General features: G+C 43.6%; 3 protein-coding genes across 6 annotated transcripts; all 3 read right to left on the bottom strand.

Annotated features, from left to right (window-relative positions):
- Positions 1 to 8,606: 8,606 nt before the first annotated feature.
- Positions 8,607 to 20,506, bottom strand: pex6 (peroxisomal biogenesis factor 6; the record flags this gene model as incomplete). Of its 2 annotated transcripts, none has more annotated exons than XM_084465292.1 (17): positions 8,607 to 9,015; positions 9,818 to 9,957; positions 10,358 to 10,435; positions 10,608 to 10,724; positions 10,946 to 11,054; positions 11,522 to 11,583; positions 12,232 to 12,437; positions 12,716 to 12,833; positions 13,195 to 13,271; positions 13,628 to 13,814; positions 14,040 to 14,242; positions 15,865 to 15,976; positions 16,741 to 16,871; positions 17,204 to 17,312; positions 18,171 to 18,248; positions 18,504 to 18,664; positions 19,397 to 20,506. In XM_084465292.1, the coding sequence occupies 17 exons, from the start codon at positions 20,504 to 20,506 to the stop codon at positions 8,879 to 8,881; spliced, it is 3,135 nt and encodes a 1,044-aa protein (XP_084321418.1). In that variant the 3' UTR covers positions 8,607 to 8,878. The 2 variants fall into 2 exon arrangements, with proteins under 2 accessions (XP_084321418.1, XP_084321419.1); XM_084465293.1 differs by having other exon boundaries at positions 15,865 to 15,973; positions 19,397 to 20,475.
- A 3,320-nt stretch (positions 20,507 to 23,826) lies between these two features.
- On the bottom strand, positions 23,827 to 58,883 carry ttbk1a (tau tubulin kinase 1a; the record flags this gene model as incomplete). The annotated part of the gene is made up of 17 exons (XM_084465994.1): positions 58,783 to 58,883; positions 53,213 to 53,365; positions 49,654 to 49,801; positions 48,967 to 49,040; positions 47,735 to 47,875; positions 47,202 to 47,306; positions 44,852 to 44,917; positions 44,323 to 44,415; positions 43,861 to 43,986; positions 43,309 to 43,463; positions 41,149 to 41,368; positions 40,507 to 40,679; positions 39,581 to 39,918; positions 37,218 to 37,399; positions 25,895 to 26,339; positions 24,613 to 25,657; positions 23,827 to 24,118 (listed from the first exon to the last, which is right to left on the bottom strand). Exons 2-17 carry the CDS (start codon positions 53,312 to 53,314, stop codon positions 23,827 to 23,829), a joined length of 3,705 nt encoding a protein of 1,234 aa, XP_084322120.1. The 5' UTR covers positions 53,315 to 53,365; positions 58,783 to 58,883.
- Positions 58,884 to 59,771: 888 nt separating this feature from the next.
- On the bottom strand, positions 59,772 to 64,964 carry soul4 (heme-binding protein soul4). 3 transcript variants are annotated; one of them, XM_084465477.1, is made up of 7 exons: positions 64,786 to 64,964; positions 64,283 to 64,352; positions 63,790 to 63,954; positions 63,622 to 63,707; positions 62,799 to 62,931; positions 62,046 to 62,229; positions 59,772 to 61,418 (listed from the first exon to the last, which is right to left on the bottom strand). In XM_084465477.1, exons 3-7 carry the CDS (start codon positions 63,947 to 63,949, stop codon positions 61,244 to 61,246), a joined length of 738 nt encoding a protein of 245 aa, XP_084321603.1. In that variant the 5' UTR covers positions 63,950 to 63,954; positions 64,283 to 64,352; positions 64,786 to 64,964; the 3' UTR covers positions 59,772 to 61,243. The 3 variants fall into 3 exon arrangements, with proteins under 3 accessions (XP_084321603.1, XP_084321604.1, XP_084321605.1); XM_084465478.1 differs by having other exon boundaries at positions 64,283 to 64,964; XM_084465479.1 differs by lacking the exon at positions 64,283 to 64,352.
- Between the last annotated feature and the right edge of the window lie 1,433 nt (positions 64,965 to 66,397).

Below are 66,397 nucleotides of genomic sequence, written 5' to 3'. Positions count from 1 at the left end.
CGACAAACCTTTTGAACATGTAGTTTATAACTAATGAACTACGTCAATAAACATGTTGTTTATAACTGATGGACTACATCATTAAATATTTAGTTGACATCTCGCTAACTACGTTACTAAACATTACTATACATGAGGTGTATATCTAATTAACTATAGGGCTTGGATATTAGCTCCAACCCCCTAAACCTTACCACTGTAACAGTATTCCAGTTAACCTCTGAAATACAGAGAGTGAAAATGTGATTATGTTTTTATTTTTACTTTTTTATGGCGTATTATATTAATGCTGGGTCAGGCAACTTGGGAGAAACCAGCCAGAGTAAGATAGATATCCCACCCCTTCCTTCAGGCCTCCCTCCAAAGCCAGTCCTCAAAAACACCTGAATAGCTTTAGCAACAGGTCTGCCTTGCCTTCTGGGAGACTCTTGTCATGTGTTACTAGCTTGCTAGCTTTAGCAACAGGTCTGCCTAGCCTCCTGGAAGACTCTGGTCATGAGCAGAGTGGGCGCAAGTAGCCGATTAGGTAGGTAGACAGACATGTTGGCCAATCAATCATTTCATGGGGCCGATTCAATTATTGGACGCTTATTACAGGCCAGGGACAGCAACCGATAACGAGTTTCTTTCTTTTTCTATTTCGAGCATTTGATTTATTGATTGCTGTTGGAATGTAGAGAGAAACTCAATAAAGATGACTAAAATGCTTCTAAAATAAATTACCTACCCCGACCAGGTCTAAGGGCACCTTCAAAAGAACACCATCTGGTTCAGTTAAATCAATCCCTGATATGTTTCAACTGCTACCTCTCGGGCGAGGACCAAACAACCAATCAGTGACCAGACGGGAGCCCAGGCTAATAAACCTCTGAAGAATAAGTCCTGCCTCCGAGGCTCCCGGTTCTCTTGGTCAAATGTCTATGGGAAATAACATGGGGTTTTTGAATGATCATACATAGCAAACTGTAGGTGGCAAAGAAGTAAAAGCTGCGTTACTTTTTGAACTACACACATTTTCCATCTAGTTTCGACTGGCCTTTTGGATTGTCGGTGCCGTTAAAATAGCATTTATGATCGTTTACTACTTTAACGGAAGCGACAATCCAAAAAGCCAGTCGAAACTAGATGGAAAATGTGTGTAGTTCAAAACGTGACGCAGCTTTTACTTCTTCGCCACCTACAGAGTTTGCTATGTACGATCATTCAAAAACCCCATGTTATTTCCCATAGACATTTGACAGAGGGAACCGGAGCCTTGGAGGCGGGACTTATTCTTCAGAGGTCTATAGCGGATTGCAACTCACTCGCCCCCGACACAGAACAGCCAAACAACACACGACACATCCCGCCAACACAACTGCCTCGGTGACGGTGTCGCTCCAGCCAACCCCACCTGTCACCGAGGCGACCCCCCCCCCCCCCCCTCCCCCCCCCAACCCATCAACCACACTTTTCAATTCCCGTGGTGAAACAGACCCAGGAGGGCGATATAAGTCCAAACCGTGAGATAGTCCGAACAGTCCCAAGATCTCTTGAGGCTAGCCGGAATAATGTGACCAGGGCTGTGACCGCCACAATATAAAAATATATATACTGTGGCAACCCGGCTCCGGCACAGCACCCCTGGCGGGCCGGGCGGCAGGTGGTAGAGGCGATCTCCCACCATTTTCCTACAGATGGCGGCAGAGAGTATTTTTGTGCAAGCGCCAATCAACGGGATGCAGAGCACATGAGGAGCAGGTGGAGAGCATGGCTTAAATAGCCTGCTTGAAGGCTCTCTCAGGTCTCTCAGGGTCTCGTGTGAGGAGAGATCGGCCTTTGTGGGTGACGGGATTCCACCCAGAGGAACAGGGCCGTTGATTCCTCCAAGCTGTTTTTGGTTATTTTGAGTAGAAGTCTTTGGCCCAGTCCCATTTCTCTCCCCTTAACAAGAACACTCACTTTGAGTGCCCTTAGCTCCAAGTCAGCTCCAGAGTTGGCTAGCGTTCAAGGGTTGATTTTAAGGGTAAATAGGCACTCCCCCTTGCTCCCCTAAGTATTGGGACACCCTACCCCTTCACAGGAATGCGCAAAATCTTGGGTTAGGGTTCAAATCTAGGGGAAGGGGGAGTATTGGGACAGGGCCTAAATGTTTGAATAAAAGTGCCTTTTTGGCTTAAGTAAGCTCTGAATCGTGTGCTGTTTGGAAGGAGGCGGTTCACTCACCAAGCTGGGTTGCCACAATATATAGAAACATACTGTGGTGAGCAGCAAGGGAATGGCCAGACGAGAGGCCAGGGTATTGGTTAGTTACAACTCTTGTGCCCCCATACAACGCACGACTCTGAGGGTTAATTTTATTTCCACACACACAGAACAAAGAGACCCACATGAACCCATGGACATGACTCGGTGACGGTGTCGGTCCAGCCAACACCACCTTTCACCGAGGTGCAACCCCCCCTGCCCCCCATCAACCACACACATAATGACAGCAGGGAACCAGACCCAGGAGGTCGCTAGTAGTCTGAAGCCGTCCCAGGATCCTTTGAGGCAACCCGGAACACGGTGACCACAGCTGGGATTGCCACAATATTTCTAAATAGATCTATGAATGAATGGATGGTCTTAAAATTCTACTGTGGGGTCAATCCTTGGTGGTGGAGCCTGATGGCTACCAGCCCAAAGGACTGTCTCCTCATTGTACTAGCTCCTCATGTTCACTAGCTCCTCGTGTTCACTAGCTCCTCGTGTTCACTAGCTCCTCATGTTCACTAGCTCCTCATCCTCACTAGCTCCTCATGTTCACTAGCTCCTCATGTTCACTAGCTCCTCATCCTCACTAGCTCCTCATCCTCACTAGCTCCTCGTGTTCACTAGCTCCTCATGTTCACTAGCTCCTCATCCTCACTAGATCCTCATCCCCACTAGCTCCTCATGTGCCCTAGCTCCTCATGTTTACTAGCTCCTCATCCTCACTAGCTCCTCATGTTCACTAGTTTGTCATGTTCACTAGCTCCTCATCTTCTGTACTTCCTCATACCGGCAAAGAGAAGGACTCTGGCTACTACAGACCAGTAGAACAGACTGGTGCCACAGCGGTCTCTACAGAGCACACTGGTACTGCAGAACCACATCTGTCTGCCATAAAGGAAGTTGTGCTGCCACAGTGCCCTCTACAGAGCACACTGGTACTGCATAACCACATCTTTCTGCTATAAGGTGGAGGTAACTCACCTGAGCCATGGTTGTGGTCAACACATATTCCCTCCTTCCCCCAGGCCTCCCGACAGAAGATGATTGTCCATTGGATAATAAGTGATCTAATGATTAATTATTGAAGAAGCTTTTCATTGACTGATTGCCAGGTCTATGCTGTCAAGCTCCACAGTCATCACTGAGTTGTTTTGAGTGTCGTGGCAACAGGTAAAGGCCGGGATTGGCTGGTGGTTTTTGTTTGCAGTGAGAAGTGCTGAGTCACCAACCTTCCTATTATGTGGTCCGCACTGAAGCTTCTGGTGGCTCAGGAAACACTCGCCAGCTCATATATGTGCCTGTGCTTCCACGGCAGGGCATAAGCTAACAAATGTGTGGGGTCAATTGGTAAGAAGTGATTTGTGTGTTCCGTGTGCAGAGGTAGAAGCATTAGAGCTTGGCTGGATTTGACTGAATGAAGCGTAGAGGGATGCGATGGATTTTCTCCACTTCATTGGGACTTATTGTTAGATTTTTGGAAAGTAAAATATGAACTGTATTTCAGAACGTCAGTGAAGACTCCTGATGTATTTAAGGCAAGTTTCTGTGGGTAAATTAATGTTGATTGTATTGCAGCGAGAGGTTTCTATATATATATATGTATATATATATATACATATATATATACATATATTAGTTTATTTGATGTTTATTGTGTGACATTTCCATTGCTAACTGAAAGGAGGGAAAAAAAAACGTATTTGTTAAAGTTACTGTCAACCGTCATGTTCCCTCCCAGTCCCAACACAGTTAAGGGTAAAGAGTTTAAGGGTAAGTGTTAAGTGTAAAGAGTTGAATGGTTAGTGTTTGGTGTAAAGAGTTTAAGGGTTAGTGTTTAGTGTAAAGAGTATTAAGGACAATACCAGTACGGGGGATCAAACCATCGTGATACATCTGTTACCTATATAGTTAACAATACCGTGTACCTATTCTGCAAGAGCCTTTAGTGGATGTGCCACCGATGTAAACAATAGCAATAGAGCACTGTGTAGACGTTCTCTAAAGTACTTGTCTGGCAATTCACTGTTATTAAGTCCACTACCTCCGTACTGACCAACGCACATTGATTCCAAGACCAAAGTCATTGTTTTGCCATTGTTTACATTTGTGGCTGGGGCACGCACACTTAATGCCCTGAGGCATCATCGGTACAAAGTAGGAACCCTGACTAATTCTGTTGGTAACAGATGTTTAGTGAAGCCAGGAGAGACGGTGACAAGCGATTGTAACTCAGACAGATTTTGTCCTTTAAGGCTACTGGTGTCTCCTGTAAATAGTTTAAGGGTAGCATTGTTTAGAGTCAAGAGTTTAAGGGTAGAATTGCTTAGTGTAAAGAGTTTAAGGGTTGTTGTGTTTTGTATAAATAGTTTAAAAGTGGTAGCGTTTAGTGTAGTTTGTTTTAAGAGTTTAAGGGTAGTGTTAAGGGTAAAGAGAGTTCCTATAGGAAGTGAGGTCGGGGGTCAGAGACTACAGAAGTCTGAGTGGTTAGGGATGTGCGACACCAGAGGGATTGACATGAGCCTGAGGAATAGCCACCAATGCTACATTTAGCAAAAGGGGCTAAGGCTCAACAAGTCTGCTGTGCTACATTTAGCACAAGGGGCTAGGGCTCAACAATGCCACTGCGCTACGTTGAGCATGAGGGGATACGGCCCCACAATGCCCGTCAACATCTAAACATTGCTAGATTTCTCTCTGGCTGGTAGAGGTGTGCAAGAACAGCAGAAAGTCAAACAATTGGCTGTTCTTCTAACTGTAGATATGCTTGGTGTAGGAGCACTGGGTTTATTTTCAGGTATTTTCCGGCTGTATTCACAGGGAATGAAAGAGTTACAGCTTTAATGGCAATCTTTATTAGTTGATCGTTATTATTGATAATGATCCCTGCTGGTTGTTATTCGTAATTAATCACATCTATCATAGCATTAACTCAAGATGAAATGTAGTCAGCAGCCACAGACCAATGGATGTTGGTCTAACAGGACTTTGTTTATAATGAGAAAAATGTTTATCTGATGGCCGTTATTGGTAATGTGATAATTGTGTTGTTAATCTGACGACATCTTGTTAGATGTCTGAGTCGTTTACTAGATCACTGTGTTGTTAAAGAGGCAATCCTGAGGATTTTTTACGTAAATGTAGGTATCTTTAGTCACTATCTAGTGCCAAAAGAGGTTACACAACGGTGATGGAGCCTAAGGCCCACTGATCAAGGCCCTTGCCTTTGCAGTATTATGAATGTTACGGACTGGGAGTCTGTGGCGACACCGTCTGTATCTCAGGAAGAAATTACATTTTATCTCCATAGTTGTCGCCAAAGAAAACAAAACAAAAATCTTCAAGATCACCTTTTTATTCTGATTATTTGTTAATCTGATGACTGTTGTTGTTTGATGACTGTGTTGTTAATCTGACTGTTCTAATCTGATGCCTATGTGGTTAATCTGCCTGTTATAATCTGGTGACTGTATGGTTAATCTGACTGTTCTAATCTGATGACTGTGGTTAATCTGACTGTTATAATCTGATGCCTGTGTGGTTAATCTGACTGTTATAATCGGATGACTGTGGTTAATCTGACTGTTATAATCGGATGACTATGTTGTTAAAGAGGCACTCCACTATTTGAACACATTGAGGCTACCATTGCGGTAGTGGAAACAAGTTCTGAAGGGTTTTCTGCGGCTTTGTGCTTTATTCTGTGTAATAAGAAGTAGCTAAATAGGTGACATGTTTCTACATCGTCAGTTGGCAGAAGGAAGACATTTTGACTCCAAGCTGTTTTTGCAACAAAGACAAGATGCAAAAATGCTGTACATTCTGCCCCCAAATAGATTGGTAGCAGCTTTTATTATTTATCTAATTTATTTCATACAAATCAAAAATACACAGATTATACTAGAAAAAAACGTTCTTCAAAATTGTTAAAGAATTTGTGTCAATACTGTATATATGTTTTAGTACTGTAGTAGCATTTTATATCTTGCAAGTTTTGTGTTGGAACTGTTGTGGTTTTCTCAGTACTACAGTAGAAGTGTTACTACTGTAGTAGACGTGTCAGCACTCTAGGAAATGTGTAAGTACTGTAGTAGATGTGTCAGTACTGTAGTATATGTTTGATTACTGTAGTAAATGTGTCAGTACTGTAGATGTTTAAGTATTGGAGTAGATGTTTCAGTAATGTAGCTGTGTCAGTACTACAGCATATGTTTAAGTACTGTATTACACGTGTCAGTTCTGTAGTAGATGTGTCAGTTATGTAGTATATGTGTCAATACTGTTGCGGATGTGTCAGTACTGCAATAGATGTGTCTACTGTAATAGTACATCTCTTGCAGGTTCCCTAAGGGCAGAAGTACTGTAGTAGATGTGTAAGTACTGGAGTAGATGTTGTGTCAGTACTGCAGTGGGTGTGTCTACTGTAATAGTACATCTCTTGCAGGTTTCTTAAGGGCAGCAGTACTGTAGATGTGTCAGTACTGCAGTAGACGTTGTGTCAGTTCTGCAGTAGGTGTGTCTACTGTAATAGTACATCTCTTGCAGGTTTCCTAAGGGCACTCTACTCAGGAGCTGGCTCACCAAGTCGCGCCCCCGCCTGCTGCTGCTGATCGCTGGGCTGAAGCGGCCTCAGGTGACCCTGATGCGGAGGAAAAGGATGAAGAGAACAAAAGTAGCCAAGGCCACGTAAGCGGTAAATATGAGTCCTGTATCATGGAGGGGAGGTTAGGGTTGGTAACCAAGGCCACGTAAGTGGTAAATATGAGCCTAGAGTTAGCCTAACCCTACTAGAAAGTATGCAGAGCCCAAAAACTTATTTTGTATCTCTTTTATTTGATAGTATGTTTTGAATACAATGATCCAATTCTGTAAAGAAATACTAAATCAATTCTAGTAATATAGGATACGTATATACACACACATATATATATATACACACCGGTATATATACATATATATATATATATATATATATATATACATATATACATATATATAAATAAATAAATAAATAGATATATATATATATATATATATATGCACACAGTTACTAGCTAGTGAGAAGTGTTGACTACATGGCTGGTAAGTTGGTGTTGGTGAGATTCAAAGATCCAGTAATGGACCGTAACTAAGGTACATTAAGTGAGCTTCTTGCACATAACATAGTGGTGCAATTACACCAAATCCTTGTCACTAAATGTCCTTCTGTTCCAGAACCTGCAGCCGCATGGCCCATTTCACCTGAGGGTTCAGGAGAGAGATCCTCCTGGTGGACTACAGATGTTCTTCATGGACCCCTGCCAGCCAGGAGCCAGGAGCCAGGAGCCCAACTCACTGGACGAAAACTCTGCTCATGTTCTCACTGGACTCTAGTTAGTGTGGCCTGTGCATCATCCCAGCATATACCATCTTTGGTTGACCTAAGATGTTTGTTTTGTACCACCTTCCCCAAGCAGAATCCCGACACACTGTGTCAATGCTGATAAAAGGCCACCAATGGAAACCCCACTTCTAAACAGTTCAAATCTATGAAAACCGTTTGATTGATCAAATCTGACTAAGATTTGTTAAGATGTTGCTGAGAAGAGTGGACCTTTTGATGAAAACCTCCTTGGTACTATGTTGAACAGCATGCTAAATCTTAATCTAAACGAGGCACTTGGTTGAAAAGTATGACCTATAATAAGAGTAATCTTTCAAGAGACAGAATAAACGACTCTTCTGTTGTAGCATGTTGACATGCTCTTCATTGAGCAGTCGCACTATAGCTAATCCGATTCCATGGCATCTCAAAGGACTGCAAGGGTCTCCGGCCTCTTGGTAGCACTTCAAGCAATCTTAATACAGAGGGCCTTTAACTTTAGGAAACAGATATTTGAAGATTTAAACATGGTCCACTGATGCTGTACAGAATATTTAGTGTAGAGAAACATTGTGTGTGTCTGGCTGTGTAACCTAATGTTTTGATACGAGTACTGTCCTTATTTCCTCTGTCTTCTATAGCGAAACCTGTGTGGTCAGATGAGCTCCAAACCAATGTGTTCAAGTCACCGGATGTCTCCCAGCAATGAAAGGAAACTTTCTTGCAGTGTAGCATCGATAGGGTTAGGGATGATATATGGTACCGGACCCTTAAATAGGGTTAGGAATAGGCTTACCCCTTTAATCATTTCCACTGTGAAGTAAACTGGATGTCTAGTGATTAATTTGCTGTGTCTGAAACTTTAAACATTAAAACTTTGATTGTGGTTCATGAGTTTATCTCCATAGTGTGGTGTTGCACATACAGGGGGGGGGGAAGGAATACAGAGATTTGATTAATAATATTATTTAATAATATTACTTACATTCGGTGTACAAGATTCAAACACATTCATACTTTCTATAAATTAGATTGCATAAATTAGATTTTTATTTTTATAGAAATTTCAAAACAGCGTGAATAAAGAAAATAATCCCTGAAGGAAAGCAGGACTATATATGATGGAGTATACTGCAAGATATGATGGAATTTACTGCATGATATGATGGAGTTAAGGAAGTAAATCAGGGTAGTATTATCCAATGCTAGACTGGAATCCACTGACTAGTATATCGACAGCTCTTCACTGTTCACCTGAATGCTGTGAGAGGTTATTGGGAGGGTTCACTTGGCAGTGAGTTGCTGTTGAATGTTTTGGTACTTGAGAAGCTCCTGGTCAGAAACAGATGGCTGGAGGTCCTTCAGAGCCATGGTGAAGTCCTCTGAGGAAAGCACAAGTGGGGAGTCTTCCGTGTCTAGACCTGGGAAAGAGGATTATTTTACTCTCAAATTTGTCAAGATTTGTTAGGGCTGGGCGATATGGACCAAAAGTCATATCTCAATATTTTCAAGCAGGATGACGATATAAGATATATATCTATATTTGTTGACGCAATAACATAGTTGCCGTTGCTGTGCTCCAACTCGTCATTCTACATCGGGGGCACCGCTGTGCTTTCATTTCCCGCCTGGAGCAAGATGTGGCAAATGCGTTTGACGAACATGTTTCACACTGAAGGGGATTTAAAAAAGTGACGTGAGTGGAAGAGCAGGGCCGGGGCAGAGTGTGTGTGAGCCAGAGGCAGAGCGGGACGGAGAAGGATAAGCAGAGCAGAGTCCTGCACGGCTCTTATTTTGCAAACCCGCACCCGCCCGTACCCGCAATACTTGAAACCGCATCCGACCCATGTTCCGACAGTAGTGGAAATTACATTCCGCAGCACCCGACCCGCTATAAATTGATACAGATGCCCGACCCGCACTCGAAGGAAAATTAGACACATTAGATGGAACGCCTGGGAATTACACTATCTGGTGTTTGGCGTGGTTCTTTAGATTGCTGTGCAAAAAAAGCACATCATCCACTGTTGACGGTTTTAGTTGACTCCTCCGCTCCTGAATATCAGATCCAGCACCGGAGAAGTCTCGCTCACTTGCTGCGCTGGATGCACTGAGCAGGGATGGCGAGAAAAAATATTTTGAAAAAATATTGATATAATTAAAATATCGATATACCGCCCAACCCTAGTTAGCACCCTAATTGTGTTGAGGTTCCAGGCATACCGTTGGTGATGAGCAAGATCTTCCTTCTTACGGCTGCAGTCATGGCTTCAGAGCAGAGCGCATAGAGGTCTGCCCCGGTCAGCTGGCTTGGACATCCATCTACCACCACCTCCAAACTAACATCAGGGTCCAAGTGGAACCTGAGACAAAAATCAGACCACATACTGTAGGTAATAAAGTCTGGATTAAGTCATCCACACGTGACACTTTTCTGTGCTATCTTGTAAGAGAGGAGTGAGACAGACCTGTATGACTTCAGGGTCTAAATTAAGTTTTGTATGGTGTTTTCACAATGTCCTAAAAGCGTCATAGGCTGTAAACGGATAGAGTTGTGACCTGATTCTGGGCAGTTCTTATGATCTAATTAGCTGAGAGGAAATACAAGCTTCAGCTGTAGGGTTTAACTGTAGGGACCCTGACTACTAAAAGTAGTTTAACCCTGACCCTGACCCTGAAAGTAGTCAGGGTCATATCCAATAGAACATTCCACAGAAAGTGCTTTTCTTGTTAAGTTGGTTGGTTTCAGATTTTTTGACTTACTTTGCAGTGATGGCCTTGAGGACCTGCAGTTTAGACTCTCTGTCTGAGTTGATTCCAACATAGACCAGCTTGTCAAACCTGGAGAACAAACATATTCTGGTTTGCAATCTGAGTTTTTTTTTCATTCAACTCTGGGGTAAGGGGTAGAACTCTGGGGTTAGGGGTACCACTCTGGGGTTAGGGGTACCACTCTGGGGTTAGGGGTACCACTCCGGGGTTAAGGTTATAGGGGTTAGGGGTCAGGGTTCACCTGCCAGGACGAAGCAGGGCCTGGTCCAACAGGTCCGGGCGATTTGTGGCCCCGATCACAAAAACCCCCCTGCTCGAATGAAGAGCATCCAGCTCGGCCAGCAACTGGGAGACCACCCTGTAACACACACACACACACACACACACACACACACACACACACACACACACACACACACACACACACACACACACACACACACCTGTAACAGGTGTTTGGCAGAGACAGAGATATATAGATGGCAAAGATAGATAGAGAGGAATCTTTGACATATAGAGGGGCAGATAGGTGGATGTATTATGTATCCAGAGATAGAGGGATCTATGGAGAGAGCGTACCTGTCCATGACTCCTCCAGAGTCTCCACTCCGCCCCCTGCTGGGAGCCAGAGAGTCCAGCTCATCAAAGAACACCACGCAGGGAGCAGCGCTCCGAGCTCTGGAGAACACTGGAACACAAATATGTGAAAGACTTAAGTCCCCTTACCCCTCACCTTAGCACCTTACCCCACCTCCCCTAACACAAACACTTATACCTAACCCCAAGTCCCCTTACCTTAATACTTAACCCCAAGTCCCCTTACCTTAATACTTAACCCCAAGTCCCCTTACCCCTCACCTTACCCCACCTCCCCTAACACAAACACTAATACCTAACCCCAAGTCCCCTTACCTTAATACCAAATCCCCTAACCCCAAGTCCCCTTACCTTAATACCTAACCCCACGTCGCCTAACCTGCATACCCAACCCCAAAACCCCTAACCCTTATACCTTATCCCAAGAACCCTATCGTCTATAACTCACCCCAGGTCCTCTAACCCTTAGCCCAAACATAACAGTTATTAATAATAATATAATTGTAATAGAATTCTATTCTGAGAATATTTTAAAGTGTAAGCAAATAAATAGCACACCTTCTCTGATGTTCTCCTCACTCTGCCCAACAAACATGTTGATGAGTTCAGGGCCTTTAACACTACACAAACAGACAGAGACACAGACACACAGACACAGAGAGACAGACACAGAGAGAGACACAGAGTCAGAGACACAGACAGACAGGGAGACATACATAGAGACAGGAAGACAGACACACAGAGACAGAAACAGCAACACAGACAGATAATGAGGGTTTGATTGTTAACCCTGGCACACGTTGCTAGATAATAAGTCTTATTAAATTGCATAAGAAGAAAATCTTGAGGGACCACAAGCATAATAAAGATAAAAAGGCAGGCCAGACAGCCAGGGAGCGCCGCATCCGGGTGGCTCAGGTCAGATGGGCTCAGGGGTCAGTTGGGCTCAGGGGTCAGTTGAGCTCGGGTCAGTTGGTCTCAGGTCAGTTGGTCTCAGGTCAGTTGGTCTCAGGTCAGTTGGGCTGGGGTCGGTTGGGCTCAGGTCAGTTGGGCTGGGGTCAGTTGGGCTCAGGTCAGTTGGGCTGGGGTCGGTTGGGCTCAGGTCAGTTGGGCTGGGGTCAGTTGGGCTCAGGGGTCAGTTGGGCTCAGGTCAGTTGGGCTGGGGTCGGTTGGGCTCAGGTCAGTTGGGCTCAGTGGTCAGTTGAGCTCGGGTCAGTTGGGCTCAGGTCAGTTGGGCTGGGGTCGGTTGGGCTGGGGTCAGTGCTTACCTGAGGAAGGTCATGGAGCACTCGGTGGCTACGGCCTTGGCCAGCAGGGTCTTCCCGGTGCCGGGCGGTCCGTAGAGCAGGAGGCCCACCCTGTGCAGCCCGAGGGAGAGCAGCTCTGGCCGCTGCAGGGGCAGCTGCACCGTGTTCAGGATCTCCTGCTTCACCTCCTGTAGGCCGCCCACCTCCTGCCACCGCACACTGGGGATCTGGACACGCACACGCACACACACACACACACACACACACACACACACACACAGTTACTAGCTAGTGAGAAGTGATGACTACATGGCGTGTAAGTAGTTGGTGTTGGTGAGATTCAAAGATCCAGTAATGGACCGTAACTAAGGTACATCAAGTGAGCTTCTTGCACATAACCTAGTGGTGCAATTACGCCAAATCCTAAATGTCCTCCTGTTCCAGAACCTCCTGTTCCAGAACATCCACTATGAATGGTTTCAGTAGGACCAGGCGGGTGGGCTACCTTGGGGGCGCCGACGGCCCGGGCCCTGGAGTCCTGCAGCTTCTCCAGGGCTGAGGTCACATCCTGGAGCTCCAGGCCCACCCCACTGGAGCAGAGGTCCACCTCCCACTGGCCAGCACTGCACACAACACAGGATGACTCACCACGACTAACCCCTAGTCTAGGCTTGACTAACCCTTACTAACCCTTACACTTAGCAATACTGCATATGTGATGAAGATGAAGTCCCTGTCCCAATTCTCCCCCTTCCCCTAGATTTGAGCCCTAACCCTAGATTTTGCGCGTTCCCGCGAAGGGGTAGGGTGTCCCAATACTTGGAGCAAGGGGGAGTGCTGCTTTTCCCTTAAAATCAACCCTTGAACGCTAGCCAGCTCGGGAGCGGACTTGCAGTTAAGGGCACTCAAAGCAAGTGTTCTTGTTAAGGGGAGAGAAATGGGACTGGGCCTAAGTTCACCACCATACATGATGAGTTCCCCTACCAGCTCTGCCGAAGTCTTGTAGTGGCTGCCCTCCCAGCTTCAGCCAGCAGAGAGCTCAAATCTCCAAGAACCAAACCCTGGGTAGAAACACATGCAACATGTTAAACAAATAATATACACACAATATACACACATTATACACACATTATACACACTATATACAGGTCGGCTGACCTGATGTCAGTGGGGGGCTCGGACCACCGTTGTGGAGACAGCAAACATTTGTCCATGCGAAAATTCTAATGTTCCCAGAGAGGTATTCTGGCGGGGTGTGTGATGTAAACTTTGGTGTACTTTGAGTGTGTTGTTTAGAGGTGTACTTTGTACTTAGATGTTGTAAACTTAGAGGTGTACATTGAGAGGAGTTCTATGAGTGTGTTGTAAACTTAGAGGTGTATTTGAGAGCCGTTCTACGAGTGTGTTGTATACTTACAGAGGTGTGCTTTGCCAGGTACTCAAGGCTAACGTCTCTTCCCAGAGGAAGCCCCAGGGTGAGGCTGGCCAACATGGCTCCTCTCTGTTCCTCATTAGGGCTCTCTATCGACACCTGGTGGACAAACGCTGCCATGACGTCTGCAGAAACCTCCCGATGTCTGCTTACTGTTGCTATGACGACAACTCTAGCACAAGGGAAAGATATTGTCCTGATTGACTGAATATATTATTTTAAACGACACACACAGAGACACACAATCCATCCAAGCTTCGCCAAATAGAAGAAATAAGTCATGATGGCACCAACGTGTCTCTCATTGATTATTTAACATCATTTATTATATATGGTTACCTGGTATAGCAACTTGTTAGCAGCTGGTAGAGGGTCTAATATATATAGTTATAGTTACCTGGTAGAGCAGCTGGTTAGCAGCTGGTAGAGGGCAGCCTGCACCCTGCTGTCCTCATCAGCACCCCCTCTTGGCGGGCCGAGGAACTGCAGGTTCCTCAGCAGAAGGGCGCAGGGCTGGAGAGACTCTGCCTTCCTGAACACGCTCTTCATCTTCACCTCACAAGCAGCCGTCGTGTCCCCACACAAGCTCACACACTGGACCTGGAGAACAATGATAGTTAGCACAGTGAAACATACACACCAACAATACATGATGTGTAGCAATGTAGCATCACCCCACACACACACCAACACATGATATGTAGCGTCACCCCACACACACACACCAATACATGATATGTAGCTTCACCCCACATACACACCAATACATGATATGTAGCTTCACCCCACATACATACCAATACATGATATGTAGCTTCACCCCACATACATACGTACAAAATACTTTTTGGAAGGTAAATGAGATTTTGGAAGGTAGAAACCAAAAAAAGATACTCCTAATAAATATAAATGTAATGACTCAGCAAGTTGTGCTGACAGATACATGTAACATAAATGCCCTCACACCATCATATCGGGGTCCCATACCCATCAGTGATGCATTACATGCCTACTAGTTAAGCTATAGTTCTAGTAGTACCTTAACCAGGTGAAGTTAGTACAGGTTTCCACTCTTTTGAACGTGTCATTTTCCAGGTATATTCAAGGACATTTTCCAGAACCGTTCTGCCCTCACAGTGAGAACAGTAGGCCCCTAATCTCCATTGAAAAAGCAGCATGACAAATGCTTTGTTTTTTAATCAATAACAGCTATGAACCAATCAGTGAGTCATATTATTACCCTTGACGATCAAGCAGAATATCGTTCAAGAATATTCCAGAATCCCCAGTTTTAAATTGGTTATTCATCCCAAATAAAACGTAGAAAGTTTATGCCAGAAAACTAGACTGGCATGGCAGTAAGGGTTAGAGTTAGGGCTAAAATGACCTGCTTAGGTCTAACCCTAAACACAGAAGTGGAGGAAGCGAGGGGAGTGGAGACATCATTCACTGAAGGACATTTCAACAGAATGTTTACTTATCACACGAGCATCTTCTCACAAAGCACTGAAAGCTGGCTCATTACCTTGGCAGACAATTGTGTAATTGAGGTCAACGATTCGATTCTGAAACTATTATCGCAATGCAACAATTTTTTTTTATTTCTTTCAAAAATATATATACTTCTGAGTTTGCTACTAAGAGTTTGCTAATCACTTCCTACTTTTGTGATGACCATTAAAGACAAACAGATGAATTACCTTATCTAATATCATATATTAGATAAAGTCGGTTCTCTGCGCAGAGAACCCGCAGGCAGAAAGGAGTTTTCTGTAGCGCTCTGCAGTAGGCGAACAGAATTAAAATTCAGATTATTAACTTATCTGCATCGAGACAGAATAATTCTAGAGAGAATCGCGATGCATCGAAGAATCAATCATTTTTCCCACGCCTTATCGTCACCAGGTGAGGTTAGTATACCTTAACCGTTATAGCACCATAACCACGTATAGTAAGTAGTATCCTCACAAGGTAGAGTTAGTAAACCTTAACCGATATAGCTAGTAGAACCATAACCTGGTATAGTTAGTTGTTCCTTAATCAGGTAGTTAGAAACCCTTAACAAGGTATAGTTATTAGTACCTACTAGTTCGAAAACCTTAACCAGGTGTAGTTTTTAGCATCTTAACCAGGTACAGTTAGTAGCATGTTAACCAGGTATAGTTATTAGTACTGCAACCAGGTGAAGTCAGTACATCTTAACAAAGTATAGTCAGCAGTACCTCAAACAGCTGAAGGTGGAGACGTCTGCAGGCAGCTCTAGCAGATGTCATCTTTCCACATCCTCTGGCTCCCTGGAGAAGGAGGTTACATCGCCCCAGAGCCACACCGCTTCTAGGACAAGGAGCGAGGTAGTGATCAAGAGCTGGTAGTAGGAGTGGTACTACTACTACTACTACTACTACTACTACTACTACTACTACTACCCCCAATACTGGGGGTAGTAGTAGTAGTAGTGGTATCATTACTTGTGGTAGTAATGGGATCAGTAATGGTCTTAGTCATTGTAGTAGTAGTAGTAGTAGTAGTAGTAGTACTATTGGTAGAAGTATTCAAGGTACTATTTGTGAAATTGGTGTTAGTATTGTTTGTATTGGCCTTAGTAGGGATTGTAGTAGTGGTAGCATGTGGAAGTGGAAGCATTGAAGGTAGTATTGGAACTATTGGTGGTAATATTGGTAAAAGTATTGGTGCTATCGTGGTAATATTTGTGGTAGTATCAGTATTACGGTAGTAATATTTGTTGACGTATTGGTTGCAGTATTGGCGTTGGAATTGTGCGATTACTATTGCACTATTGGTGCTTTTTTACAAAGATGTTAACATAATTGCTCGGTAGTAGGGAGGATATTGGTGGTAGTATTGATGTTTATATTTGTGGTAGTATTGATGCTAGTATTGGTGCTAGTATTGGAACTATTGGTGGTAATATTGGGATTATAATTCATACTATGACAGTTATATTTGTGTGAGTATTTGTAGTATGGATTGGGTGGGAGTATTGGTGGTAATATTGTTGGTCATATTAGTGGTAATGGTGGTAAGTGGTAGTTATGTTACTATTGGTGATAATATTGGTGGTGGTATTGGTGGCTAACCTGTTGTTGAGGTGTGGTGTAATGATGCTAGTGATGTGGTCCACGGTGCCGGTGAGTCCTGCGGGAGATACACTGGACCACAACGAGTTCCCAACGCTGCAGAACGGTACCAGGCTGCCAGTAGCTCCACCCTGCAGGAAGACACCACAACCAAACGTCAGCTTTACATGGGCCACATGAACTACATGTTTAACAACATCAGGTCAGTTTATATTACAAACTCAACAATAGACCTGGACTTTTAAAACAGTAGAACGTTTAACACTTTAAATCTCTACTGTTCAAAAGTAAAATGATATACAGTAGAACTATTATCACTTTAAGGCTGTACTGTTCAAACACTTTCACCATGTTGAGTGAAGTATGTCGCTTGTCTTAATTTGAAACAGTAGATTCTGGTTTCACTGTGTAGAGTGAAGTATGGCTCTTGTCTTAATTTGAAACAGTAGATTCTGGGTTTCACCGTGTAGAGTGAAGTATGGCTCTTGTCAGCGAGGTAAACTCCTGTTTGCTCCTCCTCACCATCTCCCAGACCAAACACCTTCGTCACCTTGAAGTACAGCACCACCCCCCTGGGAGAGATGATCACATCACAGGTAGTACTTACCGCGCAGCCGGCTGTGTTCTACCACAACCTGGTACAACACATATACACTGTAGTGTATATATGTATTGTATTTTTTTTTTATTGGATTATTGTACTCTGTGTATTGTACTTGTATCTTATCGAATAACATTTATTGGAAAGATTGGGAATGCCTCCTAAAGGGAACACCTCCTAAAGGGAATGCGTCTTAAAGGGGACGAGTCTTAAAGGAAATGAAGGGAATGCGTCTTAAAGGGGATTAGTCTTAAAGGGAATGAAGGGAATGCGTCTTAAAAGGGAATAAAGCGAATGCCTCTTAAAGGAGATGTGTCTTCAAGGGGAATTGCTTGATGGACCAACCAAGCATCTCTCTGGAGTGGAATGGATTGAATATGGCTCATTTTCATTTTTTGATCTCAATATGACTCAATATGATGTGTAATTTGGACTTATGATTAATGAGAATCTAACCTGAAAAGCCTCATGGGTCCTTAAACATTCAACAGGTCAAATGAGGCCCATATACCACGTTTCAGAACTGTCAAACGGAGAGGCTGACCTTTTAAGTTTGACTGTGTTTCACAGTGGAACCAAACCTTTTTTGGCACCTGCTTGCACAGGGGCAATATATGTGGGTCAACTTTGAAAATGTTTTTTACCAAGCAGGGCCTAAGCTATAGCCATTACCTTCTCAATATAATAACAATCCCTATACAATCCCTTATCCACAGCACCCCATCTTTCTGTCGTAGGTTTATGAACTGTACCGTAAGAGCTACCATAAACAAATGACGTCATGTTTATTTACTTTACTTCCACAAAAGTGGATTTCTATATTTCTTACCTCTGATGTGAGATGCTCTCCATCTCCCCTGTGTAGTTTTCATCTGAGACCGCAAGGACATCTCCCGGTGACACCAGCCTGAAAACAAGACCAAAAATCGGATCTGAATAATGAGCAATATTTACAATACAACAGAGGATAGCTGGGTTGAAGTGGTGCGCTAGCATGCTCTAATCTAATCAGGCCTACCTAACTATGGTGAAGAGGTGAGCTAGCATGCGATCATAGCAGACCTACCTAACTATGGTGAAGAGATGAGCTACCATTCTATCATAGCAGTCCTACCTAGGTGTGTTGAAGTGGTGAGCTAGCATGCCATCATAGCAGACCTACCTAGGTGTGTTGAAGTGGTGAGCTAGCATGCGATCGTAGCAGCGGTGAGCATCGTATTGTGGGGAGCGGACCGGTTCAACGTGCAGCTTGCTGGCGAAGGGAGGAGAGGCTGAGAGACAGAAGCTCGGAGACCCCTGGATCACACTGGAGTCATTCCATCTCTGTTAAAGTCAAGCATCATGCAATGATCACATAGTTAATCACTGTAGAGTTCAACACCAGAGAATGAATCACCATAGAGTTAGACACTGTAGTGTTAAACACCATGGAGTTAATCACTGCAGAGTTCAACACCAGAGAATGAATCACCATAGAGTTAGACACTGTAGTGATAGACACCATAAAGTTAAACACCATAGAGTTAATCACTGCAGAGTTCAACACCAGAGAATGAATCAGCATAAGGTTAGACACTGTAGTGATAGACACCATAAAGTTAAACACCATAGAGTTAATCACTGTAGAGTTCAACACCAGAGAATGAATCACCATAGAGTTAGACAATGTAGTGTTAAACACCATGGAGTTAATCACTGCAGAGTTCAACACCATAGGATTAATCATCATAGAGTTAAACACCATAGAATTAAACACCACCATTTTCTATTAATTAAGTTATCCGTTTAGTTAAGTAATCTCTAGAAAACAAAGGCAATTAGATGTACAGAAAATGATTCTTTATAAATATATCTCATCAATATCAAAATATTCATACAACAACAAAAAATATTTTGGACCGGGGTCAAGTTTGCAATGCAGGTTAATGTCGTGGACCTGAGATGGGGCACATGATGCTGATTTCATCTAGGGCACCAAAAAGGCTAGGGCCGGCCCTTGGAGTCCAAACAGAAGCACTTTGTAAACATCAACAATTAAACAAGTAAATGGTTCACCTTTATCCTCAGGGTCCTGTTGGCCATTGGGACCGTCTCCCCCCCTGACAGATTGAACCAGTGAGTCATGGAAATTAAACCACAGGTGTCATTCAAGTGGAGCTCCATACTAAAAGGCGTGAGATCCATAGCCAGCAGGGAGGCGAGGCGACCTCTACGGGGGTGAGACACTTCAACACTGTTGTGTGGTTTCAGCTCAGACAGCATCACCCACTCGTGATTAAACAGCCCAAGTTTCATAAGCAAATTCCTGCTCACAAAAACAGTACTGTCCAAATCCTGTCCCCGAAAATGGGTGTCTTTTAGCAGAGGGAATACATTGGCTACCCGGACGTCAACTCTGCCCTCCAATGCCTGCAGAAACCCGGAGAACCCAGAGGTCAGAGCCTTCTTGTTGGCCAGCAACGAGCTGCTCCTGTAAAGGCTGTTGGAGAAATGAGCAAAGTCTGAGACGAACAGTTTGGTCCGAGGTTTGGCGAGAGGGGAGAGGCAACCTGGAGGCTCCGAGAGGTCCGACACCACGATGCAGGAGCTGGCCGTGATCCTGCCCTGTCTCACCGGGCTACACGACAACACCACCAGGTCCAGGAGGAGCTGTTGGACCTGAGCCCAGTTGTCTCCGAACAGAGGATGGTATGGCAGCAACAGCTGGTCTCCTTCCCGGGCCAAAAGTGTCTGTCCATCCGACGCAAGAGCCTGCAGCCCAGTGGAGAAATTAGCCGAGCTGGCCCATTTAAAACTGTGTCTAGACTTTGCTCCGATCACCACTTTACTCAAGAAAGAGGTTGGGAACAGCCGAACCGCCCCCGCCGTTTGATGCTGTAGGTCGTGGTGTTGGAGGAAGAGCCGGGACACCAGCAGGATGATCGGTTTGTTTCGGTCTCTGGGTCCAGTGCTGTCATCCACTGTTGGGTGCGCACAAAGTAAAAGTCTGGATTTACTGCGATTCTTCAGCTGTCCCACAGTAAACAGGACAGTCACAGACCCGGAATGCACATCTGTGTATTCCGGGAAGGCATATTGAAACTGTGACTTATTAATAAGAACGTCAAAAGGGTTCATGTGTGTTGGAAATGTGTCCAAACACGACAACACTCCATACGTTGCCATATTGAATGACGCGAAGCCGAGGTTCTTGGACACAACTACACTGAACCGTGGCCTAACACGCATGTGGACCTCGGTCGCCACCTAGGCCTCGGTCTAGGTATCACCATGCCACCTCCCCACATGATCCCTAGGGGGCGACAAAGGTCCTCAACTTCTCTACTTCCAGTTGTATTCTACGTTCGTTTCATTAGTTAATCGGTGGGTGCTGGACTCATCATACATGTTATATGTCATATGTTCCGATACTGCTGCAGCAGTATCGGAACATATGACATATAACATGTATTGAAAACAAAGCCAGAAGCTAACCATTGCACTCACCACTGCCATGCCAGAGGTCCTTGTTCCTAAAGTTCTGTCCGAAATGGAAGTAGATTGGAGGAAGTCCATTGTGGCTCCATCACGGTGGCTATTCAGGCTCCCAGGGGTTAGGGTACCTAAACGGGTGAGCCATCTGGTCTCTTCTTGTTTTCTCTCTGGCGGACCAGTTGGAGTTGCTTTGTAGGACAGAGAATAGCACATCCCGTGCTGTACGTATTGGGGAGTTAGCGAGCGGTCGGTGGTTCTGTCGCGCCTCACTTCGTGAGGCTGATGATGCATTGCTGCCAGAGTCCTCGATCGTTTCCCCCACATAGCCGATCGAACAGGCTTAGGGGGTAAGGGTTGTAACCCTATAATGATGTAGTGATCGGGGTTAGGGTTGTAACCCTATAATGATGTAGTGATCAGGGTAAGGGTTGTAACCCTATAATGATGTAGTGATCGGGGTAAGGGTTGTAACCCTATTGATATAATGATCGGCGTTATGGTTGTAACATTTCAATGATTTATACTATAGTATAGTTGAATAATTGATTCTGATTGGTCAATAACATTCTAATGCTGTGCAATAATTTTGTATAATAATCGTTCTGAATCAATGGGCTACAACAACGGTTTAATACTAGGCCTACTAGGGACCAGATGTTTCCTTGAAAAAGCAAATAGGCCTACAACAAGCTTGTAGAACTGTAGAATAGTATTTTTTAAAGCAGCTGTTGACAAAAAACAGCAGCCATTTTCATTCATGTTTAAGATATTTTTTTGTTTATTACATTGTTTTCAATAACGGGACACCCTGTCGTTGTTTATCCTTACATAGAGATCGGGGTTAGAGTTGTAACCCTATAATGACATAGTGATTGTATGTCAGTGGCTTTGGATAAATGTAATGCTGAATGATTAAATACCTCTTAATATGAATTGACATGACCACCACACAGGGTGTACAATCTGTAATGTTGTAACCATGACCACCACATAGGGTGTACAATCTGAAATGTTGTAACCATGACTACCAAACAGGGTGTACAATCTGTAATGTTGTAACCATAACTACCATACAGGGTGTATAACTAATAATGTTCATCTTCACGTTTAAAATCTCACTTCAATATTCCTCCATTGGATTCTGATGGGACTGGATAAATAGATTCTGGTCTGAAAATGATGATTTATAGATCATTTTACAGTAGAGCGGAAGAGTGGGAGAGAACAAGTGAAGACACAGATTTCCACATGACCAGTACTTTACTTGACAATCAAGAGTCACCAACTACATCGGCCACAAAAGCAGCAATCCATCACATATCTGACTCAGTGGTGAAGCCTGTTCAGTTCAGAGGTGACTCAGTAGTGAAGCCTCTTCAGGTCAGAGCTGACTCAGTGGTAAAGTTTGTTCAGGTCAGAGCTGACTCAGTGGTGAAGCCTCTTCAGGTCAGAGCTGACTCAGTGGTGAAGCCTGTTCAGTTCAGAGCCGACTCAATGGTGAAGTCTGTTCAGGTCAGAGCTGACTCAGTGGTGAAGTCTGTTCAGTTCAGCGCTGACTCAGTAGGAAAGCCTCTTCAGGTCAGAGCTGACTCAGTGGTGAAGCCTGTTCAGGTCAGAGCTGACTCAGTGGTGAATCCTGTTCAGTTCAGAGCCGACTCAGTTGTGAAGCCTGTTCAGTTCAGAGCCGACTCAGTGGTGAAGCCTGTTCAGGTCAGAGCTGACTCAGTAGGGAAGCCTGTTCAGGTCAGAGCTGACTCAGTGGTGAAGTCTGTTTTATCATGCGAATATAAACAGGCAGAGCCAACACAGCAGGCTAACACTTTGCTTTGCAAGATAAAAATAAAGATGTCTTAATGAGAAATGCTTCTGTTATATACAAGAGGATGGTCACATGCTCCCTCCAAGGGTAGAATCTCTTATCATAAGCACAGCCAAGCATTCACTTCAACCACTGACACTATGGGATTGAATGGAGAAGACAATCATTTAAATGTAGTCTTTCATACATAGAATTATTTGCCCATCCCCACTAAATAAATTGTGGTATATTGCAGCATACACAGTGAATTATGTGTGTATCTATGCACAGGCTGTGAAGCGAGGATGCCAGAGAAACAGCTCCTTAACCCTAAAAATAACCCTGACACTAACATAACCCTAACATACATTAACCAACACTAACACTATAACACATTATCTAACACTTACCCTGACAATAACATGACCCTGACACTCACACTAACCCTGTCACTAACATAACCCTGTCACTAACATAACCCTGACACTAACATAACCCTGACATTCACACTAACCCTGACACTAACATAACCCTGACACTCACACTAACCCTGACACTCACACTAACCCTGACACTAACATAACCCTGACACTCACACTAACCCTGACACTAACATAACCCTGACACTCACACTAACCCTGACAATAACATAACCCTGACAGTCACACTAACCCTGACACTAACATAACCCTGATCCTCACAATAACATAACCCTGACACTCACACTAACCCTCACACTAACATAACCCTGACACTCACACTAACCCTCACACTAACCCTAACCCTCTCATTAACCCTGAACATAACCCTGGCAGCTAAAGGTTCCATAGCACCATGGCAGCATTGCTCTTCACTACTGGAAGCCCCTGAACAGAATCATGCTAAAGAATAGAGGGTTATAAATGAAATCATACCCCATGAACAGAATCATGCTAAAGAAAAGACGGTTGTTAATTAAATTATACCCCATGAACAGAATCATGCTAAATAATAGAGGGTTCTAAATGAAATCATACCCCATGAACAGAATCATGCTAAAAAATAGAGGGTTATAGATGAAATCAGACCAAGGAGCTTTAAAGAGTAAGTCATGTCCCTGGTGGACTTCCCTGGCTGGAGCTGTAACTAGCATGTAGTTCCTCTTTAACATCGACACATCTTGACCACATGGACTTTCTCTTATTATCTAGCACCACCTAAGGCTGCTCTTTTATTATCTAGCACCACCCAAGGCTGCTTTGGGGCGGCTGCGCCCCCGCTCCAGGGGGGCTGTAGTTCGGGGTGGTGTCTGAGGTGGAGTCCTGATGGAGAGGGGTGTTCTGGTGGGGAGGAGCCTGTGAGGGGAGGGACTGTCAGTCCTGCAATGGGAGGAGCTTAGACTGCGGCGGGTTCCAAAGATGGTGCGTAGTGGCGGTGCCTGGGCGGGGCCAGCTGGGGGGCGGGGACAGGAGGCGGAGCCAGACCTGACAGGAAGTGGTTTGTTTCTCATGCCAAACTTCTGGAGTCTGAGAAGAAAGCAAAAGTTATATTCAAGTTACCCTCAACATAATAGATTCAAGTTACCCTAACCTAACTAATTTATTTATATGTTCAAGTCACCCTTTTCTAACTCATATATTTATATATTCAAATTACCCTAATCTAATTTATATATTGATAGATTCAAGTTAACCTAATCTTACTTATGTATTTATATATTCAAATTACCCTAACCTAACTCATATTTACATATTCAAATTACCCTAATTCAAGATTCAAGTTACATTTACCCTACCTCATATTTATATATTCAAGTTACCTTCGCCTCACCCTTACCTAACTCAGATAATTACGAACTCTAACCTAACTCATACAGTTCTGCCCATTTGTCCGATTTACAGATATATTCAAGTTCAACTCAACTCAAGTTCTTTGATTTAAATATAAAACTGATTGCTTATTTTTGTTCTTGTTTTGACTGCGTGTTGGAAATGGAAAACATCTCCACAAGTCCACATACCTATTAGGTGGAGCTGCAACTCCTTTGCTAGAGCTGGTTCCTGGCGGCAATCGCTGGGAGGGTCGTGTTGCAGGAAGCTCATCTGAGAGCCCCACAGGGGTTAGAAGCCTGGGGGTTAGGGTCCTGGTGGTTTGGGGCCGGGGGGTTTGAGGCCGGGGGGTTTGGGTCCTGGGGGTTAGGGTCCTGGGGGTTAGGGTCCTGGAGGTTTGGGGCCGGGGGGTCTGGGGCCTGGGGATCCTGCTCCGCCCCTCCATGGAGCCGTGCTCCTCAGTCGGCCGAAGACAGGAGCCCCTTCTGGACTCTTCCGAGGTATGAGTGTCCTCTTCTGAGCCGGTGGCGGAGAGAGTTTCCGAAACCTTCTGCCTTTCCTCGTCCATTGAGGAGAGTGAGGAGGACGTTCCAGAGATCAACCTCTTCCTGATCCAACGGCCCTGCTGCTTCTTCACTAGCAAGCGGGCCAGATCCCCCTGTCTGGCTCGCTTCTGAAGATGGGCCCGGGCGGAGGTGGAGGAGGACCTGTCCGAGCCAGAGTCTTCTCCAGAAGCAAGCACAGGGATGCGACTGCGAGCTTTGGGCCTGATGGACTCTTGTGGTTCTATTGCAGGTTCTTTCTTACTGGATACTGACTGTTTAACGTCTGACTCTTCTAAGATTGCTTCTGGCACAGGCTCCGATGATTGGTTCGGGGAAGTCATGTCATAGCATTTGTGATCTGTCAGAGAGGGCTCCTCCGGCGGTGCTTGTGTACGTGGTCCATGCTGGGGTTTTTCTCTCTTTGTTTGGATTGGCAGCTCGATTGTGGCTTCTTTAGGATGAGATAATAATTCCTGGTCGCCCTCCCTGATGGACTGAGTGCTAGAAGACATGACGTTCAGGTGTGAGGTCTCAGCGATATGAATGAAAGTGCGTTCAACTTTGGTAAAGGGTGGGGACGCTGGAGTGATCTGGGCGGATGGTCGCAGTTCAAACCGAAGAGCCGGCGATAACCTGCCAGTCTCAGCACACTCTGCTTGGGCAGGGGGTCCCAGTTTGTCCAGGGGCCTGTCTGTCTGGGGAGCAGCAGCGCAGGTAGCTTGGGCAAGGGCACAGAGAGTAAGGGCACAGGGAGTGAGGGCACAGGGAGCGAGGGCAGAGAGAGTGAGGGCACAGGGAGTGAGGGCAGAAGGAGTGAGGGCACAGGGAGTGAGGGCAGAGGGAACGAGGGCACAGGGAGTGAGGGCAGAGGGAACAAGGGCAGAGGGAGTGAGGGCAGAAGGAGTGAGGGCAGAAGGAGTAAGGGCACAGGGAGTGGCTAAACCAGCTTCCAGGAGCTGGTCTCCCCCAGAGGGAGACTTGCGTGTGTCGCCAGGCGAAAAGAGGACCAGGGTCTTGGAGCCATCCTCCAGGTCCGGGTCTACGTCCCCAGCTGACACGGGCTCCCTGACTCTCTGGTCTTCAGCCATGAGGGTGGACGGGGCCGCCTCCTGGCTGCGCTCAGTGCTCTTCTGACTCGCCTCGCTGTGGGACTCACTCTTGGTGACATCATCCTCCCCAGGCCCCGGGGGTTCCCAGCGGTCCGTAGGAGGGACGGAGATTCCCCGGCGCTGGGGCAGGGTGCCGGTCAGGATGACCGTGAGGAAGTCGCTCCTCTGGGCCTGGAGCTGAGGCAGGATGTGAAAGTGTTCCCTCTCTCCACTTTGTCTCTTGGTGCGATAGTCCGGCGAGGCTGGTTCTGTCGGAGACATCACCTAAAAGGACATGATAAGTCAGATCATTAAAAAAAACACCCAAACATTTGAATGTATCTATCTCACTCACGTTCTCAATTCACAACCACACTGTTTTAAATCACACTCACACTTGAAGGAAGAAAGACAACAATGTAAGCATTTGCCGCCAAACCATTTAATGTAATTTTGGTTGTACACAAGCATTTCAAGATTGTCTTGATTACATACATTGATATAAAAGGCACAAAAATGCATTGCAGTTTCTTCTTTGACAGTCTGATACCTGGTGATTTTCAAGTGTTTCCCTTTATAAAGATAGCATACACCCTGTACATACTAGGACCATCAACAAGCATGCTTTTAGAGATGACCATCCTCTACCTTTCTGTATATATGTACACACAGTATTATCTATCTTTCTGTATATATGTACACACAGTATTATCTACTTTTCTGTATATATGTACACAGTATTCTTGTATTCATTTAAAAAAAGGTTTAAAATACATGCTGGACCTGTAAATTACACAAGCAGTAACTGTACAAATATGTAGTGATAAAAAAAGACTATTTATTTTATATCCAATTATATTTTATATTATCTATACTATTATATATATTATTATATGAACAATAACATATATATTATATATATTAGTCTATATACTATTACATATTTTATTATGTATACTATTATATATATTATTACATATAATATTATATACACTATTATGTATATCATTATATATATAATTATATATACTATTATATATATATATATATATATGTTCCATAATATATACTATATATTCTACATGTGGAGGACACTCACGGATCAGTCCAACCTAACCCTGACTCACGGATCAGTCCAACCTAACCCTGACTCACGGATCAGTCCAACCTAACCCTGACTCACAGATCAGTCCAACCTAACCCTGACTCACGGATCAGTCCAACCTAACCCTGACTCACGGATCAGTCCAACCTAACCCTGACTCACGGATCAGTCCAACCTAACCCTGACTCACAGATCAGTCCAACCTAACCCTGACTCACGGATCAGTCCAACCTAACCCTGACTCACGGATCAGTCCAACCTAACCCTGACTCACGGATCAGTCCAACCTAACCCTGACTCACGGATCAGTCCAACCTAACCCTGACTCACGGATCAGTCCAACCTAACCCTGACTCACAGATCAGTCCAACCTAACCCTGACTCATAGATCAGTCCAACCTAACCCTGACTCACAGATCAGTCCAACCTAACCCTGACTCACGGATCAGACCAACCTTATCCTGAATCAATGGTCAGACCAACCTGACCCTGACTCACGGATAAGCCCAACTTAACCCTAACCCTGACTCAAGAATCAGACCAACCGTCCCCTGACTCAAGAACCAGACCAAACCTGCCCTAGCCCTGACTCAAGAATCAGGCCAAACAAGCCCTAGCCCTGACTCAAGGATCAGACCAAACAAGCCCTAGCCCTGACTCAAGGATCAGACCAAACAAGCCCTAACCCTGACTCAAGGATCAGACCAAACAAGCCCTAACCCTGACTCAAGGATCAGACCAAACAAGCCCTAGCCCTGACTCAAGGATCAGACTAAACAAGCCCTAACCCTGACTCAAGGATCAGACCAAACAAGCCCTAGCCCTGACTCAGGGGCCAACCGTGTTACCTTTTTAAAAAGGGAACAAGCACAAACACACGTGGCACCCAGGAATGACTGGACTTTAAATCCATCAAATAGAAATAATGCACATTATGCATACAACATTGATTTGGTAAAAGGACACAATGTTAGAGTTTCTAAAGGTATCCCGAGTTCTGATGAAGGCACCTTCTAAGTGTTCGAGGAGATGATGATGGTGGAGTTTTCTTATGTGCATATTAAGAATGTTACCGCCAATGATAGATACATAGCGCTATATTAAATACATGACTGTAGTACCTACAGTAAATGTCGCTAGCATTCATTTAATTCTATGATGGTTTGAGGAGCATTGTGGCTGTAATGATGCTCGTCGTCTGTGACCTACTTTGATCCGTGAGTATCTTCTCTACACTTTTGACTATATACAATATCACAGGGTCTTTACAGTCTTACAGAGGTTTGTGTTCATAATCATATCATAGTTCATCTTTAGAATCAGAGTTGTGTGTCGTACGTACAGCAGTTCACATGCAATCTCCAGTCATCAGTCTATGGTTACAATATATTTTTATTTCCAATGTGAATCCCTTTTAAAGTGGGTGACATTACATACAGACAAGATGACAATCATTTACAGCATTATTCTTCTCCTGTGCAAAATAAGTCAGGATTCAGCAGCTAGATCCACATCGTTCCTTTTCTGATACATTGCATCACAATCTTACCCCACATACCTATAACCCTACATATCCTTGCATAACCATACTTAACCCTACATAACCTTATCTCACTCTACATACCCTTACCCCCCTTAACCCTACATAACCCTTTCCTTATCTCACCCTACATAACCCTAACCCCCCTTAACCCTACATAACCCTAATCCTATCTCACCCTAAATAATCCTAACCCCTTTAACCCTAACCTATCTCAAGCCCACCTAACCCTAACCCCCCTAAAACCTACATAACCCTAATCCTATCTCACCCTAAATAATCCTAAACCCCTTAACCCTAACCTATCTCATCCCACCTAACCCTAACCCCCCCCCCCCCCATCTCTTTTCCGATACGTTGAGCCATTAAGCATTAGGAAACTTCATTAAATCATGATATCATGCGTTTCTATGAGGAGCTTGACCATTCATTATAACCCATTGATTGCTACTTTTACTTCATGTAGCCCTTTACCATCTTGAAAGAGCAACCAGAACAAGGTCATATATCAGTTTGTGAATGTCCTAATGTTTATATAGGGAGTAACTATCTCTGTTTGTGTATGGCATAATGTCTATTCAAGGATAAACCATCTCTGTTTGTGTATAGCCTAATGTTGATTTGGGATCTGAATAGGAAAGTGTGTAGACAATCTTATTGCAAACTTATTGCAACTCTGGTTTGCACCCAAACATTCATTTTATTGAATCCTTTGCTGATATACTCAATTATAAAGTGCAACAGAAGGCCAAACAAGTTGCAGTTAATATTAATACTGTCAGCTGAAGAACAACAGACTGGGAACACCAGGTAATGTAGCAGGCCTTGTGGGAAATATCCCCAAACTGAACACTTGAACATAAGATACTTGTCAATGTATCTTTCAGGAAGCACACGTCTTTTTTACAGCACCTGTCTTTCCTTGTTTTCAGACCTCTGAAAAAGCAGCAAGCTGCTTCAAGCTAGCTCATACAAACCTCTAACCAGCATCCTAACCCTAACCACAATCTACAACCCCCCAACCACGCAACATGACCCTAACCACAATCCACCAGCTAGGCCCCAACCACGCAACATGACCCTAACCACAATCCACCAGCTAGGCTCCAACCACACATCCTGACCCTAACCACAATCCACAAACCTCCAACCACGCATCCTGACCCTAACCACAATGCACCAGCTAGGCTCCGACCAACATTCCGTCGGCCAATCAGCGAATCCCAGCGAGTGATGTAGATGATGAGGAAAGTGGGAAGTACCGCTTTGGACATTTCTACAATTGAGTCAGTAACGTCATCATATTGATGCTCCTTGGAATTTGTTTGAATGCAATTCCGTTTGACTTCAATGGAAATGGTAGCTTTAACTTTCGCTAATGGTGTTTGCTATGGAAATACGGCATTTCAATATAGTTCATGGGGATTGGGGGATCAGAATGGTTGGCAAAGTAAAGTTTGACGCCCCTCCACAAACAACTCAACTTTCCAGACCTCGTGAGCAAAGTGAATGGCGGTCTGGTTGTGCGAGGCTAGCATCAAGCAGAAAGAAGACAAACCTATTTATGCATCATGACAAAGAAGCATCAATGACAACTAGCATTAGTGCATTCACTCCTTGAGCTTATAGCCTTCTTCTCAAATCTTAAACACTACTGATGTTCGGAGGAGACCATAGGGTCTTTGTATTGCTCTGTAGAAGAGGAGATCAGAAGGTGCTGGCATGACATTCTAGAAATGATGTGATTGGCTGCCATCATGACCAAGAAAAGGTGCTACCTTGCCATGTCGCTCTGTTTCAGTCTCCTTGGCAACCATCTCTTAATCCCAAGGTCCTTTCAAAACTTGTGCCAGCTGTCTGGCATGTGCAACATGTCATCTGCTTCAAGAGATTATTGCATGGAAAACATTTCTCCGGAGTCCGGACAGCGCCAGTAGCTGGAGCTCTGTGGGTAAGCATGTGTTCATCTACTTCAACAGCAGTGGGTGTGTCCTACCTTGTGATAAGCATGGCTTGTTGTGGTCAGTGTATTGGTGTGTCCCAGCATGCACCAGTCCCTTTTAGCCTGTAAGCTTAGCTTGAGTTCTTGTTCATCAGCTTGGCCAGCATCTGCTGGAGCTGTGTCCGGGACACGTTCAGGACCGAGTGTCTGCTCCGGGGGCTACCCGGGCTCTGCAGGGGGCCGTGGCGGCGCCGCGGTGAGGCCGTGAGGTGTGCCGGGCTGCTCTCGGCCGAGCGGCTCCGCTGGATGAAGCTCCCTGTGCCGTGAGGATACTGTTCCGTCTCCAGAGTGGACGACGAGAAGACATAGGAGGCCAGCCTCCTCAGCTGATTGGGCCGTGGGTGGGGCCTGTCTTCCTCCAACTGTATAGAGACCAATCAGAGGAGGGAGGGCAGGACGTTAAGGAGAGGAAGAGGGGTCCAATGCCAGTAACTATGGTTGCACAAACATGCCTTTCTATCAAGTTTATAAAAGACAGGTAAGAGGAAGGCTTTCTATGACCTTCCACTCTTACAGGGAAAAAAAGGAGATATTTAGCAGTGTGTACTATTCTACACCCAACAGACTGTTAGCTGTTTGGGAATACTGATTATTGTGTTATTGTTATTATTCAGACTAGCATCCTCCTTGCTGGAAAAAGACAGGGCAAACATGTTCCCACAATGCACTTGGAAAGAACGAATGACCAACACAAGCACATAGCTCACTAGTCTACAGAAGGCCTTGCACCTGTAGACCGCTGACTGTTTACACGTTGAGGTTAAGAAGACACACAACAGAAGAAAGACATGGAGTCATCAAGCACACAAAACAGACACATTGGAGAAAGGTAAGGAGCATGGCTGAACACAACAAAGGGTTGAGATAGTAACAAGAGAGGTAGAGGACTAGCCTAAACTGTGCTTACCCCAAAACACCTCTTTATTTCTTCTTCTGTTCTTCAATGGCACCCTCGCTCTGTCTCTGTCTCCACAGGTGAGTCACACTTCACATACTGTACTTTTAAGTGGCAAGTTTTGCAAAGGCAGTGGTGGTTACGTCAATGGAAAAGGATCGCAGAGGAGAATGACACTCCTTGACCAAGAGGAGCTTCTCCTTGATGCACTGAAATAAGAGCAGTAAGGTGCTTGGAGAGAGCGACAGCAGGGGATGGAGCACCACCGTGCTGCTCACAAGGAAGTGAATCCTGAACTGACTTCTGCTCACGATGAGCATCCTGTTTTCAGTCTAAGCATGTCCTGGGTTAATAAAGTACATCTTGTCTTCTCTGAGAGAGGCAGAAGTTGCTGTCAGAACCAGCGGGTTTAGTCATGTGTTGATGTTGTTCTGTTTGTCGGTAACAGCATTATAAAGCAACATGCTGCACATTTGCAGTCCTGGTTTCTGTAACCGCTGTCCTATATTTCTGGTAACCAATAAGTATGGCTTAATGAACTGAAGGACCAACAATTATTCAGCACTAAATTCAGCAAGTATCAATTTAGGTTGTTACCTATAGTAATTTAAAACTTTATCTAAGTTATCTACTTTCCCACAAGCCCCTCTAGAGACGGCCCTCCAAAACTAACCCTCACGCCAACACTAACCCTAACCATCTAGAGACACCCCTACAAAACAAACCCTCAGGCCAACACTAACCCCAACCCTCTAGACCACTAACACTGAGCCTCTAGTCACCCCTAGAACACTAACACTGAGCCTCTAGAGTCACCTCTAGACCACTATCACTGAGGCTCTAGAGTCACCTCTAGACCACTATCACTGAGGCTCTAGAGTCACCTCTAGACCACTAACACTGAGCCTCTAGAGTCACCTCTAGACCACTATCACTGAGGCTCTAGAGTCACCTCTAGACCACTATCACTGAGGCTCTAGAGTCACCCCTAGACCACCAACACTGAGCCTCTATACTCATCCCTACACCACTAAGCCTAGCACTATATATTTTCTGCCTTCTAGGGTAATGTGGGTTCCAATAAATCCTTCTGACTCATTTCAGTCCAGCTTGTACTTCAACATTTTCCAATGTGTGGTCGACACTGAAATGACATGCAAAGCCTCCCACGCCTGCCAATAACAATAGAGAGAGATCGGTTGTCGAGTTGTGAAAGCAACCTTTCAACCTTGCTATTGTCGATGGTAAAAAATGTGCAGCATGAATGAGGAGGAACAACATTATTCACATTTTAATTTTTGTATTGCGCTTATATGACACAAAACGATAACATAGGACCAAATTCTCCACTTCTTCCTGATGTACTTAGTTGACAAATACAATATATTTAGCAATGAACTACTTTCCCTTAATTACTTTCCTCAAAAATGTGTTAAAATAATAATATATACACCTGCACTGCAGCAATAAGTGATGTCAAGCAAGTAGCATCAATAGGTAAAACCGTTCGAACAGTGAGCTAAAGAGGAGGTTGTTGGATCATCACATCACCAATGGAAGTATAAGAGTTTGAGATTAATAGTACACCACAAAGCCTTGAACCTCTATAGGCAATAGGCAATCACCCCACTTAGCCCTACAGCCAATCAATGGCTTGAAGAGAAGCAACATAAATATAGAAGGAGATAGAGGCTGGTGAGATACAAGAAAGACAAGACTGAAGCACTCTCCAAGTAAAGAAGCCAAGTACATTTAAAATAACTGAATGTTCAAAAGTGTTTTCCTGTACCAAAAGCAGTGTTCTCAAGGTAAAATGTCATGCTGAGTGCAAATATCTAGGTGATGCGAACATTGGGTATAGGGTCAATAGGGTCCTACAATATGGTGGCCATGGCCTAATGAATATTACATAGTAGCCATCATTTGATTGCGTTCCGTGTCTGACAATATGTTTGGTTGAGGTCAGACTCGAACCAACTACCCCATGGTTATGTTCCCTACAATGTACCACTACCCTACATGTGTAAAACCAAGGGCAGAGATGATATTTTGAGAAGGAGCAGTCTTCTATACGTAGAGGAAATTGTGAGCTTGGTAGGTATGGTAAAATGGACTTGGTATGCCGAAAAAAAAGGTTTACCAAGCATGATACTAAAGTATATAGTCTGTAGTCCCTCGTCAAAACAGATAAATGATGTGTGTACCCCTTTAAGGCCCAGCCTGCTCTGGAGAGAGGACTCGGTTTAGATGGCCATGAAATTTGGGTTAGTATGTGCATGTTCTACTGTCTTATAGTGTTAGGATGAGGACATGTTCTAGTTTCTTAGTGTTAGGATATGGACATGTTCTAGTGTCTTGTAGTGTAAGGTGTCTTAGTGTGAGGATGTAGACATGTTCTACTGTTTCATAGTATCTAGCAGTATGAGGCCTGTGAGGATTGGACCTTCATTACAAATATCATTACAAGTCATCAGTCAACAAAATGAATAAAACACAATCAGCAGTTTTTGCACAAATTTTTTGCACAAATATTTGCCATATTTTGCCTCCTAGATGACTAAATTGACAAAAATTCAAGTAATAAATACGATTATTTCCTGTTCGGCATCACACACACACACACACACACACACACACACACACACACACACACACACACACACACACACACACACACAACCCAATCACAGGTAAAACCTTGAATTCATTCTGTCGGGTACCAGATTTAGGTCTTGAGCAAGTCAAACAGGTGGAACTGATTATTAATGAGTTGTTCTTAAGCATAATTCATAGAAACGAAACAGAGTCTATCTATCTGGCCAGTGGCATGACTAATCTGTCCTCAACTCTCATGACGGGGGTGCACCGTCAAACAGCCTTCTGATGATTCATTCAAACAGTAGCACCACCCAAACTAACCCTATCCCTAACTACTGGGCATCCTTCTAATACAGTACCTTATCTAGTTTGATTGTCTTTACCAAATATACACACAAGGTATATACATCATGGACATGAAATGCATACAATACTGCATTATATGAATATCTAAGCAATGGTTTTCGGTAGGCATACACATACAACACACATACATACACACACACACACACACACACACACACACACACACACACACACACACACACACACACACACACACACACACACACACACACACACACACACACACACACACACACGCACACACACCCACATAGCTATATATAAATATATGAAAGGTACTGCGTGTGAAACACCATCTTGGTTGCATTCTGAAGACCAACAAAAAACGTCCCCAAAACTGTGATTCAGGCATTTGATGTAATTATGTCCAGTTATTATATTATATCTAACTTCTACTACTAGAGGTTTTATAATATTATATATACTATATACTAATACAGCTTTAATATTATATGTATTATATGTAAGGAATAAACCATTCATTAAGTTATGCATATGATATACTACAGCTTTAATATTATACATATGGTATGTAAGGAATAAACCACACATTTTATTATACTATATATTGCTACAGCTTTAATATTTGATGTACCAGCTATAGAAGATATCAGTTAGAGGATGTGATTTGATTTATACAATTATTTGAATCTCTATCGATCAGCATTGACTACACATATGTCATTTTAAGCTACGAGCTCATTGAAATATGAAGTATTATGACTATTAATATTGGATTCGGGCCCGACCAATAAAAGTGGGAAGATAACCTTGAGCAAACCAATGAAAACGTTCTTCACATAATAAACCCGAACCTCACCATAATGCCCAATCCTGACAGGCCGTGAGAACTTTGACTCTGATATACTAGGTCCCTTGCAGTTTTATCATAGGTGTGTTGCGTCACCACTGCAGTGTGTGGACGGTGTACATTTCATTAGAAACCATTTGATATTCCCAAGGATGGGCTTTGCTGGTGATGATACCCAGTACGTAGGGTATTTGAAATCCTTATTTATCAAGCAATGAAGCTAAAATAACCTAATAAGGGATTTGAAATGTGTTTTTTTCTCACTCTGACCTACCAATTGGCATTTTTTTTCTATCCAACCTATTGCAAACAATTTGGCATTTAGCTACTTGCAGACAATGTTTTCTCTAATAGCTTTTTGCGACAGAAAGTGTTGTTGGTGTTTTGCTTCCTGCTTTTCAAGGCAGCCCCCAAACGTTGTTCTTTTTGTTAGCATCCCTGTGGTAGTAATGACTACTGACAAATAAAATAGGATGATTTCACACTGTAAAAAAGAGTTGTTTATCCCTCGCCCTGGAAAAGTTTACGAACCTAGCCATGCTAAAACTAATCCTCCTGACCCTTACCGTAGATAACCATATCACTGCTAACTCTAACCCTAGCTCGCTGTCAATGCTGCTTACCTTAACCCTGCCAACCCAACCCTGCTAACCCTAACCTTACACTCATCTAACCCTCCCTCACAGTCGATGCTGCTTACCTTAACCCGGCTAACCCTTACCTAACCCTGCTAACCCTAACCATATCTCAGTGTCTATGCTGCTAACCCCTACAATGCTAACCCAACCCTGGAAACCCTGGAAATAATAGACCCTAACCCAAACCTTAATCCTAAAACAAAATAATAATAAACCCTGACCTATTCCTAACCTTAATCTTTACCCCCCATAATAAACCCTAATCCAACCCTAAATGATAAACCCTAACCTAACACTAACCTACATCCTAACCTTACATAATGAACCCTTATCTAACCCTAAATGATAAACCCTAACCTTAACCCAATCCTAACCCTAGATAATAAACCCTAACCTAAACCTGCATAGTACCACGATTGTCTGCATCTCAATCACACCTTTAGGGGAGGAAAACCATTGTCCCCATACTGAAGGTGAACCAAGATGGTGCCTCTGTCATCTCATCAGATATCTCATCATATATATAGGTTTGTGCAGTCAATACAACATTCTAAAGGTTATACTCTTCGACAAATCAATGTGTGGATAGTAAGTAAGTGAAAATTGTAGGTACAGCAATTAAAAAACCTTGTCCAAGGCTCCAGGAGTTCAAGCTATAGCTAGACCAGCTGCAGGGTTGCCAACTCTCACGCATCTGGCGTGACACTCACGCTTTCAGCATCAACCTCACGCTCTCACGCACAACAAATGTCACGCCAAAAAAAACAAAAAACCTCCCGTTAAATTTCTGTTGATGACTTGACTAAACTAGACCAGACCATTTAAGACATCTCCCTACAACGTCCCAGTTGATCCGCTGAAAACGTTGTCTATGACGAGTGTCCCCTTCCCCCCCCTCAACAATTCCATCCACGGACCCTGCTGTAATGTACGCATTATAGCCTAAGATTTTACACGCCAGCCAAAAACCCAAAGTTGGCAACCCTGCAGCTGGTCAAGTGGTATGGAGGACTAGTTATAGCTAGTGGTGTCAGGAGGACTAGTTATAGCTAGACCAGCTGGTAAAGTGGTAACAGTAGGACTAGTTATAGCTAGACCAGCTGGTCAAGTGGTACCAGTAGGACTAGATATAGCTAGACCAGCTGGTCAAGCTGTATCAGCTGGTCTAGTTATAACTAGACCTGGTGAGGTTGTTGCAAGGCTCTTACCGGTCTGTGGGGTCCGACGGGGTCCGACTCTCTCCTGCGGGGGCGTCCTGAAGGGAGCGAATGGCAGGGCGACTGGGCGGGGCTTCCCCCGCTCCTTCTGGAAGCCTCTTCCTCGGTGAGCGTCAGCATCCCACGACTGCTGTCCCTCCCGTGTGTCTTTGGGCGGACTACCAGCTCCCCAGCTGAAGAGAAACACACTATTAATGCGTTGTTCAGACACACATACATTTCCTATAACCCAGAAGTACTCATTTCAGTTTCCCTCTCACTTACAATACCTGTATTTTACTAACCATACCTGTACTCTACCCTAACCAAACATGTACTTTACCCTACCCAAACCTGTATATTACCCTAACCAAACATGCACTTTAGCCTAACCAAAGCTGTACATTACCCAAACCAAGCCTGTAGTTTACACTAACCAAAGCTGTACATTACCTAACCAAACCTATACATTATTCAAACCAAACCTGTACATTAACGACACCTAAGCAGTCATTACCTTAACCAAACATGAATTTAACCTAAACTACACATGTATATTAACCAAACCAAACCTTTACTTAGCCTAACCCTAACCCTAACTAAACATGTACATTCCCTACACCAAATCTGTAAATTACCCTTAACAAACCATTACCTATTATCTATTACCTCATTACCTATGTGTGTGTGGGATTGGCTTGTAAGCAGCCTCACTTGGCCGAGTCTGATTGGACTCTGGGGCTGGGTGAGGCTGCACACCTGTTGCACATTGAGTAATCAGTGTGCACAGGTTAAACCAGCCATCTCCACACACACTCATGGGCTGTGTCCCAATTCAGGGGCTGCATCCTTCGAAGGACGCGGTCCATGAAGGTGTGCCTTCGTAGACCGCGAAGGCCACACCGAAGGCCGAACGAGCGTTGTTAAATGAGACGGTCTAGCCTACAGAGCATTTCCGGATTGCGTAACAAGCCGTTAACGTCCTTTACCTTGCGTGACCACGCACCGCTCCTGTCTCCTAGCAACCCTGACAGCTGCGGTTCAAACCGGACAGCGGAGGAGAAATATGGAACCAGAAATCATTATTTTATTTGTTATGTTTTATCTTTTATTGGAGGAGTGGGAGAAGATTAACCGCCGGAGCCGGCCGGTGAAGAGGAAGAGAGGACGTTGGCTTAATGTTAATTAGTTTAACGTTATATGTCTAGCGTTAATGTCATTGAACTTTGACAATAAAGTTACATAATTAAAATGGTCCCAACCTTACTTTTATATAAAAAAATGTTTTTACATAGTTTTGTCATTAAATATGTATTCGCTGCAGCTGCCGCTTCCACTCTCTCCGCGCCATTTCTGAAAAAAATCCAACGTGCAATGAATCTTGGGATACGTTGGGCCGTGAAGGATCCACCCGGTGGATCCTTCAAATCCGGGAAAAGAAGGCTGCATATCTCGGCCGCATTTGAAGGAGCATTCAAAATGGGACAGCCTTGACGCGCTGCTGTGACGTAAGCGGTCTTCAAATGCGTCCTTCGAAGGATGCAGCCCCTGAATTGAGACGCAGCCATGGAGTTCTCCCAGATGGTAACAACACCAGGCCATGTATCACTTTCAAACCTTTACAATAAACCGGTCTTTCAACGTCACCACCCTGGGCCCTTTGTCTGGAGGAGCCCAATAGGTGGTGTGTAGCATGGACATTGCTACAACCTACACCAAACCGTGTACGTCAGCCAAATCAAACCTGTACATTATTAAAACCTAACCAGTCAGTACCCAAAACAAACCTGTACATCATTCAAATCAAACCTCTACTTTACCCTAACCAAACCTGTACATTACCCAAACCAAACCTGTACATTACCCAAACCAAACCAAACCTGTACATTACCCAAACCAAACCTGTACATTACCCAAACCAAAAACAAACCTGTACATTACCCAAACCAAACCAAACCTGTACATTACCCAAACCAAAACAAACCTGTACATTACCCAAACCAAACCAAACCTGTACATTACCCGAACCAAACATGTACATTACTCTTCCAAACCAGTACATTACCTAAACCAAATCAGTACATTACCCAAACAAAACCTGTACATTATCTTAACCAAACCTGTACATTTCCTCAACCAAACCAATATATTACCCAAACAAAACCAGTACATGATCTAACCTGTCTGTCTGTCTACCAACACACCACATGGATGGATTGGCAGACAGACGGCTGATGGCTGGATGGAAAAACCCAACGCAGAACCAAAACAGGGTCGCGACTGCGTCGAAGCGTCTGCGCGCTCATTGCTAGCGTCGTCATGGAACCACAACTGAGCCTTAACCCTAACTGACCCTGATCCGCCCTGACCCTGACCTGCTGTCCTCAGGCGCCTCTTCTCCTCCTGCTCCTCCAGGGGTCTGAGCTCCTCCGGTTCTTCGTCCGTGGTCCCAGAGGTGGTGGGCTGGAAGTCGCGGAGCTCCGTCTCCTTGTCGATGATGACCCACTCCTTGCTGTCGAAGTCCTCCTCTTCGGCCAACGGCACCGAGCGGATGAAGGCGTTGCTGTGGGCCTCCTGGTCCACGGACGCCACCGAGCCATCCTGGCGCCCGCTCACCTGCCGGTCTCCGCGGCAACCGTCGATGGACAACATCTGGGCCGGCTGAGAGGAGTACACGTGACGCGATGGAGAGCCCAGGATATCCATCCTAGACCTAGTTAAACGCACACACACACACACACACACGCACGTACGCACGCACGCACGCACGCACACACACAAACATTCTCATTAACACATTCACACACACACACACACACACACACACACAAACACAGTTAATAGAGTCCTATAGAGGTGACATGTTAAATTCTTTACATGTTAACTAGTTCATGTGAATGTAAATATGAATAATAGGAATATGAATAATAAGAAGGTACAGTAACCATCCGACTATAGAGCTGACCTCTTAGGTAAAGGTACAGGTAGAGAGCTCACCTGTCAGGTACAGGGAGAGCTCACCTGTCAGGTACAGGTAGAGAGCTCACCTGTCAGGTACAGGGAGAGCTCACCTGTCAGGTACAGGTAGAGAGCTCACCTGTCAGGTACAGGTAGAGAGCTCACCTGTCAGGTACAGGTAGAGCTCACCTGTCAGGTACAGGTAGAGCTCACCTGTCAGGTACAGGTAGAGAGCTCACCTGTCAGGTACAGGTAGAGCTCACCTGTCAGGTACAGGTAGAGCTCACCTGTCAGGTACAGGTAGAGCTCACCTGTCAGGTACAGGTAGAGTGAGTGAGCTGACCTCTGGCCGTTGACGTCCGCGCGTCCATCCGCAGCTGAGACGCGGTCCGACTCGGGGCTGTTGATGCGACGGTAGCGCAGGGACCGCACCTGTGCACCAGGTGACTCTACAGCCCCGCCTCTCCCAGGGGACACTGGGCACGCCCCCCGACTCGCCTCGTCCTCACCAGCTCCCTGGGGACGAAGGAACCTTCAAGCAAAGCTGATCACACCCTAACCCTAATCCCTACCTCCTAATTCTGACTCTTAACTCCTATCCCCTAACTCCTTAACCTTACTCCTAACCCCTAAAGCTGCCTTATCCCCCCTCCCCCTGTATTTTTCCCAAACCCTTTATTTTCCCCTAACATAGTATTAACACATTAACACAATATTAAAAGAGTATTAATACCGTGTTGATACATGATTAATATAATATTAACATAGTATTAACAGTATTAATACTGTGTTGGTACATGATTAATATAATATTAACATAGTATTAACAGTATTAATACCGTGTTGATACATGATTAATATAATATTAACATAGTATTAACAGTATTAATACTGTGTTGGTACATGATTGATATAATATTAACATAGTATTAACAGTATTAATACCGTGTTGATACATGATTAATACACTATCAACACACGATACCTTGGTGAGGCTGATCCTCAGCTTGTTGCGGTTGAAGTCTGTGTCCTCCCAGCCCTCCCCTCCCTCCCCAGGGGCCTGGGGGGCCGGCTCCCCGCTGGGCCGGCCGGGCTGGGGGGCAGCAGGGGGAGCGTTCTCCTGGTCACTCAGATGTTCGTCCTGAAGAACATCGTCCGTGTTCTCTCTCAGTACGTCTCCTCCTGGGACGGAGCTGACCACAGCCCTGGACCAACATGATGTCAAGAGAAGACAGAAGACCATAGTATCATTACACTCCAGAACACTACACTCATCATCATCACATTCATGAATAAACCTTCAGAGGGTTAGGGTCAGGGTCACCTTCACCCAGGACTGTAGTCGACCCTGACCCTAACCCTGCTCTGACCCTAACCCTTAAGGGGCTAGCCCTGGTAATACTGTAGTACTACAGCCCTAGTAATACTGTAATACTACAGCCCAGGTAATAGTCGTTTACATGACACTTGTTTACATGCGTTTACATGACACTCAAGAAAGTCGAATTATTGGCTTAATCCAACTATGATTGGATTATTAAGATGCATGTATACACCTTAGTCGAGCTAAAATCGAATCGAATTGGGTTACTCATAGTCGAATTAAGACCCCTAGATAATGCGATTCATAGTCGAGTTAAGCGTGCATGTACAGTCGAATTGGATTATACGTTGAGTGAGCCGGAAGTAGAAGGAGATGATAGTCGTGTTGTTGTTGTCGCCGTCGGAAAACGAGAAACGGCAATTTATTTAAAAAGGTGGCGCAGAAGATGGAGGAAGCCGGTGAATTTAGTTACCCCCTATAAGAATTGTGTCCCGGCCGCGGGAGATACATTCATTAAAGGTGGAAGCACACAGACACTACGCTTCGATTTCACCCAAGGCTGAATTAAAAGTACATGTTTTTCTAAATGTGGGTCATCAACGAGGTTGTAAAGTAGTAACTTCGGGCACATCTGTCAAAATAAATGTTTTTTTCTCCCGACGTGTTTACGATCTTTATTCATTCATTGCGCCTTGGCGGGGAATGCCGTATACGGATGGGCGGCGGAGGGGCTGCTCCGGCAGGAGAAAGATGTTTTCAGTAGACAGCTGTCAACTCACTTCGGATAGGCGATTTATTTAAAAAGCTGGCACAGAAGATGGAGGAAGCCGGTGTCGTGCCAATGTAGTTACCCCCTATAAGGAGTGTATCATCATCAACATGCATTCAGTACACACTACTCTTCGATTTCACCCAAGGCTGAATTAAAAGTACATGTTTTTCTAAATGTTTCTCATCAACAAGGTTGTAAAATAACTACAATCTTTATTCATTCATTGCGCCGCGGCCAAACTGACGGGGGTATTCTCTGATATTATGAATCTTACAGACTGCGTCGGGTTCTCCAACTCTCTGGTACTTGTTGTGGAAGTACCAGAGAGTCGGAGACTCTCTGGTTTTCTCGCCCATGGGAGAAAAAGGAATTGGGGGAAATTAACTTTGGCTTTGACTCTCTGAAGTCCAGATTGAAACGAACATGGAGGAGAAAGCGATGTTTCAGCAGACAGCTGTCAGTTCACTTCGGATCCATATCATTTCTCAGACGCTCCATTGTTCCGACCTCTCGGTCGTATGCGGACTCCTCCGCCGGCAGAGCAGAAGTCCGCATATGAGGTCGGAACAATGGAGCATCGGAGAAATTATATGGACCCGAAGTGAACTGACAGCTGTCTACTGAAAACATCTTTCTCAAACTGAGTTTGTTGTTGCTGGTGACGTAGAGAGGTCAACCGGTGGCTCTATTACCACTAGTTGAAATGGGCACAGCGCCACCTATCGTACCGGGGCATCACACGCTTCGGCCAATGAATTGATTTACTCACCGCCATGTATACCCGGTCAATTGCAGTTGTCCAATTGCGGAGCATAGTCGAACTATGGCTTTAATCTGGATTAAACTAATCTGGATTAAGCTGTGCATGTAAACGTACTGAGTGTAGTACTACAGCCCAGGTAATACTCAAGAACTACAGCCCTAGGAACAACCCAAATCAACTAGTAGGGTGCTGGGTGCTGGCTTATGAATTGTTGATGCGTGGAATGAGTGTTACATGACATTACGAGTTTTACTGTTTGATGACTGAAGGATGTTTTGGTCGTTACCCCAAGACTGCGGCAGTGGGTCGCGTATTGTGCTGTGGTTGAGTGGAGGTGCTGGTAGACAACGTGACATCACTTCCTCCCTTCTCCCAATCAAAGGGCTCGTTCTCTGTGATGATGCGTTCCTTCATGCTATTCTCAAACACCGACATCAGCAGCTAGAAGACAGGACAAGACAAAGCTAAAGATAACAACTAATATATTTAGGACAAGACAAAGCAAAGATAGCAGCTAAGACACAGCTACATCTAATGGCTAATGTCTATAGGACAAGACGAACAGTTAATATATATAGGGTGCAACAAAGCTTAAGCTAATGGCTAATGCCTATAGAAAAGGGGGTTAGGTATTTGCTTCTTAGGTTTGGTGTAGTGGTATACAGACCTGGTAGTCAGGTTTGGTGTAGTGGTATACAGACCTGGTAGTCAGGTTTGGTGTAGTGGTATACAGACCTGGTAGTCAGGTTTGGTGTAGTGGTATACAGACCTGGTAGTCAGGTTTGGTGTAATTAGTATACAGACCTGGTAGTCAGATTTGGTGTAGTGGTATACAGACCTGGTAGTCAGGTTTGGTGTAGTAGTCCAGGGCCAGGACGTGTTCCAGGAAGATGGTGAACTCCGAGGGCATGTGTTTGAGCAGCATGCGGTGATCGTAGCGCTCTTTGATCTGACCCACTTGTTCCTGGACCACAGCAACAAAAACAAAGCCATCGTTAGAATTCACAGTTAAAGTTAGCAAAGAGTGTATACGTTTACAAATTTAAATATCCAAATGTTAATATTTAGTGTAAACACAATGGTGTATTTTTACAGATGCAGAATGTGGCTAGCTATATAATATTTATATATAGACATTAGCTATGGATCGTTCGTCATCGCCATATAAAAAGCCCTGTAACATTGAATGATTTTTTACTTATATATATATATATATATATATATATATATATATACAGTATATATATACGATAAACATATATACATATAAAATTAATTAAAATTACATCTTATATCTCACCTTATCCTTGATTTTTCGCCATGGCAACTGGCCAACAGCAAACTCCACCAACATGTAAAATAATGACCACAGATCGTCATGGCGACCCATTTCCTAGAAACGATACAACACAACAATATGAGTTTGGTTTCAAGAGTGAGATGGAGGGTTAGTAAGGATGGTTTCTAGTGTAAAATGAAGGGTTGATACTTCGGTTTCTATTGTAAGATAGAGGATTAGTAAGTATGATTCTAGTGTGAGATGGAGGGTAGTTAGTGTGGTTCTAGTGTGAGACGGAGGGTAGTTAGTGTGGTTCTAGTGTGAGACGGAGGGTAGTTAGTGTGGTTCTAGTGTGAGACGGAGGGTAGTTAGTGTGGTTCTAGTGTGAGACGGAGGGTAGTTAGTGTGGTTCTAGTGTGAGACGGAGGGTAGTTAGTGTGGTTTTAGTGTGAGACGGAGGGTAGTTAGTGTGGTTTTAGTGTGAGACGGAGGGTAGTTAGTGTGGTTCTAGTGTGAGACGGAGGGTTGGGGTTAATAAGGAGGAACTGACCTTGTTCTTATGAGCATTGACAGATGCGTAACGGACCGTTCCTCTGAAGCCTGCCACCGTTCTGGGCTGAAGATAGGCACAAAACAGGTCTCAGATCTCAACATAAAGTGAATGATGGAGGGTTACCCCAATAGCCCTAACCCTAACGCTCACCATAACAATGACCCAGCTAAAGCTAGGGAGTATGTGGTTCACTTAGTGTTGAGTAAATATTATATTAGTTGATTTTGTCTTGTAGGGATGATCTGATAGCTGTGGAAATATGTGATGTCAGAAAGGCAATGGCTCCTTAACCTCTAACCCTAACCTAACTTTAACATTTACCTTAACTTCCTAATCTTAAAGTGTTGTAAAATGTGTATTACTGTTCAAGCTAATCCGATCTCAAGTCATTTCAACCTTCTGCTCCTTGGGCCTAGCCCTAACCTCTTAACCCCAGTCCTAGCCCTAACCCCTTTTCCTTAACCCTGGGCCTAGCCCTAACCTCTTAACCCTAGTCCTAACCCTAACCTCTTTACCTTTACCCTGGGCCTTGTCTTAACCCTAAACACTTTACCTTAACCCTGAACCTGGTGGTTAAATAGGAACCCATCCCAGTCCTGGAAGTATGAATTGGATTCCTCTGTTACTGTAGAAGAACACTCACTTCCTGTGGTTCCCATGGGAACAGCTGGTTACCATTGGTAGCTGATGGAGAAATGGGGCAGCATGCGGGTCAAAATCATAAAATCCAAAGGAACTGAAAGAAAAACAAATGAAAGTAATAAAAAACAACAACTAAATCAAAAAGACCAAACAATGTGATGAAACTTAAATTCTGGTGCTGTAGGTGGTGTAGGCCAGACTAATCCCTAAATACCTTAATAATTTGTGTATTTTGTGTGTATTTTGTATAATAATTTGAGTGTTACTTTTTATACAGGGCCTGTCTGTCAGCGGTTAGCGAGTAAGTGAGAATATCTGTTCTGGTTGCCTGCGCTGCCTCTTCTGAGACCATTTGGAGACCACTCCCAGCTTATTTATGACCTTTCACGGTATGTCCTCCCCGATTGGTTCAGGGAATCCACCCCCATGTTACTCTGAAACCGTTTACATTTTATTCTGTTAATTTTAATCCTCTAGCGGGTTAGGGTGAGGGTGAGCTTATGGTACCTAACCCTAACCCTAACTAGCTAGGGGAAGCACAGTGGTTAGCACCGCAGCCTCACAGGGTTAGGCTTAGCTAAGGGTACCAAACCCTAACCCTGGCTCATCCCTGGGGATGTTATGTTCTGCCCATGTTCACATGGGTTTCCTCCGGGTGCTCAGATTTCCTCCCATACCACAGGAAACATGCTAGTTAACACTCCCATAAGCTAAGCAAGGGCTCTTCAACTGGAGTCGGTTCTTGTGCGTTAAACAAGAACTGCTCCTAGCTCCTTGCTAGAATAGGTTAAATGCAGAGGACGAATTTCCCCATGGGATCAATAAGTTGATTAGATCCACCCTATTCGCTGACCAAAAGGCAGTTTTATAACTCTCATTATGTGCTGCATTGGGCTTCTATCCCTGCAGGGTACTCTTCCACACACACACATTGAGCTGCAATCACTCAACAATTCCAAAGGAATGATAAGGTTGATCCTGGTATCTGTACCTGATGAACCAGTTTGAAGCAAGTCATGCTGAGATTGTGAGGGACTATGCACATTTGTATGAACCATCAAGCAGGGACAACAAGGACACAGAGATGATGGAAATGTAAAATGTTAAACAATAAACAAATCCAAATATTTAAACAAACATCACAGTGCCTATATTGTACCCTGTCGAAATTAGTATATAAGTATATCAGGGCCTTAACCCTAGCCCCAACCCTTCTACAACATCTACAGCTGATTAACAATTTTTAACATATTCAAGTTACTAACCCTAACACTTTTTTTCCTCTTTAATTGACTAATCCTAACTCTTCTTTAAAGGGCCCCTACTATACCACCAGGTATGAGTGTGATTAGTTATTACAAGCCGTAAATCTAGGTGGACACTCCCATTTTTTGATATCACCAAGTCATAAGGCTGAGCAGATTTTGAAACGGCTTGTAATGGCTCATTACACTCAAGAGGCCCTTTAATGTCTTTAACTCACTAACCCTAATTATTTTGTAACACCTTTAACTAACTAACCCTAGTTCTTCTTCATTCTTAACTGGCAAAGACTAACCCTTCTTAGTCAGCCCCATATTAACCCCATAATGATTAACTCACTAAACCTAAGGCAACCTTTGCCAACCGCTATCACATCATTTTGTTCTCACGACTATGAGTATGTATATGGCCGCGTAATCCTTCTATAGCATCTTTAACTCACTGGTCGAACGTCTCCGGTCGTGTTGGTGTACTGTCGCGCCAGACCAAAATCCAGCATGAAACACTTCCTGTAGGTGGAAGGAAGCCGGCCCATCGCAAAGTTGGACTGTGGAAACAGAATTTACATTTAGTTCATTAATGTTGTCCCGAACCAACACTGGATATGTGTGAGGGCTAGGGTTAGGGTTAGGCATTTCAAACTTGGAGTACATGTGGTTTGGTAGATTGACCTTAGAGGACATGTGGTTTGGTAGATTGACCTTGGAGGACATGTGGTTTGGTAGATTGACCTTAGAGGACATGTGGTTTGGTAGATTGACCTTGGAGGACATGTGGTTTGGTAGATTGACCTTAGAGGACATGTGGTTTGGTAGATTGACCTTGGAGGACATGTGGTTTGGTAGATTGACCTTAGAGGACATGTGGTTTGGTAGATTAAAACTTGGAGGACTTGTGGTTTGGTAGATTCAAACTTTGAGGATATGTTGTTTGGTAGATTTCAACCTGCCTGGCAGGGCACAGAGATTGACGTACCGGTTTGATGTCGCGGTGAAGAAAGCCCACAGAGTGAATGGCTTCGATGGACTCCAGGATCTGTTTCCCCAGGCGTAAAGTCGTACTCATGGTGAACGTTCCCCGCGGTTGGCTTCTCCTCAGGTCAGCCAAGTTACGGCCCTAGAATACAACAACTGGTGTTACCCCCAACTATACTAACCCTAACTAGACTATACTGAACTGCAAATATATGTTTTTTGGAAAAGCCCAAAACATTTTTTTTTCTTTTTGAGTCAGTTACAGCAGAGCTTCAATGTAAAGCGGGTCGCAAACTGCCGCATCAGGCAGCATCGTGTTTAGGTCTTGTCCTGTTTAATTTAAAGAGCACTGCGATACACACCCAGGTTTGAAACGGTGCTGGAAGTTATAGTCAGCTGTATGGCTGGATGACCTCCCTTGGGTCACTCCAGGGAGTCAGGACCTAGGGCCAATGTCAGGGAGTCAGGACCTAGGGCCAATGTCAGGGAGTCAGGACCTAGGGCCAACGTCAGGGAGTCAGGACCTAGGGCCAATGTCAGGGAGTCAGGACCTAGGGCCAATGTCAGGGAGTCAGGACCTAGGGCCAATGTCAGGGAGTCAGGACCTAGGGCCAAAGTCAGGGAGTCAGGACCTAGGGCCAATGTCAGGGAGTCAGGACCTAGGGCCAATGTCAGGGAGTCAGGACCTAGGGCCAAAGTCAGGGAGTCACCACAGGGAGTCAGGACCTAGGGCCAAAGTCAGGGAGTCAGGACCTAGGGCCAAAGTCTGGAGTCACCACAGGGAGTCAGGACCTAGGGCCAACGTCTACAGTCACCACTAGGAGTCAGGACCGAGGGCCAACGTCTGGAGTCACCACAGGGAGTCAGGACCTAGGGCCAACGTCTACAGTCACCACTAGGAGTCAGGACCGAGGGCCAACGTCTACAGTCACCACTAGGAGTCAGGACCGAGGGCCAACGTCTACAGTCACCACTAGGAGTCAGGACCGAGGGCCAACGTCTACAGTCACCACTAGGAGTCAGGACCGAGGGCCAACGTCTACAGTCACCACTAGGAGTCAGGACCGAGGGCCAACGTCTACAGTCACCACTAGGAGTCAGGACCGAGGGCCAACGTCTACAGTCACCACTAGGAGTCAGGACCGAGGGCCAACGTCTGGAGTCACCACAGGGAGTCAGGACCGAGGGCCAATGTCTTGAGTCACTACAGGGAGTCAGGGAGTCTGGTCTCACCTGCAGCTGCATCACTACGTAGTTGAACTTGTCATTTCTCCCACAGCCGATGAATTTGCACACATGGTTTTTACCTGGCAAGGGAGACATGGAAATCGAGGGGTCAGGGATCAAACATCATTTTGTTTAAGCTTTACTCAGCAATACGGATTTGAATCTAGTGTTCCCTTCATATGGCTGTCCAACTAGCCATTTAGATAATAATTATAACATAAGTTATAACTCCATATTATTATAATTATTGCTATTATTGTCTTATTATTATGTGTTGTGTAACAGTGTTGTTATGAGACAGTGTGTAGAGATAGAGAGCCAGCGAGACAGGCAGAAAGAGAGATAGATGGACAGACAGACAGACAGACAGAGAGATGGATGGATGGACAGACAGATAGTGAGACAGGCAGACAGAGAGAGAGATAGGAGAGACATAAATGGCGAGATGAGAGAGAGATGGACCGAGAGACAGACAGGCAGAGCGAGAGACAGAGAGAGACAGACAAACAGCGAGGAAGACAGACAGACAGAGAGATGTACAGACAGACAGACGGATATACAGACAGAAAGACAGACAGAGAAATGGATAGACAGACAGAGAGATAGATAGAGAAACAGAGAGATGTATGGACAGACAGACAGACCGACAGACAGAGAGAGAGATTACGAAAGAAAAGATAGTGTTTGTTATACCCTGCAGCTTCTTGAGGACCGCGACCTCCATCTTCAGAACCTGTTTGGGTTGTTGGGCCGACTCCACCTTCAATGCCACGTTCTCCCGCGTCAGCAGGTCCAAGGCCTCGTAGATCTCCCCAAACCCCCCGCCACCGATCTTCTTGAGCTGCATTCATCAGGATGGTTAGCTTCTCCTTCAGACATGGCTCCATACAGTACTCATATACAGCATTACATATACTGTGTTACATATACATATACACAGCATTACATAAACATATACAGTGGGGATGCACCGATTGTGAAATTCTGGGCCGATACCGATACCGATGTTTAAAATAACAATTTGGCCGATAGCCGATACCGATACAGATGTTTAAAATAACAATTTGACCGATAGCCGATGCCGATACCAATGTTTTTTTTGTTGTTGTTGTTGTTATTTATTCCACCTTTACATGCACGTTCTTGCCTTTGACCTCAATGAATTGAAAATGACAACTTTTCATCTGATTGCTCCGGACTCGCCATTTCTACTGCTTCATCGAATCTGTTTGGTGTTTGTGTGTGCGTGTGTGGGTGTGGCACGCGTATCCTGGCTTGTGTGTAAAAACACTGGCTCTGATTGGCTACCATGAAACATGACTCTGCCTTAGCCAATCATAATCGCTTATCTCGTTGTTAAACCAGCCGGTCTCCTCACTAGCAGTTTGTGTGAGCAGCCAGGGGTGCATTCGGATTACGCAGTTTATTCAATCAATTCATAGTAACGCACCGCATTTAACAGTCAGTAACGGTAACGGTGTTGTAACAACGGAAACAGTAATTAGTTAGATTACCCGTTACTGAAAAAATAACGGCGTTATTACAAACACTGATCAAATCATCAGCCATTTGAAAAGCAGACATGGAGAAGTGTACAACGATTACCTGAAAGCCGATAAAAAACAGAGAAATGAACGGGACACCAAGAAAGCACAAACCACCACCAGCAAGACTCAGTCGATAACCACAGCAAAAAAAAAAAAATCCCCATGGACAGTGCCAAAGCTAAAGGGATCACTAACAAGGTGATGGAGTTCATCGCATTAGATGACCAACCTTTCTCCGCTGTAGGGGTTGTGGGGTTTCGAAGCGAAAAGGGTTTCGAGTGAAATGTCACTGGAACATGTCTTACAAACTGCATATCGCTGATCTTTCTCAGAGACAGTGAAATACTCCCACACGACCAACATTTTCTTTCACTTTAATTTGTAAACAAACACGTGCGTGCGGCACCCGCCCGCTTACGTCATCACGCCAGAGGCGTGTCCAGCCAGCGGCTGTTATGGGTGGTATTATTAGTAGCCTACCACCTGTTGCATCTTCTCCGAAATTGCAAGTCAGACCGCAAAGAACCAACACAACATTTAGCCAGCGCAAAATTTATATGACACAACAGATAAACATCGGCCACTGCCATCGGTGAATGTCATCTTATTTCCCGATAGGCTGATGGCAGTCAACAGCGCAAATATCGGCCAATACCGATGTTCGTCCGATAAATCGGTGCATCCCTAATATACAGTATCATATACTGTATTTCATATACCTATACAGCATTACATATACTGTGTTACGTATACATATACTGTATTATATATATACTGTATTATATATACATATACAGTATTACATATACATATACTGAATTTCATATACATATATAGTATTACATTTACATATACTGTATTATATATCATACAGTGGAGGCTTCTCCAGTGAGGAGAGGGAGGAAGATCCTCCTTAACATTGTTGAGAATAAAAAATGTAGATTGCCCAGACTACTGTAATGAATTAATGCCCTTAAATATGACTAATTTAATGCCTTTGTATATGTAATGTTTGTTTCCCTGGGTAAAGGGACATTAGCACCCCCTATCGCCTATTGAATATTACTTCGGGGAGGGCGTTCCTCCCTCAGCCTCCATTCACTCCCATTCATTTCTCGGAAACTACTGGCGGCCGGTGGATAACATGGGGTTCAATGGGAGAGAGGAGGAAAGTCCTCCTCTGAGTGGGTGGGCCTAGCTAAGGGATCTGAATCGCGTCAACTTCTATTCACGAATACGCTCGAGCCCTGGCTGCGCTAATGAACCAATAAGAAGAAGTCCTGGCTGCGCTATGAACCAATAAGCAGGAGCCCTGGCTGCGCTATGAACCAATAAGCAAGAGCCCTGGCTGTGGAGCAGCTCGGAGGGAGGGTTTATCCCCTCAAGTCTCTACACTACGAGAACCAACAAAGCCGCTCAGTCGTATGCCTCGTTTCCACCGAGCGGTGCGCTACTGTTCATTGCGGTACAGTGCGGCTCTGCTTATATTGGCGTTTCCACCGGGCGTTGTGGTTCGATGCGGCTCGGTCCGCATATTGGTGTTTCCACCACCAATAGTTGGGCAAGGTCCTGAAATAACCGCGTTGGGTTACCAAACCTTCTGAAAGGGTGGTGAAAATGTGGCGCTACACACACCGTTATTCTGAAATCACTTTAAATATATCCCGTTTGGTATGACCAGGTCACTGATATCTTTGCAACACAAACAGCGAGGAGGATTGACTTAATCTATAAACGAACACCATGACCAACATTCTGAAACCTCCATTAACATCCACATTTGCCTCAAACAATGTTAGGCTTACAGCCCATGTAAATAGTTGTGAAATGATGTTCTTGTTGTTCTTTTAATTGTTTGTTGCTCTGATCGTTTGATATTGTGGAAAGGATGTTAGTGAATGATTCAGAGCATGCTGCATTTTAAATGGAATCACTTTTGGTATTAATTTTTCTTAAAACAATTGTAGCTGAAAATAAACATAGCCAAATTACAACCAATAGCAGTCATTCAGTCATTGAGGGCAAAAATAGGCCCAATGATAGACCCAGATTTTTTTATTTAGTTTTACAAATCAAGTGTAGGCCTGATTTGACTAATTGGCTTTGCATCCTTTCCTTCTGCCCTTGTAGTCCAAGACATGCTGCCCACCAGCTTTAAAAGTACAATAATGCCACTGGTGGATTTGTATCAATTTTATACACATAATTGTCCCTCCCTTCTATTTTGTAGTTCACCAAAACACCCTGAAACAACTTGAGTCTCACATACTTATGCCACCATACGCGCAGGCCAATGGCAACTAAGCGCGCAGTCCTTCCTCCCTCACTTTAAAAACCACCAGCCGCCACTGATATCATATACTGTATTGCATATACATATACTGTAGTTCATATACATATACAGTATTACATATACATACTGTAATACATCTACTGTATTAGATATATGTATATATACACACAGTATTACATATACATATACAGTATTACACATACATATACCGTATTATACATCATATACAGTATTACATATACATATACAGCATTACACATACATACTACATACTGTTTGACATATACAGTATTACATATACATATACAGTATTAAATAAACATATTCAGTATTAAATACACATGCAGTATTCTGTACTGGATAGCAGTGTATCATCTGTATGGTTTGCGTGGAGGTGCTGAAGAGGACTCACCACTTTCCACCGGTCTTTGACCATGCAGTTGGGGGGCAGGATGTCCACCTGCTCACTGGTCCCGTTCATGTTGCCGTTGTCACCTGGCACTAGGCACTGCATCTGCCAGCTGGACAGCACACGCGCAGCTCCCAGTTTGAAAGAGCCATTTATCTGACAAAGGAAGCGGGGAGTCGTTGTTTAACGGCAGGACTGGACACTTTTCCTCCCTTGCTGTGTAGACCTACCCTTCCTCTTCCTCATCTGTCCTTACTCTTTACCACCTCGAGTTGTATACTGGGAGCTTCCCACTACCACCACAACCTGCTGGGGACTAGGAGATGCCCAGTCCAACCAAAGTCTTCTATTGGTTTTACTGTGAGCTGCCCAATATAACAATAGTCTTATACTAGTTTAACTTGGAGCTGCCCTTTACAACCACAGTCTGCTACTGGTTATCCAGGGAACTGCCCAGTACAAACCCGATCTGCTACTGGTGGACACTAGGAGAAGCCTAGTACAACCAAGGTCTACTACTGGTTTTACTGGGAGGTGCCCAGTACAACCAAAGTCTGCTACTGGTTATACTAGTAGCCACCCACCCAGAACAACCCGTCTGCTACTGGTTATACTGGGAGCTTCCCAGAATAACCCCAGCCTCGTATCGGTACCAATGGGAGTTGCCCAGTACTTCTACAGCCTCCTACTGGTTAAACTGGGTGTTGCCCAGTATAACCATTTTCTACTACTGGTTATAATGGTAGTTGCCCAGTATAACCACAGCCTGCTACTGGTTCTACTAGGCGCTGCCAACTACAGCCATAGCCTTCTACTGTTGGACTGTGAACAGCATCCAGTCTGAGTGGTCTAATACACACATTCTGTAGTGGTTTACCATACCTAGCATGGTTAGCCATGCTCTAGTACAATCCCATAATATAGTAGCTTAACATACCTAGCATTAAACCTGAGATCCAGAGGGAAGTATAATATAAGAATGTTTTACTAAATAGAAAAAGACAGAGCTTTTTTCAAGAATTGTAGCAAACATTTTGATTCTGAATCTAAATATTGTCTTTCTCTTACCTCATTTCAAGGGGACTAGTTAGTATATAACCAGCTGTACATGGCTTACTACATCTAAAAAAAACAACAGGTCAATACAAAGAAAAATACTACTTCATTCTGCAATCTGAAACGTCCAGATACAGTGGTTTGGCCTACCCATACCTACATGTCTACATGTAGTCTACTGGTATCTCTCACCCTAACCTAAATGTATACATGTAGTCTACTGGTATCTCTCACCCCAACCTACATGTAGTCTACGGGTATCTCACCCTAACCTACATGTATACATGTAGTTTACTGGTATCTCTCACTCGTATCTCTAACCCCAACCTACAGGTATACATGTAGTCTACTGGTATTTCTAACCCTAACCTACAAGTATACATGTAGTCTACTGGTATCTCTAACCCGAGGAAATTGAATACAGTCGTAGGGTTAACCCTAACCCTATCACCATGCAGGGGGTATCTTTCTCTCAATAATGATTAATAATTAATTGTGTAAAAAATGTAAAAAAATACTAGATTTGTATTATATTTATTACGGAAAGTCCCCAAACCATGCTAACCTGCATGCATTAGGGCTAGGGTTAGCTAGCCATTCACTGTGCATGCAGAGCTTAGCTGCACATCATCATGCCTGGCCCAGCATTTAGACATTCGCTCTGTGATCTGTCCTTGTTGGTCTGAGACCGTCCAATGCAAAAGGCCATCCAGTACAGTCATGGTTTGGCTGGCAGTGTTGACGGGGATCAGTCTGTAGGAGTCTTTGAAGAAAGATCTGCTGCTCATGTGGTAACCCTTCCTATGTCCTAAGAGATTAAATATATATGATATAATACTAACATACAACAGCTAAGAACTATAAACTTGTTCCTCTTCAGTTTTTAAATCCAGCGCCGACCACAGTGAGGTTTTATATGAGAGATTTACAGAGATTAGAGCTGTATGGTATTAGAGCCTCATGATATGAAAGCTATTTGATATTAGAACTTTATGATATGAGAGATTTACAGAGATTAGAGCGTTATGATATTAGAGCTTTGTAAAATTAGAGCCTCTTGACATTAGAGCTTTATGATATCAGCGCTTTAGATATTAGAGCCTTATGATATCAGAGCTTTAGATAATAGAGTCTTATGATATCAGAGCTTTAGATAATAGAGCCTTATGATATCAGAGCTTTAGATAATAGAGTCTTATGATATCAGAGCTTTAGATAATAGAGCCTTATGATATCAGAGCTTTAGATAATAGAGTCTTATGATATCAGAGCTTTAGATAATAGTCTTATGATATCAGCGCTTTAGATATTAGAGCCTTATGATATCAGAGCTTTAGATATTAGAGCCTTATGATATCAGAGCTTTAGATATTAGAGCCTTATGATATCAGAGCTTTAGATAATAGAGTCTTATGATATCAGAGCTTTAGATAATAGAGCCTTATGATATCAGAGCTTTAGATATTAGAGCCTTATGATCTTAGAGCTTAACAGTTATGATAGCTTTACAGATATTAGAGCGTCATGATATAATGGCTTTATGATAATAGCACTTTATGATGTCATAGCTTCATGATAGTAAAGCTTTATGACAGTAGAGCTTTATGATATTGGAAGATTACTGATATTACTGCTCTATGATGATTAGTGCTTTACTGGTTTTACACCATTATGATTTTAAAGCTTTACTGCTATGATAACTTTAATGATGCATGACCTTTATTATAGCTTTATAATATGAGTGCATTATATTATAACTTTAGGATATTGGACCATTAGGAAATTGGAGTTAGCTCAATATTAGATTGTTAGGTTATTTAACTGCTGGTTTTATTAGTTGGATTGTATACATATATTTGTAACCTTGTTTTACCACAGTAGGCCTTTATAAGAGTTAAGTAGTTAGAAGGCTCATAGCTACACCATATACCATCATGTTACACATGATGGTATATATTATGTGTATATATATTGAGGTATTATACATGATGGTTTATATGATGTCTATATGTTTTCTAGTACATATGATGGTATATATTATGTGTATATATATTGTGGTAGACATGATGGTATATATTATGTGTAAGTATATTGTAGTGTTATACATTATGGTGTATATTATCTGTATATTTTTATTCTATATGTATTCGGTAGGGCTAGTGTTATGTTACGTCTATATTAATGGTAAATGGTCCTCATTTATATAGCGCTTTTATCCAAAGCGCTTTACAGTGTTGACTGACATTCACCCATTCATGCACAATATACACTATATGTATTCTGGTAGGGCTAGTGTTATGTAACATGTATATGTACTCTGGTAGGGCTAGTGTTATGTTACGTGTATATGTACTCTGGTAGGGCTAGTGTTATGTTACGTGTATATGTACTCTGGTAGGGCTAGTGTTATGTTACGTGTATATGTACTCTGGTAGGGTGAGGGTTATGATATCTATAGGCTGTGCAGCAGATCTGTTCTTCAGAACATGCGTGGACACCCAAACAGCAGGGGGTGTAGGCTATCTGATCAACACATGTCTCCACACATGTCTTGAGGGGAAGTGCAGCAGGGGGAGGTACTGGGGAACACCCAGGAAGCGACTGCAGCCAGTGTGACCTCACCATAGTTACAAGCTCCTTCAACACCTGACGTCTGAGAACAAAGCCACAGCCGGACAAACTCACTCTGTTAGCCTACAAGCCAAACAAAGTCAAACATTACTCTCTACTATGCAAACATACCAGCAACATCACAAGAGGCTCCACGTTAGGGGCCATTTGGTGGAGAGAATGGCCTTTCCTAAATTACATTTCATGTTCCAGTCCTTGACCAGTCCCCAATCAACTGTAAGTGTACTTCAAAAACAACATGTTGATTGAATGATAGAACAATAAGGAATCTATGAGACATACATGAATATGGATTATAAGGATTATGTAATACATACATATGAATAATAAGGAATGTGTGATACATAAATATGAATAATAAGGAATGTGTGAGATATATATGTATATAGATGAATAATAAGGAATGTGTGGGAAAATAAATAGGAATCATAAGGAATATGTGTTGTATAAATATGAATCACAAGGAATTAGTGGATATGTAGGGTTACATATGAAGGGATGTACAAAGAGAACAACGGTGTCGGTCAAACACAGGCCGCACAGACTGCAGTGCAAAGTCATAGCTTCTCGATACGCATGCGTAGTAGAACTAACTCTTGTTCAACGAGTTTGCAGTAGAAACTGATCATCCGATCAATATTAGGCATTTCATTTATCCATATAAAGTTTCAATCGGAATGACTACATGAAAACCAATTGAATGAGTTGTACAGAAGTAAACGGTCAGAAACGACCTACCTGCCAAAAGGACGGCACCTTTTCCGTCTTTTGGGGATCTTCATTTGTAGTTTTAGTTAGACACAAAACGGCCCACTATGGCCTCAACAACCACAAATAAGAAATAATTCCAAGTGAAATGACTAATGTCGCATAAATAGTCTACCAAAACACGTGGCTGCTAGTCGAGTTTACAAATGCGTTGTATTTACACAGTTTCGGATAGCATGTTATTTTTATTTATAACATGCGTATTTTAATTCTGGATAGTGACCAAACGCCAACATGAGTTGTGTTCAAGCCTAGACCTATAACAGACGCATCAATAGCCTGCATGACAAGTTCCCATCCAGTCACATATTCCTGGTTGGTGAATATCGTTTCGACTCGACGCAATAAGTCCGTTTATTTGAAGACAACAATCCGTCCTTTGCAGACTAAAGTCATGATGTCCCGGATCAGAGATGCTCCGCAGTGCAGCGAGGCGCTCCTACTGCCGAGACCCACCTAGTCCTACCCCTTTTCCGCCAACAGGGGGCGTAGTTTACAACTAACCCATCACCAGCCCTATGGGCCTCGTCTGGATACACAAGAAGACTACATATACAATATATATATATGTGTGTGTGTGTGTGTGTGTGTGTGTGTGTGTGTGTGTGTGTGTGTGTGTGTGTGTGTGTGTATGTGTGTGTGTGTGTGTGTGTGTGTGTGTGTGTGTGTGTATGTATATACATACATATATACATCCTATATAGGACTACACAGCCCAGAAGTATACATCATAAGAGATATAGGGGAGCTTTTGAAGCGTCGAGATGACTTGCAGCCTAAATACCATACAGGTATCGTATCTAGGTAGGCTAATGAACAGTAGCCTATAGTATAACACGTAGACTAGGCCTACACCACATTTAGCCTGTAAGGGCGCCTTACCCCATATTATTACATTGGCATCATGTCAATGTTGGTATCATAAAACACATACCGATTTGTGGGCAATAGGATTTCGTCGTTATTTAAAAAAAGAATCGCACCTACGTTTAGTGTCGGCCTTGCGAATAGTCCGACTTAAACAATGACTTTCAGGACGGGATTTCCAATATATCATTATAAAGGTATGAGAGGGTTAGGGTAAGTGAATATATAAAACACATAATTGTGCTCCATACCTGATTATCGGAGCCAAGATGCGGACAGTCACATCCACTCGCGCTCCTCCATTTTCACGGCATCCTCCTTTTCCTCGGAGCCATTCGTCTTCCCAGCATCAGCATCCACACACACACACGCGCTCGCTCGCCCACACCCAAATACACACACACAGGCGCGCGCGCGCGCGCACACACACACACACACACACACACACACACACACACACACACACACACACACACACACACACACACACACACACACACACACACACACACACACACACACACACACACACACACACACACACACACTTTTTCTTCGGCGCCTGTGAATTTATTTCGCGCTGTAGACGACTGCCCCCTGGCGCAATTGCTGCATCATTTCATTAAAAAAATTTTCATTTCATTTCATTAATTTCATTAAAATTCAAGCCTATATATTACACTTGTATTGTGCAATAATAACGTATGACAAGATTTTGTGAAGGCATTGATTATTGAGAAAGGCAGAGAATCCAAATGATAATTTTCCAAATTAGTAGGCAAATATAACCAATAGATGTGTCATGCAGGATGCTTTCATGTCTATTAAGCTGTATAAAACAATACCTACCCCTAACCCTGTAAGCTTCATATAATAACTTACCCTAACCCTGTAAGCTTCATACAATACCTACCCCTAACCCTGTAAGCTTCATACAATACCTATCCCTAACCCTGTAAGCTTCATACAATACCTACCCCTAACCCTGTAAGCTTCATACAATACCTACCCCTAACCCTGTACACTTCATACAATACCTACCCCTAACCCTGTACGCTTCGTACAATACCAACTCCTAACCCTGTAAGCTTGATACTTTGAGCCTAAAACCTAACACTAACCCTAATCATCATGTTAGGAGGACCAACATGAAGAGTGACATCATGTTAGGAGGACCGAAATAAAGAGACATCATCATGTCAGTGTAAGAAGGCTTGAATAATCTGATCACAAATTCATAGACTTTTTCATGATGATTTATTTAAAACTGATGGTTAAAAAAACTGAGGTTAATTTTATAACTGTGAGTATTTGTTACAAGAAGATAAGAAACAAACTTACAAGTTACAATGAACAGCAAAACATAAAAACGTAAAATAGGTAACAGATTGTATAGAGAATTTTAATTGTCTCTTTCAATAAATAAGACTAGTTTGCTAAACCTTTAACTTCAATCAGCCTCTATCTCCAAATAGATGGAAGAGTGGTTGGTTATCAATCAGGGTCTGTATCTGTCCTTTCCCTCTAAGAGAGATGAGTCATGATGCAACAGGCAGCAAAAATGTATCTCTGCAAATCTCAAGAGTTTAAAATCAGTCCTGAATCTTACCTCTGCTTTCTATTCACAAAGGTTTGCTTGTCGAAGGTAAATAAACAGGCAGCACGACTTCTTAGGAACCAAATGAGCAGAATAGGATACGTTTTGGAACCCTAAATAGGGCTTCTGTTGGATGAGAACCCTAACGCACAATGAGAACCCAAGAGAACCCCAGATAACCCTAAACCACCTTAAGAACCCAATCCCCCGTGAGAACCCCAGAGAACCCTAAGCCACCTCAAGAACCCCAGAGATCCCTAACCCACCATGATAAACCTTAGAGAACCCTAAGCCACCTTAAGAACCCCAGAGAACCCTAAGCCACCTCAAAAACCCCAGGGATCCCTAACCCACCTTAAGAACCCCAGAGAACCCTAAGCCACCTTAAGAACCCCAGAGAACTCTAACCCACCTTAAGAACCCCAGAGAACCCTAAGCCACTGAGAACCCCAGAGAACCCTAAGCCACCTTAAGAACCCCAGAGAACCCTAAGCCACCTTAAGAACCCCAGAGAACCCTAAGCCACCTCAAGAACCCCAGAGAACCCTAAGCCACCTTAAGAACCCCAGAGAACCCTAAGCCACCATGAGAACCCCAGAGAACCCTAAGCCACCTCAAGAACCCCAGAGAACCCTAAGCCACCTTAAGAACCCCAGAGAACCCTAAGCCACCATGAGAACCCCAGAGAACCTTAAGCCACCTTGAGAACCCCAGAGAACCATAACCCACCTTGAGAACCCCCGTTGTCTGGCCAGACGACTTCACCTGAACATGGGAAGGGACAGACGGTGTGAGGGGGTGCAGACGAGATGTATACAGTAAGTACAGTGTACAATAGGTTCACTGTATACAGTTTAGTAGGTACACAGTACAGAGTGTATAGTAGGTACTGTATACAGTAAGTACACTGTATACATTGAGTACACTATACTGTACAGTACAGTGTGCAGTACACTGTATACAGTAAGTACATGGTGCACAGTAGGTTCACAGTACACAGTAGATACACAGTAAACAGTACACTGTGTACAGTATACAGTAAGTAAACAGTACACAGTAGGTGCAGTGTGCAGTACAGAGTACACAGTACACAGGTATATACATGACAGAAGCTCCTAGGGGTCTCGATGGAGGAACCAGATCTCGTTCCGGCGCTGAGCCACCCCGGGGTTGTTGTACACAGCCACCATATAACTGTCCCGCTGGAAGTCTCCAGACGGGCCCAGATGCTCCCACAGCTGGTGGATCTGAAGGGACACCGTCTCCTCTGTCGTGGTGCCAGAGAATGTCCTGAATCAGGGCGGGAAGAGATCAGGGCTCAGCATCTTGTGCTACAGGGTGTAAAGCGAGGGAGGGTTAGATAGTGCAGGATGTGTGTCTATTAGGGATGGCTCACAATAATCAATCATTAGTTCATGTTTTGTTTGTGTTTTTGTGTATTGTTGAAAGCCTACCATTATCTGAAACATATTCATCTTTGCTATTGTTTCACTAAAATACAGTAAATAGCCTGTCCTAAATGCTGATGGAGTGTTGTAAATGTTTAACAGTGACTGAGCGGAACCAGCCATATTGGCTGAACTTTACAACTGTAACTATTTTAATAGCAGAACACTTCTTCGGCCACCAGATTCCTTGGCACGTCACTTCTGTTCTTGTTTATATTCCATTAATCAGATCTGGCTCACGCTATCCACCCATATAATTGGCTGTTTGTGAGTCTCAGTCCTGATTGGTTCACTGATGTAAATTCCCTGATGGCCTATAAACACTGATTGATAATCAGTGCAAAAGCTACTGACTACCTGGTAAACCCAGCCTATTTGATTACACAACTCTGTACAGCGTTACTTTACGTTGTTAGCTGTTATCACCTCCCAATGTTGCGCCTTATGCAGCCGCAAAGACGGAACTGACCTGGCCAGGATCGGGAAGGGAGGTCTGAAGACGATGGTCACTTCCGGGTCTGCAGGCTCGGGAGGGTTGGCTTGGAACTCGGACGGCAGGTAATAAGCAGTTACCACGTCCTTCTCAAATGTGCTGCCGTCCTGCATCAGGTGGATGACGGTGACTATAGGTATAGTCATTCCCAGGTAGCGGCCTGTTAGGTCCAAATAGTTAAATGTGAATGCATTATTTAAATTCTTGCATAGTTTTTTATGTTAACTTACAAGGTACTAATATTTAAAGGTAAATTCCAAACTGGTAGACATTGTCATTCCAAGGAATATGAATAGAATTTACATAATCTTGGGCAATTATTTGCTTAAAATAAATGACACGGTAGGCCTTCTACAGTCAAATGGTTACATATTAACTGGTAAAGGTTGCCGCTCTAACAAATGTAAATTACATCAGGCATTATTTCTGTGGATGTATCAAAACTGATTCAAGCAATATAAAAAACATATCAAGACTGTATCGAAACCGTATCAAGCAGTATCAAAACTGTATCAAGCAGTATCAAAACCGTATCAAGCAGTATCAAAACCGTATCAATCAGTATCAAAACCATATCAAGCAGTATCAAAAGCATATCGAGCCGTATCAAGCCATATCTAAACCACATCAAAATGAAACCATATCAAGTCGTATCGAACTATGACTCCATCAAATCGTATCGATCTGAATCGTGTTTGTGAATGGTGACCCCCTCTGCATGTGGTCTACCTGCTGAGTTCTCCTTGCAGATGAAACGCATGAGCTTCATAAAGGCGTTGGAGATGCTCTGCTCATACAGCTCATCCCCCTGTGTGACACTCGCCCACAGCCCTCCTGGACACACCTTCTCTTCAATCTGCCCCTACACACACACAATATGTAAAAAAACATGAAAAAAACAAACAAACACAATAGCATTTGTAGAAAATTCTGACGTCTAGAGGTTAAGGTTAGGGCAAAGCCAATCTCAGACACAGACACATCCCATCATCTTAGGCTGATTTACCTCTGGGTGCCATGGGCAATATTTCTGAGGCTGAATAAAGGATATACCATAATCTTTGAAGGTGTTTCAAGTCCAGACGACATTTTGGCTAATCTCTAGCTTTCAAAGAACCCAACAATAGTTGTTGGGTTTCGAGATTGTTGCTCCCCACATAGACTATTTACCTGCATGCAAGCAACGCCTGCTTAAACGTTGATTGGTCAATACTACTTGGGAGTACAAATGGAAACCAGTTTCCAATGCGAAAAACTTGTCCCATTGCCTATATATTCTGCAATCATATGCAGATATCTGTTTATAGACATCAGTGCAACGATAACCCTTAACAAAGATAGAATTATATTAACATCTAGAGGTACTATGACTGAAAGTATTTTTATATTAACAACTAGAGGTTCTATGACTGATAGTATTATACTAACATCTAGAAGTACTATGACTGATAGTATTATATTAACATCTAGATGTACTATGACAGATAGTATTATATTAACGTCCAGAAGTACTTGAGTGTTTCCATGGTTTCTGATTGGGTTATATTAGGACCTTGTCCTGGCAGGAGATGTTTGTGAACGGGATCTGCTCCCTCTGCTGGTTCTGGCGGGTCATCTCCTGGATCGGTGCAGTCATTTCTGTCAAGACAAGAAATCAAGAAAGTTGCCCAGGCCACTTTGATTTCAGTATGATGAACAGGCGTGTGGGACAGGCCTCCACCTGTAGGGACAGACACATGATGAGTACGACCCACTGCCTGCCAGTGGCTGAGGAGGCGCTGGCTCTCCATCTCCTCTCTGGCCTCAGCCCCGTCAGCCGTGTCCTCCGCCATTTGTTCATCGTCCAATCCATCAAGGTCCTCCAGAGAGATGAGAGCCATTGATGCTGCAGACAGACAGAGCCAGAGAGAGACAGACAGAGCCAGAGAGAGACAAACAGGCAGAGGCACAGACAAACAGAGAGGCAGAGACAGACAGACAGATGCACCAACAGACAGAGGCAGAGAGACAGACAAGGTAAGAGGACGACTGAATAAGCATAGCCTTAACCCTCTCCAAAAAACAGACAGCATTTAGACGATCTTCAGTAAACCACTTTATATGTATATAACACTTTAATAGAAAACCAAACATCAAAGCGGTGAACTATATGATATAAATACTTAAACAAGTCGAGCAGTCACTTGGTCTAGGGTTGTTAAAATGCAACAAACCTGTTCAAGCAAATGTAGAAATCACAGATGACCACAGGGACGATAACAGGGACTTAATGTTCCTCCTAATCTACATAAGGACATAAGGAGGAACATGAAGCAATTCATCGTATATAATAGCGACTAGGGATTATCGACAGCAAATCACCTGGTCACTTCCCTGGTCCAGGACGTCTTTGAAACTGCGGCTACTTATAAATGATAAACAAAGGCCTTAACGAACGTATCTATAATATAGGTAATCTGTGTCGTCAAAACAAAGTGAACTCAAACAGCCCCCCGATCTATCCACGACCAATAATAATATAATAATCGAATCATGCATTTCCAAGGCTGGAAACTGTTTGTTTTTGGTAAATGTTGTCATTTTACGGACTAAATGTGTCGTCGGACAATATGTTACCGGACAATAACGAACTGCGTATGTTCGGTGAGGTCTATTTTTCCTCGACAGACATTAACTTACCTAGTATTGATATTAAAGAAATATGATTTGGTCTTACCTTAAAAACAACTTAATATTTCTGGTTGACCTACTATCTGCTTCGCTTCAGCTAAACAGGAAAATGTCACGTGATCGTAGAGCCGCCTCGTCTACACCCCAGATAGAAACCCTCTCGGTACACCACATAGAAACCGTATGGGTACACCCCCAGATAGAAACCCTACCGGTACACCCCCATATAGAAACCCTATGTACACCCCCAGATAGAAACCCTATGGGTAGGCTACACCCCCACCCCCAAATAAACCTATCGGGTACACCCCCAGATAGAAACCTGATTAGCTGTCCAGTAGTGGGTCAGTAGGTCTAGTGGGTGTAGTAGTGGGTCAATGGGTCAATTAGTGGGTCAGTGGGTCTATGAGTGAGTCAGTAGTGGGTCAGTGGGTCTATGAGTGAGTCAGTAGTGGGTTAGTGGGTCTATGAGTGAGTCAGTAGTGGATCTACTGGGTCAGTAGTCGGTCTAGTAGTGGATCTAGTAGTTGGTCTAGTCATGGGTCAGTAGTGGGTCTAGTAGTGGATCTAATAGTGGGTCAGTAGGCCTAGGTCTAGTGGGTCAGTAGTGGGTCTAGTAGTGGATCTAATAGTGGGTCAGTAGGCCTAGGTCTAGTGGGTCAGTAGTGGGTCTAGTAGTGGGTTAGTAGGTCTAGTGGGTCTAGTAGTGGGTCAGTAGGTCTAGCGGGTGTAGTAGTGGGGCAGTAGGTCTAGTGGATGTAGTAGTGGGTCAGTAGGTCTAGTAAAAGGTCTAGTGGGTCTAGTAGTGGGTCAGTAATCAGTCTACTAGTAGTCTAGTCGGTCTAGCAGTCGGTCTAGTAGTGTGAACAGGATATATGTATGAAATATACAAGACTATAATTGGATATACACTACATGTAACACTAGATTTATAGTAACACTACTAACATTATATAATATATACAGTATATATATGTGTTAAAAACCAAAAAGGCAGGAATAATCAAACCGTCGAACCAAACAAAAGATTATTGATTGCCTGCAAACGATCAGGCAGCAGTTTGGGCTTGTATAGCTAACGTAATTACTTTAAATAAAGCATTATTATAACATAACACAATAGCACTGACTACAGGAGGGACCCTGTTATGTTGCAGGAATAAAGTTACACTTTGTAATTGAAATGTTATTAAATATGATACAACTGTATTACATTTCAAATTGTATGCTGCAAGTGCTCCACCTACTGGCTATATGGAAACAGAACCACCGAGGAAAAGTACGTTTCATATTGGATATTCTTTTGATATTCCACATTCGTGGAAGGGCTCATTAGGGAACTGGGTAAACGTACTTCTTCTTATGAAGACAACACAATTTATTTTTATGTTGGATGAAATATAACTTTTATGATATATGTTAGCAATTAAATATTATATATATATAATATTTAATATATAATTAAATATTATATATATATAATATTTAATTGCTAACATATATCATAAAAGTTATATTTCATCCATATATATCCATATATATATATATATATATATATATATATATATATATATAATATCAATATATAAAAAATAGTAAAGACATGATTATTATTCTAAACATATAGATCAATCTTTGCTTTGTCCATAAAGTGATTC

The sequence above is a fragment of the Micromesistius poutassou genome, assembly GCF_964030765.1.
Source record: "Micromesistius poutassou genome assembly, chromosome: 3".
In the NCBI taxonomy this organism is placed as follows: domain Eukaryota; kingdom Metazoa; phylum Chordata; class Actinopteri; order Gadiformes; family Gadidae; genus Micromesistius; species Micromesistius poutassou.
Note: the sequence above shows the minus strand (reverse complement) of the source record. Positions and strands in the feature narration are given on the sequence as shown.

Excerpts from the sequence above, each read along its gene's own strand:
- soul4 (XM_084465478.1), bottom strand. The coding sequence starts at position 63,949 with ATGGCTCTCATCTCTCTGGAGGACCTTGATGGATTGGACGATGAACAA. Across the intron at positions 62,932-63,621 it reads ACATCTCCTGCCAGGACAAG|GGGCAGATTGAAGAGAAGGT; the intron begins GTCCTAATATAA and ends GTGTGTGTGTAG. Across the intron at positions 61,419-62,045 it reads CCCTTCCCGATCCTGGCCAG|GACATTCTCTGGCACCACGA; the intron begins GTCAGTTCCGTC and ends GCCCTGATTCAG.